The sequence below is a fragment of the Fringilla coelebs genome, assembly GCF_963513975.1.
Source record: "Fringilla coelebs genome assembly, chromosome: 3".
Classification (NCBI taxonomy): Eukaryota; Metazoa; Chordata; class Aves; order Passeriformes; family Fringillidae; genus Fringilla; species Fringilla coelebs.
In genome coordinates, this window is record NC_140030.1 from 3,994,480 (window position 1) to 4,064,235 (window position 69,756).

Genomic DNA, 69,756 nt, shown 5'->3' on the forward strand with positions numbered 1-69,756 from the left:
CAAGTTTAAAGGAATTGAGAAAAGAAGGGAAAAAAAAGATTAATAACGCTGGCTTAAGGACACACATCCTTCACTTACACGGCTACTGTGCTGCCTCTGAGCTAATTAACCCCCTTAATTAATGGGGGTTCAGCTATCAACCCCCTGAGAGCTGATTTTTGTGGGGGTAGGGGATCTTTGCCCACTGATCTGAGCTGCCATGCCCAGGCTGGACCTTCAGCTGGAACGTGCAGCCAGAGCAGGCCAGGAAAACCCAGAGGGAAACATTTCCTGCTGTGCAAGGCTCTCCCATCCAAACTGGAACATTTCAGGAGACGTTGCTGATTTCACTGAGGTTTTTTTTTTTTTTTTAAAGAAAAATAATGAGGGGAAGGAGAGGAAAGTTTTCCTGACTCTGTTCCATCCTTTTTATCAGAAGTTAGGACTATAAGAAGGTGCCTCGCGGCTCAAATCCAGGCCGGTGCTATCTCAGTATTTGACATTATTTGTCATTTGGGGAAGAATTTCAAAATGTTTAGATTTCGTTACGGTTCAAAATGAAGCCCCAAACTCAACTTTTCCTCCCCCTCCTCACCAAGCAGCATTTGCCACCCTTCCCCAGCCGCATTTTCAGGGACTGCAAAAATCCCCAGAACGTGTTTTTTTGGGGACAACGTCTGAAACACAGCCAGGCACCGCGTTTGCTCACTCGGCTCCGTCGGATCCAGCCCCAGGCAGCCTCTGCCTCCCCTCCACGGGGGAGTCCTGTCCCTGCCAGCCCTGGACGTCACATCTCCAGAGGGTTCTTGCACCTTGGACGTTTTGCTGAAGGTCACCGTGGCCAGCAGCCCCTGCTTTCGCACGCTGCCTTCGCCGGGCGATGCTGGGAGGGGACGGGATGGTCACAATATTGGGAAAGCTCAGCCCAAGCAAGAGCAGGGTTTATAAACTCCTGGCCTACCCCGTAGGCTTGCAAGGTCGCCCCTTATCTGAGTTTGCAGAGGGTTTGCAAAGTGCTGGCGGCCCTCCAAATATGTTTGGGAGTTTTTTACTCGAACCTAAGGCTGCCGGACTCCCACGTTTGACATTTTCCAAGTGCCGCGGGACGGCGAGGGAACAATGTGTGATTATGGCAGCTGGCTGGGATCTGGAGAGCTGCTGGCTGAGGCTTCCCTAGAGCCAGAGCAAGTGTGAAGGCTCAGCAGCCCTGCAGGAGCCACCTTCCTCAGGGATGCTGCGGGGTGGAGGGGGTGCTGGGCAAAGCCAGCGCTCACCCCTTGGAAGCTGTTAAATTGCAGATGGAATAATGAAGTTTTGCAAAGGGGGGAAATACCTTCATCTCTGCCTGGTTACCTCTGCTTTGCCTGCACTGTCGTGTTGTGAGACCCTGCAAGACCCCCTGTGCTGCTCAGCCCCATTTCACAAAGAAATGAGACAAAAAGTGGCCACATGGATGGTTTGGGGTCCTAAAGGAACTCGTGGACTCGAACCAGGGTTCCTCCAGGTCTACTTTAACCCCTGAATTGACTCTTTTTCCCTTTCATGCCTTAATTAATCCATTAGTAGCAAGTGCTTACCATAATTAAAGAGCTGGATTCACTAAAGGATGTGGTCAATATTGCACAATAATTTAAATGAGCTGAGGTGCCCTAATTCTCAGCTGGGAATATTTCCATTATTTGGGGGGGAAAGGGGAAGAGAGGAAAACCACGCTGAAGACAGATAAAAATACAAACTCTCTTGTTTTTTTATTTCCCCTTTTTCTTCCTTTTATCTAGCTGGAAAACTGAGTGTGCAGGACAGGGAGTAAAAGAAAACAAAAGAAAGAGGAAGGAAAACCAAAAAACAAGTGAGTGTTTCTCCTTCTTTCTCAAGGAAACAAGTCCAGTAAACTTCTTCCAAAACTGTTTTTCACCCAACGGCCACTTGCACTAAAAAAATAATTTTTTTCAGAGGAGGAATGAAAGGAGAGGAATGGCTGGGGAGAAATGGGATGTGCTTAAATACAAATTGCACTGGAAGTGCAAAGGGGGTTATTAGTCAGATAGGGAGGATTATTTTACATCTCGACCACCTCCACAACCACGCATGCAAGCGCTGCATGAAATGTTGTCTTAATCATGCTGGTCAAAGTCCTTTGGCTACAAGCAAGGCCTTGTTGTCCTGGGGATTAAGAGCAGGGAGAAATAATAAGGGATTCTATATATACAATTTTCTGGCTTTGGTTGGAAACCCCAGGGTCAGAGCAAAGCTCTGATTTCAAACAACTGTATTTTGAGTGATCCTGTTTATCCTAAGTGTCTGCTGAGGCTTTGACTCCGAGCTATTAATACGAAATAAATAATTTTTGCACGAGCTATTTTTACCTCCCTTGCCAGAAAAACGAAGCAGAAGCGACACGTGTGAACAGCACAGAGGCAGAGGTGGGGCCCTGGGCTTCTGGGATTTTTTTGGCTGCTGGATGACACATGGAGCACTGCTGGCTGAGGATGCTGAGGAAGACCATCAGCCAGCCCAGCTAAAGATGCTTCTGCAGCACACATGGGATGGTGGGTGGCTCCCAAGGTGTTTTATGGCATTTTAACTGCTGCTGTTTGAGGGAGGGTCTGACCTGCCCCTCTGTGTGCAGTGTGGGAGCCCAGATGCTGCAGATGTGCTGGTACAATACCTGGGGGTGTTGCAGATCCATCCACAAGATTGTTTTTCTGTGGGGCTCAGTGAAAATGTGTTTTTCTGGGAAGCAGCATCCCTCCTCAAGGATCCCTTGAAGACTCTCATTACCTGTGCTGTGGGACCCATCCAGGCTGGGGGAATGCACTTGGACCCAGAGCTCAGGGAAGGGAGCAAGAGGTCAGGAGATAAAGGCAGCACCAGATCCCTGCTCAGCTGTGCTCCCAGCAGGTGCCAGGGATGAGCTGTATTTGCACACCTGGGGCTGAGCCCCCTCCCATGCCAATGGCTGTGCAATCACAGCCCACTTCCCTTCTCCAGCAGCTGCTTCCCTGCTCCCCTTTTTGCAGGTTGATGTCTTGAGCTCACCAGGTCTCTGCACCTGGCTGCAGGATTTCAGGTCTGGTGATGGAGTGAAATGGGAGGGAAGCTCAAATGGTGCCAGGCACTCCAGGAATGAGGGCCTCAGGGACAGGAAATAATCCTGCAAAGCTGCCGCAGAGGCCACTGGCTTCCTGGGGTGTACCTGAAGGGCAGTCTCCTGCTATTGTTCTCCAAAAACCACTTTGAAGTCTTTACCACTTGTTGTGCACCTCGTAATGAAGGGGCTTCGTGAGGGTTTAGGGGTTCAGAAGTGAGGGTGGGCTTGGGGGCACCAGCAAGGCAAGGAGAAGGCAGAAGGCAGCTGGTGAAGGTGCCAAGTGATTGCCTCTCAAAATCCCAGCCCTCAGGAAGAAATTCTTCCCTGTGAGGGTAGGGAGGACCTGGCACAGGTTTCCAAGAGAAGCCTTGGCTGCCCCTGGATCCCTGGAAGTGTCCAAAGCCAGGTTGGATGGGGTTTGGAGCAACCTGGGATAGTGGAAGCTGTCCCTGTCCACGGCAGGAGGCTGAAACTGGGTGACCTTTAAGTCCCTCTCAACCCAGACCATCCTGTGATTAACCAGTGTTCCATGTCAGGAATTCAAATCAGCCTGGGAAAAGAGGGAATCCCTGCTCCCACCACGGCCCCTCCATCCCAGTAAGCACCAGATCTCTGCCATCCCTGCTGGATGTGGATCAGGCAGGGATGCAGCTGGCCCCGGGGTGTTTTCCACGCTCAGACTCACACAGGTACAAGGAAGGACCTTCAAAGCTGCTGCCCTAAGGACCTGCAGTCCAAGGCAGGCGGGGGAAGAGGCTGCTACAGAGACTGGGGAGGCACTCGCTGGAGTCTGGGAGTCTGCAGGGAGGGCGAGCAGCTGGAAAAGTGCCTGGCATTCATGTCTGGGCCCTGTCCCTTTGGTGCTGGGTTTGAGGGATCTATTGAACTCTGGACTGATCAACAGAGAAAACTGTAATTATCAGGTTGTAGAAATAAATTATCAGGTTATAGAAATAAAATTATCAGGTTATAGAAAAATATAATTTTTTTTAAGCTGTAAGATCCCCAAGACAGGACTGTGTCCCACGCTGGTGTAAAATCTCTGTTGAACTGCTGAGATGCAGAAGCACACAAGGCTTTAGATACCCAGGTGCTTCTTAAGGGGAAAAAAATTGAAGAGAAGGATTTAAACACATCCATATTGATTCTGGTTCTGGATAGCCATCACTTGTAATTTTTTCTATTCTTTTTTTATTCTTATCTATAAATACAATTTTATAATCTTTTATATTCTTACATATGAATCTATTATATTTATAAATCAAGATCAACTCCATCTCATCTTTTTCCACCAATAACTCTTTCCAGTTTGGAGGAAGGAAGTGGGAGCACAGTTCATCACTGTCACAGGTTACACATTTCAGTTTTCCATGTTTGTTTGGCAAAGTCAGGGCTCAGCTTAACCCTAGTGCAAAGCACCAGCTTGATTTCATTGTCACCCCTGGAGATCCCAGTTGTCATGTTAATAAGGCCTGGATCTCAAACAGCACCTGGACACACAATAATGTAACTAAATACCAATAAAATCATGTGGATCCTGCCCACCATTCCTGACACAGCTCAGGATCTCCAAAGGAAAATCAGGAATAACCCAAATCTGGGGTCCCACCAGTGCCCAGGCAGGAGAGCAGAGGGGCCAGCTGGCTTTCCATGAGCCACAGGCATCTGTTAACAGCCAGCTCCTGGGCTCCTCTAAGTGTGCTCAGCCTGACTGGGTTTTATTGGCATCACCCATCTCCCAGTAAATGTGATAAGAGAGGCTGATTAGCCATGGCCATCAGACTGGGCTAGGAACAAGTCTCCAGCTGGGCTGTCTGAAGGCTCCTGACCACATGTGCTTCCCATGCCACGCTTCCAGGCCCAGGAGGCTCCAATGAAGATTGTCCCTGGACCTCATTGTTTACTTTTAGGCCAGCATCAGAATTAAGACCAATTTAGCTGCCCCTTCTTTTCCTTTTGTTTCTCCTCCTGGCTCAGTCTAAACATGCATCTTCGGAAAGAGACTTTTTTATGGCCAAGACAACATGTGATAAGGAAAGATCATCTGTCTGCATGAAAATGACTTCTGTGGGGTTCAGAAAGTGGTCCCAAGGGGCTGATTCCAGCACAGGAACAGCCCCTGGGGACCATTAAGGGATTATAACCCTCACGATAAGGCACTTTTCTTTTATAGTTTTTTATTTCATAGCAATAGTCACAGCTTAAAGATAAGGGCAACATACATTTTGTTTGACTAGGCTCTTGTTCCTTGGTGTGGGGCTCAGAGTGAACTGGCATCCATCAAACTCTTTTGTGATTTACATGAATACCTGATTCTCCTGATAAGGGAAAGTGTAAGTCAACACAGTTCTGTTGTAATTGGGTGTTACCTGTGCAGATACTGAGCTGCTATCTCGGCATCAGCTCACAGCCAGCTCCACTTTACCTTTCCTTGCTAGGTGCACAGAGAATGTCTCCTGCTTCTGTTGCAAGAAGCTGCCTGGGTGCTTTCAGTCTCGTGGAGGTGCCCACAGGATGCTGGGGATGCTAAAAGTCCATGAGCATTCAAACAGTGACCAGAAAAAAATGATAGAAATAAAATCCCCATTTAAACCCCAAATCCCCACTTCTGGATCAGCACAGCCCTTGGCACCTCTCTGTGTGTTCTACCAAAGATGTGCTACCATATTCTTATTTTTCTGATATAATTGTTTATCTTAGTGAGCAATATTTCATGTTTATAGTATAAAATAAATATTCCTAAAGTTTGTATGACTGCAGCAATCTTTGCCCCTCCTGTACCAGGACTCCTGTTCAGTAGATGATAGGGATACTAAGACAACTCAAAGCCTGAGAAGTCTGCAACCTAAAATCAAACCAGAAGCAGATCCCAATAAAGGATTTGATGACTTCCACAGAGGAGAGACTGCAGCTCCTGCTACCTTTAATTAGATGTCAGTGCTCCAGGAAAAAACTGATTTACTTCTAAAAGCACCTGGACTTCCATAACAAGAATAACTTGAAACAAAAAAACCAAGGAAGGGAAGACCACAATCCGCCTGAATCTCCCACCTCTGAGCCTCTGAGGGCCTGAGGATTTAAGAAATTAAATGTAAATCACTGATCAAACCCACTCATTTTGGATGAGGAATGAGCCCAGGGTTTCCTTTCTGCCTGACATCTTCAGGAGAGCTGAGCTCAGGAACCTGAAATGAAGAACCAGTGGAATTTGGCCAGGTTTTAATACCAGCCAGCCACAATTCTGATCTGCCTGGCCTAAGTGATACAAAGCTGCAGGGCCCTCTCAGCAGCTGCTGTGGAGGGGCCAGGAGAACACATCCCACATCCCAGTGAGATGCACACTGGGAAGACCCCAAGGGATATGGATATGGGATATGGGATATGGGAATGGATATTTGGATGTATGTCCCTCCCCAAATCCAGAAATGAATTGGAGCAATTTACCAGCTCCGAGCTGGAGCAATAGAGGAACACCCAAAAGTCTTTTATTAAACCAAATTATCCTTTTGATGTGGCATCACCTTCTTGCCATGAATGAGCTGCTCGTGGCAGATGTCCCCAGACCCCAGGGCTATTCCTTGTACTGATCCTTCATGGCAGATCTCCCAAAACTCCAGTGATATTCCTTGTGCTGTGCAGGATTTTATAGCAGTACTGAGAAAGGCAGATGTGTAGATATGCATTTATATAAAATGCACATTTAATATGTTAATATGCAGCTTTAAGAGGCAATTTCCTGGCTTAGTCTATTTCTCCTATTAGATGTTTCCCTTCACACTCCTCCTTCATGGCAGATGTCCCCAAACCCCAGTGCTATCCCTGTGTCAATCCTACACCACTGCACACATGGAAGGAATGTTGTTTTCTGCCAGCACACACCCAGGGCTGGGTGAATGAGAGGAGAGGAGGGCAGATGCAGCCTTCTTCTTCTTCCCTGATGTGGGATCCAGGACTCCAACAAGAGTCCTGATCCCTCCTCAGCCTCCCCAGAAGCTTCTGCTCAGGGCAAAGCCTCGATGGTGCCTCCTCATTTGGGGTATGCATCACTTTAAACTCCATTGTGGCCATACCTGGCCAAGACCCCTCTCTGGGGAGCTCAAAATGGGTTGGGTGGGCATCTCTGGGCAAGGGGAGATCATGGCTCTGTTGGCTTCAGGTGTCCTTGGAGGCTGGGAATATTTGAAACTGGGAGAAACCTGGAAAAATGCTCCAGCCCACGTGGTTGAAAAGGCCGTGTTGGCTTGGGTTTATGAGTTTAAAAGAATTTCTCAGCCACTTTGCTAAGAGCAGGGTTTTATGGTGGTACTGAGAAAGGCAGATGTGCAGATATGTATTTATATAAAATGCTGACTGTGCCAGCACAGGAGAGCTCAGGTTTAAGAGGCAATTTCCTGGCTTAGTCTAATTCTCCTATTAGATGTTTTCCTTCACACTAAGTGAAATTCTGACTGAATTAAAGACCCGCTTTTCCTCTTATCTGCTGCTGCTCTTATCTAACTCTGAGGAAAGGCTGGGAGCAGAGACAGCCAGGGCTTGCCATTTTACAGCTCTCCTTCCCACTTTTCCCTCGGGCTCACATCAAATGCCTGGAAGATTTGTTAAAAACCAGTCTGTTATGCTCAACACAACCATACAAAGGGAATAGCAATGGAAAAGCCACAAAGTCCATTTCCTGAATATATATATATATATTTTTTTTTTAATTTATTATTTTTTTCCTAGGGGAATCTCCCAAAATCTCCTACAAACCCCAGTGAAATTGTCTCCCTGGAGCAGGGACCCTCCTTTCCATTAAAAGATCCAGGCATATTCACTTGTCTGAGTCTCCAAGGTGTCATGAAAAGGGACAGAGTAAAAACAACAATCCTGCTCATTATTTATTGTCACTGCTCCTTTCTGGGTCCTGAGCCAGGAGCCAAGACACCTCAGCCACTCCCCAACTCCACCACTGACTCACTGCTTAGCCCTGGGCAAGTCCCTTCACTTATTTCCATAAAATCACAAAATAATGTGGGTTGGAAAGGACTTTTTAAAGGTTTTACCTCTTTCTCAGCAAAGTCTCTGCCTTGATTATAGAGTTTGTCCATTTTAAGGGAGTAGGATTTGTTGGTCCAGCACCAAACCACTTCCAGCTGATCCTCTTCATGCCATGCTGAAGCAATGCTTGCTCTTAACTAAGAACCATCTTTTATCCTTGGGTTTTTCTTTAAAGTTTTGTTCCACTGTTATTCAGTTTTATCCAGTTTTTCTCTAAGCCCTCCCTTGTCCCAAGCCTCTGCCACTTTCTGTGCTTGAGTGTCCCAGACTTTGCAATGGAGTTGGCTCTGCCAAAAGCTGCACTTCTCACTCTGCCCAGCTTTATCAGGGCCACATTTCCACCGTGTGACATCTCTGTTCCCTAAATTCCCAACACACTCCCAGCCACAGAGGCGTTTAGAGCCCTTGAAACCAAATTAGCCACTCTCCATTTTGCTCACATGCAGGTTTTTTATATTTATCCCTAATTCAGGGCTCTGGCAGCCCAACTCCCTGCAGCACTCTGCTGTCTCTGGCAGCATCAAACAAAAACACCCCCAAAACGGGTCCTTTCTCACTGGACCTTCCAGGAAGGGCCCTGCTCTGTGGTCACCAGGGAATTGCAGCAATCTTTAGAAACAAAGGCCCTGGGGAGAGCTCAGAGCCCCTTCCAGGGCCTGAAGGGGCTCCAGGAGAGCTGGAGAGGGACTGGGGACAAGGGATGGAGGGACAGGACACAGGGAATGGCTTCCCACTGCCAGAGGGCAGGGAGTCATTGGACATTCTTCTTCTCCCAACCTCTTCCCTCACCTCCTGGCAAATTTTAGGAAAATATCCTGCTTTGATTTTCCCCCCTCCCCCTATAAAACCCAAGAGAAATCTTCTTCCCCTGAGACTGTAGTGAAAAGGGATGAACAGCATGGTGAAATGATGGCTCCTGGATGGACATGCCTCTTCCCACTTGGAACAGATACAGATCTGGCCCAAAAATTCCACAAAAGAAAAAAAAAAGTCTGAATATCGTTAATACACTGGTTTGATTTAAAAAGAAACAGAAACCTGGAGTCAAAAAGCAGGTGGGTTTTATCACCTCTTTCATTATATAATTTGGCTGGAATGTCCTTCTCTTTTAAGATGAATGAACCTTCCTGCTGACAGCAACTCCCTTACTTTCTGCTTGCAAACCGAAATTGATGGGATTTTAGGGGATTTTCTGCTAGGAAAAAATAAAACACCTTCCTCATTGGAAAGTGTGTTCACCTGTGGTTATGAAAAGCTCTGGAAAACCAGAATACCCTTCTGGGGAAGTTACACCATTTTGAGTAGAATCATGGAATGGGTTGGGCTGGAAAAGAGCTTTAAGATCATCTTGTTCCAATCTCCTGCCACAGGCAGGGACACCTTCCACCTTCCAGGTTGCTCAGAGCTCCTCCTAAAATGGCTTTGAGCACTTCCAGGGATGGGGCATCCACAGCCCAGGACATTTCTGGGGTCTCCTGCTCCAGGTTTGGATAGCCAGTCCCCATAAATTGGGCCATGAAAACGACAGTTTTAGGGGGCCTGGGATCAGGTGAGCATCCCTGCAGCTACATCAGGGCTTGGACCTCTTCAAAGTCCAGATGGATCAGATTTTGGGCACTGATGGATCAGATTTTTGGTCAGTGCCAGCCAAGTGTGCATCATCACAAGCATCACCTCAGTGACAGGTGAGCAGGGATAAACCTCTGGATTCCCGGTATTTGCTTAGTAAAGCTCTTTTTTCAGCAGGAAATTTGTGGCTTAACCTCTACACAAATGTCTTTCCAAGAACAGGGATGAGGGCTCAGAGTCCTCCATCCAGCACAGCATAACCTGGAGATCTTCAGAACTTTCCTGAACAACCTTAGATTCTTTTACTAAAAAATAAAATTTTCATTTCTCCTACTTCATCACACATGGGCCTGAATAAAAAATACAGAAGCCAGCTACATATTTTCTTTAGACAAGGCTTATCCCAGACAACTGGAGCCTGGACTTTGCTTCTTCCCATCCTGTGGATTATGAAGGTTTTTTCTTGCTCCAGCAATAGACTGTGCTCACTAGAAGCCACCTCTGCATTTCAAGGGCTCTGCCAAGTGGACAGGAAATTAATGAAGTTTAAATGAAGAGCTGCTCCTTCTTCCAGTTGTTTGATCCTTTCTTTTGATTCAGTAAAACCCTGGCAGAGGACTCCTGATCTAATCAGGAGCTTGCACTTGGTGATCCAATTACTGCCAAGTTTCTGGACATTTGTTTCTCCTCTGATGAGAACATTTAAAGGTGTGAACTTTCCAGGGGCTGTCTCGGCTCTGGGATCTCATTTGGGAAAGGCAGGAAGAAAATACTGTGATTTTCTACAGATTTGAGCTGTCTTCAGCCAGTCTGTGAATCCTGATAGCCAGTGCTTATTTCTGCTCTTACCTACAGGTCTCCACCCCTCTGCCAAACCCGGCTTGAACTAATCAGTCAATGCAAATCTCATCTGGAGGGACGTGCAGCCAGCACATTCACCCAAGCTCATTTTTAAAGGGGAGGCTACAGACAGATAACGCAGAGACTCTTTTCCAACAGCCCTTCTCCAGCCCAGATGTGCACAAGTTTACAAGAAGCAGTGGCCATAAACTAAAACACAAGAAGTTCCACCTCAACATGAGGAAGAAATTCTTCATGTTGAGGGTGGGAGAGCACAGAAGCAGCTGCCCAAAGAGGGTGTGGACTCTCCCTCTCTGGACACGTTCCTGTGTCGCCTGCTTCAGGTGACCCTGCCCTGGCTGGGTGTTGGACTAATAATAATCTCCAAAAGTCCCTTCCAACCCTAAAAATTCCACGATTCTGAAGAAGCTGGGCTGAGAACTGATGATTTCACTCCATGAGAGAGTGCAGGACTTCTGCTCTGCCCACTGATTTTCCAGCATTGCTGCCCAAACACCCTCACGTTGTACCTTCAGTCTTTCATGTCCGAAGGTTGCCGCAGTCACCGATCCGACCACGCAGGGGAAGAAGGCTCCCAGGGTCTGCCCTGTGAGATAACATCACCCCAGTGACTCCCAGAGCCTTTCTTGAGGTGCCACTGCCCAGTGTTTGCTCATGTCCTTGCATTGTCCCCAGCCCTGATAACTCCTCTGGTCAAGGCTATCAACTCATCAGTGCAGCATCAGCCCCCCACGTTTGGCAGGGAGGACACCAAACCCTCTCTGCTGATAGACTTATCCCTAATCCCATTCAGGACCGTTTTGATCAATGGATAAATCCCTGTTTGTGTGGCCAAATCCCTCCTGCCTTGTCTGCAGGCTGGGTGTGGGGATAAATGTCCTCAACGTCCCCCTGGGCTCGTGCCATCCCAGATCCTGATGATGTGGGGAGCACGTCCAGTCAAGGCTTTACCCCATGGGGCTTTTTTTACCTTAATTTGAGCAGATGGACAGCTGAGGTCCCAAAAAGGGTGATGTGGCCTCTGCAGAATCCCAGGACAATTTAAAATTGAGCTGGGAATTCCCAAAGTTTAAGGACATCCTTCTCTTCCAACAGCACTGCACCAACTCAGGGTGTTTTTGTGCTGGCAGCTGAACACAGAAGCCTTGGCCAGAGACAGTTTTCCATCTAAATTCCCAAAATCTTTTTAAAGACGTGACCACTTGCTAAGCTTTATTTACCCAGCAACCCTGTTCCAGTCAGTGGGGAGGAGATAAGGACATATGAGGAGACCTTGATCAGATCAGGACCCACCTGACAGGACAACAATGGGGTGGAAAAGAAGAAAGAACAAAAAGTAAAAATAAAAGCTTTGATGATCCAGGCTCAAAGAGAGGCCAAATCTGAAGGGAAGAGTTCTCCCCTAAATAGTTCTCTTCTCTTTCTTTCACAAATGTCAGTATAAGGCATTTGGCCTCCAGCATCAAACCAGCAGCACAGAGAAAAAAATCAGAGAGGGGGGAAAGAGAAATCACAAAATTAAAAAAAAAAACCAAAAATAGGAAAAAGCTATACATATTTTCCTTTCTTTTTTTTTTTCCCCAACATGAAAAATATGAAATTGGCCCAGAAATACAAAAAAAAAAAATCCTATCACTAACAGAAGATGTTTTCACCACATGGTCAATACTGGTGGTCAACTAAAAGGAAAGGAAGCAAAGAGCATTTCACAAAAGGCTCTGCCCTGGAGGCTCAGCTGGACCCTCTTCAGATGCTTCCCAGTGGTGTCCAAATCATTGTCAGTAACGGGTGGAGAGGGACAATCCTTGGAGGTGTCCAAGGAATGACTGGAGGTGGCACTCAGTGCTCTGGGCTGGTGACAAGGTGGGCATCAGTCACAGGTTGGACTCGATGGTCTTGGAGGTCTTTTCCAACTGGAATGATCCTGTGATTCCATGATCCTCTGATGCCATCTGAACTCCCACCACCTCTGATATGGTGATGAAATCCCAAGAACAGACAAAAGGCAGGAAATGAGGCAGGTGCAGATGAGGCCCAAAGATGTTCTTCACACAACCAGCCACTGGGAAATGGAAGATTCTGGGGTGTCACCAAAAAAAACCCTGTGATTTAATCCAAATGGGATATGAAATGTGGAAATCAGAGAAACACAGAATCAGGAAATCACAGAATGGTCTGGGTTGGTAGAGACCTCAAAGTTCATCCAATCCCACCCCAGCCATGGGCAGGGACACCTTCCACTATCCCAGGCTGCTCCTGTCCAACCTGGCCTTGGACACCTCCAGGGAGCAAATCCTCTGTTCTTCCTAAGAGATCCTTGCCTACAACCTCAAGGACAGGAACAATGTGACCCCTCTGTGATGCTGGGATTTGCTCAAAGAGGTGAGTGCAAGAAACATCTGCGAGGGGTGATGGTAAAAACAGGAATCTGATGCCAAAATAAAAACAAACACTGGGGACTTCTTATATATCCTGGTATTTGTGGTGATCTGTGCTTCTCGTATCTTTAATTTTCCATGTAAGAGGAAAAGCAAGGAAGAAAGAGTTAAACACAAACAGCCTCGTTGTTTTTTGGCTTTTTTTCCCCTTTGTGTATTTTGGTTTTGCTTGAAATTGTATAAAATGTAACAACTTTTGCCCCTGCTGTGGTTTTCCCACTGCACGCTGTGAACAGTCAAGGTTTTTTTAACGCAAAAAGAAGGCTGAATGCTGAAAATGTTCTTTATTCTCTATACAAACCACCCTCCCCCAAAACAAGAAGGGAAAGAATTCAGATTTTTTCATCTATAATTAGTAAAATAATTAGAAACATTTTAACTTCTTGCTTAGAGTAGATCAAGCCCAGCTTTTCTTTTGATTGAGTTTAAACAGCAATTCATCCAGAAAGGTCTTAGAATTTTCTTAAAACAAGCAAACCAACCAAAACCAAACAAAAAAGCCCAAAGTGAAAGCAAAATTCAATTAAATTAAAAAGAAAATTAAAAAACACCAACTATTAAACTTTGGAACTTTGTCCCGCCAGAAACAACCAATATTGAACATTCCAGTTTGCTGTTTTTGTACTTCCACCTCTTCCAGATGGAACACAAATAACATTTGCTTTGATTTTGGGAGGATTTTCCAATGGGGGAGATTAAAAAAAAAAGTATTCCTTAATGGGTTCTACTTATTTCATGGGTGTTTTCCTGGAGTGAACATTACATGTGCAGTTTTACCACAGACAGGACGGAAAGGTGTTAAAATGAACCTTTTTTCATTGTCAGGAAAAGACAGTTCATCAAGAGCAGATATTTTGGGAAGGAGCCCTCTGTGGGATGCCTGCAGCCATTTATCCATGCTGGTTTAGGTATCTTTGGGTGTTAACAACTGGAATACGCTCCAATGCCTCTGGTGTCCTGCTGGAATTACAGTGACATTTCACAGCTGTTCTGCCAAAAATCCATAATCCTGTGAAAAGGCACGGGACGAAGTGCTCTGGGAGGGATGGGTCCTGTGCTGGATCTGCTGTGTCCCTTTATCCCCCTTTTATCCCCCTTCCCCTTGTCTTCCCAGATAATAGGATCCACCATGCTGGGAGGCTAAACGTGGTAATCTTTATAAAGTGCCATGGGATCTTTTGGAAAAGAGAAAAGAAAAAGAAAATAAAAAAAAATGTAAAGATCCAGCCTGATATTGGTGTCACACGGGCAAGGAGTGACTCCCAGGGAGATACAGATGGTCTGTAGGTTCCCTTCCAACCCAAATCATTCTGTGATTCCATGATTTTGTGGCAAAGACAGGATCAGGATCAGTTATCACTGCAAAGCCCAGCAGCCACCCTTCACTTATGCTCCCGTCTGCCAGCGAGGGTGACACTGCAGGGACATTTCTGCAGCCCATGGAAGGAGCTGTCCCTTTGAGATGTCATTGTCTGTCTGTACTGAACAGAATCTGCTTTGTCCACCTTGTCCCTGGTGGGTAGGACAGGATGGAGCCAAGCCCGAGCTGCTCTGCCATGCAAACCAAAAGCCGATTTCTGGAGAAGGGAATTCTCTGGGGAGATCTTAGAACACCTTCCAGGGCCTAAAGGGGCTCCAGGAGAGCTGGAGAGGGACTGGGGACAAGGGATGGAGGGACAGGACACAGGGAATGGCTTCCCACTGCCAGAGATGGGATATTGGGAAGGAATTCTTGGCTGTGAGGGTAGGGAGGCCCTGACAAGGGTTTCCCAGAGAAGCTGTGGCTGCCCCTGGATCCCTGGAAGTGTCCAAGGCCAGGTTGGTTGCGGTTTGGAGCAGCCTGGAATGGTGGAAGATGTCCCTGCTCATGGCAGGGGGTGGAACTGGATGAGCTTTAAGGTCCCTCCCAACCCAAACCTTTCCACGATTCCCCGATTCTGTACAACAGCCAGAACTACACGTTCAAGTCCAGAATTCTCCTGTCTCTGACTGGTTTGGTGGGGTTTTTGTTCATTTCAGCTAAAACCCTCCAAAACTTAAACCATTGTCCGGGATTCCACCTCTCTCCTGCTGCACTGTGAGTCTTGGGAATCACCTAATTCCTGACTTGTCCTGTGCATGAAAACTCAGAGGTGCATCAGCTGCCCAACAGATACATCAGTTTATTAATAATATCAACACTGCGTACATGATCTAAGAACGAGGGCTAATTACACATAAATTTGGCAGCATACCTGAGTGTTCTTTCCCCATGCACTGCACTGGAGTTTTGCCTGATGATATTATCATTTTCTGATAAAATGAACTTTCTTGTCATTGTACCTTTTACAATTACAGCCTCTGCTGTATTTTCTTGCTTTTCCCTATGGGTGACAAAATGCCACCTTCACCCAGGGTTTCCCACCCTGGACAGCGTTCCTGGGTGGGTGTGAGGCTGCAGGATGGGTCCAAAAGCCAAAGGCAGAGTGGATTTCAGCAGATTTAAGGGAGCATCAACTCTGTTTCTCTCTGGTGCATCAAAAATATTACACCAGTGATCTTTTTCTTTACAAACCCAAAAGAGGAGAAGAAGGAGGAGCAGGATATTCCTGATGGTAGAAGGAAACTGGGATCTTTATTTGTGCAGCCATAAGAATCTCAGTGGCATAATCTGAATTCCTGCTGCCCTGAGTGGCGCTGGGGAAGGCTGCAATGTTCACTTGGCTGGAGAACAGCAGTGCAAGGGGGATTTTGGTGGGATGTTTCTGGAAAATTGGGTGGATGTAAATTAGGAAATGAAAAAATCCCATGTTGCTGCCTCAGCTCCAGAAATTGCTGTGTAGATGACATGGAAATTAAATATAATCTGAAGAACTCTGGCAGCACTTAATAGAATCATGGAATTGCTTAGGTAGGAAAAGCCCTCTAAGACCACTGAGTCCAACCATTCCCCCAAAACTGCCAAGGCCACCACTGATCCCTGCCCCAGAGTTCCACACCCACACACCTTTAAAATCCCTCCAGGGATGAAGATGCCACCACTGTCCTGGGCATCTGTGCCAGGGCTGGACAGCCCTTTGGGTCCTCCTTTCCTTTGCAGAGTTGAGGCCAGGGGATCTGGGAGAGGCTGAGTTCCAGCCCAGTGTCCAAAGTTCAGGGAATTCAGGGAATCTTTTCACAGGATTCAAACATTTGCAAATCTAGGTGAAGAGAGGAAGATTCCCAGAAATTCCCATCTGCCCCCAGTGTCCCTTGCTGGAGGACATTGCCAGCCTCAGATCACAAATTCACCCTGCGCCAGGGAGTTTATTCCTTTTTGGAAAAGACCAGACATTTTTTCTCCTTTTTTTTTTTTTTTTCAAACTTTCCTTTTTAAAATTGTCAGTATTTTGGTTTTTTTTGACTGGCATCTTGTCCAAGGTCAAACCATCCTCCTGCATGACCACTCAGTCCCGCCAGCACTGCCTGCACATGAAATCCTGCTTGTCCTTTGCCCATGTGAGTACATTTCACATGGATTTGCGCTTGGAAATTCAGCGCTTGGACTTTTTGGCAAGAAAAACTAATCTGGCTTTGTAGCTTTACTTTTATGTGAAATCTACCTCTTTTTTGTTTTTCTCTCCAGAATAAGTGGATTCATTCAACCACTGCGCAATTCAATCATCGGCGCAGAGAGAGAAACAATTTTTCAGCCCAGAAGGAACTCAGCCACAAAACCTCTATCCTCACCCTGAGGGCGTAAGATTTGGGTCAGGACTGGCTTTTTCTTTTCCATCACCACATCCGACCTCGGCGCTGCATCACCCGGTGCGCGGTGCTCGGAGGGAGCGCAGGGGCATCGCCTGGGGCTCCGGCCCTGCAGCTCTTCCCTTCCCTTCGCGGCGGCGGCGGCGCTGCCCGGGGCACTGACCCCAGCGCCGGGGAGTCTGGAGCGGAGCCGGCGGCCGCCGCTCGCCGCCGTCAGCCCACACCTCATCAATAGGGGCTGACAGCCCCGGCCCCGCCGCCCCGACGGCACCGCCGCCGGCACGGCACGGCTTGGCACGGCCCGGAGTGCGGGCTGCGAGCAGGGAGAGACCCGAAGGTGGGGTTGGAGGCAGCGTCACGCAGGCGGGATGTATTTGGGGAGAGAAGTCGGGGTGCAGAGCCCCACGGGGGTCAGGCTGCAGGTAACCTCACAGGATTACCAGGATTATCCAGGGATCCCGGCATCCCCGCAGGCAGCAGCCCCATGGGTCTGGGATAGATGCAGCATCATTGTGAGGGGCTGGGAACATCCCAGTGGTGCAGATCGAGGGGGTCAAGGGGGCTGGAAGGGGGGTACAGGGCTGTAGGGGACCCCACAGCGACAGGTAAGGACACTCAGTGAGTGGTACAGGTGAGTAGGAAGGTAAGACATGTCGGTGAGAGAGATATAGACACGTGGATAAATAGATGGATTATTAAATCGATATTCTGGCAAAGTAGATGGGCACAAAAAAGCAAATAAGACATTGGAATGAGTTACAGACATGCATGGATATAGGGGTATATGGCTAGATGATGGATATAGGGATATACAGATATATGATGGGTAAATGGATATATGGATAGATGATTTATAAATGGATATATGACTAGATGATGGATATAGGGGTATATAGATAAATGATGGATAAATGGATATGTGGATAGATGATGGATATAGGGATATATGGATAGATAGATGATGGGTGGTGATACTGGCTGGGGTTCCACATTCCCAGGGCTCCATCCCAGGCATTTCCAGGCACAGCAGCCTTCCCCGCCGGACGCACGAGGCTTTTCCAGCCTTCCCAAGAATGGGAAAGGGTTTTCCATCACCGCTGCCGTTCCCACCAGACCCGCGGGGCTCTGCCGGGGCCGGTCAGTCCCCGGAGCCGGGATGTCACAGCAGGTGCGTTCCGCACGGGTGGTTTCACTGTCACAGCGTCAAAGGGCGGTGACAATGATGACAGCGGAACCACACGTGTGCAGGGCGCCGCGAGTGGGCGACAGGAGCCCGGCTGGTGACGCTCCCCCTTCGTCCCCAGCGGGTTCCCCCCCACCGCAGGCGATGTTCCCCCCTCGCCCCCGTGCTGGTGGCCCCGGGGGATCCCCCATCCACGGCTGACGCGTGTCCGCGGATGCCACGCAGGCTTTCGTCACACCGCCGTGGCACAGCCCCTGTCCCTACGGGGAAGGTCTCTCTGAGCTGAGCTTTCACGTCTCCCCACCAGTCCAGAGAATCCTAGACCGGGAAATTCAGAGCCCTGACGTTTCAGGCTCAGTTCGCTCGATTTTGGCAGTACGGCTGACAGGAATGCAGCGCACTGATGCGCGGCGAATTTTCAATGTTCTCTGGGACACATCTGTGCCCCGCACGCACACACAGTGGCACAGACACGCAGGGCGCCACATGTCCTGTGATTCCCGTTTCCGAGAGATCCCAGTTTCCTAAAACCCCCGTTCGAGGTGGGTTTTGGATTTTGCCCGTCCCCAGATTTCTATGGCGCTGACCCTCACTTCTCAGCCTCTCCCCTCCTGCTGCATCAGAGCGCGGATCGCTGCTCCACGCACCCCTGCATCCCAGGGATTTGTCCCTGAGGAAGTCACTTGTACTTATTTCCACTGGGGATAAAAAAAAGGGGGGAAACCCCAAGAAAAAGCAATAATATAGTATTTGGGGGTAGAGGGGGCGGTCAGAAAGGATTTAGAATTTCCCCTGAAGCTCCGCTGAGCCGTGATGATGCTTGGCCACCCTCCTGCGAAGGGCACTACCTGGCCTTTGGGATGGGGGAGGAGGCGGGGGGTTGGTGGCATTTTAGGACCACTGCCGTCCCGTAAACAGATGTGACGTTTGTTTGGGAAAGTGTCTCTGAAAGGCGCGACAAGAGCTTTGGTTAAGCCGGGGCGGGGGTGGCAGCCACAGCGGGGTCCCCTGAGAGCGGCTGACGGTCCCTCTGTGCGGGGCTGTCCCTCTGTCCCTGCCAGCTGTGCTCTCCACTGCATCCCGTGGGTTTTCCCTGCGCTGGGGTGTCCTGGGAGGTGTCTGCGTGCAGGGGCGTGCAGAGGGGTCCCAGAGCGGGGACTCCAAGGCTCCCCAGAGAGGAGGGTCCAGGATCTCTCCCCCAGGAGGGCGGGGGGTTCATCCCTCCCCCCGCACAGCTCCAGGAGGGGTTGGCGCTCGGGATTTCTCCCATTTTTGCTGGATCTGGAGAGGACCGGAGGGAGCACCCCCCTGTCCATCCCCAGCCCCCCCAGACGGGTGGGAAGGGGGCGGGAGGAGGCGATGCCGTCCCGAGACGTCTCCTGGCTCGCAGGGAGCCTCGTCCCCCACTCCCGGCCATCCCCCCCTCCCAAACCACCCCGGTCCTGCCGCACAGCCCCAAAAAATCGGGGGTGCAGCCGTGCCGTGCCCCCGGCTTGGGACCCCCCCTTTCCCTTCCCTCGCTGCTCTAACACAAGCCAGGGACAGCCTAGAGATACCCACAGATAGATGCCTGCGGATAGATCCCTATGGATACCTATAGATAGATACCTATAGCTGATCCATACCGCCCGCAGATGCCACCCAGCCGTAGGCACCGGATTTTTTGGAGCCGATTTTTTCCCCTTTCCGCTGACCCGGGGTGGTCGATCCCCTCCCAGAGTCTGTAACTCTCAGATTCTCCCCAGCCCCCTCCTCCAGACCCTTCCCGGCTGTAGCCAAAGCAAGGAACAAATAAAAGAATTAAGGTAATACTAATAAAAACTCCAAATGCTCCCAAATGCCCAATATGCAGCAGCCGCCGACCCCATTTATCCCTTTTGCTCTGCTGAAACCACATTTCCCCCGCTGTTTTTTTTCCCCTATTTTTAACCACTTTTCTTCATGATTGTTTTAAAAATTCGATTTTTAGCACAGATAAAAATTCAAATTAACTTTCTCCCCTCCGCACTCTCCCCCCCCCCCCCCCCCCCCCCGCCTCCCCTCCAGTTCCTAAAGTGTTTTTGAGTGCATTTTTTTTGTTTTTTTGGAGGGGAAGTTTGGTTTTTTCCCCCATGCATCAACGCCGGGACCTTTAATTCTAAAACCACGGTGGAACTACGTTCGATACGGGGAAATAAATAAAGCAAAACAAAAACACCCTTAAAAATAGGCATCTCATAGATTTTTTTCCTGCCTGGGCAGAACTGGAGGCTTGAACGGAGAGAAGCAAGGCCAAAATTTGCTCCTCTGGGTTATTTTCACAGCGATTTCGTTAATCGCAAGGAGGAAAAAAAAGCTCCACTGCGTGCAGAACAGATTTTGGGTTTGGTTTAGTTTTTTTGGTTTGGGTTTTTTTTTTTTTTTCGTCGTTGCACTTTGCTGTGTCCCATCTCCTTTTTCCGGGAGAAATTGTGTCCTAAATCCATCCTCTCCGTGCCGGCTGTTGGGTGACGCCAGGCTGGGCTCGGTGCGGTTCCTCACCTCTCCGAATTTCGGGATGAGCTTCCCCGCGATTCCCGGCTCTGCCGACCGATAATTCCCCGCGGAAAGAGGCTGGGTCCGGCCACACGCACGCGAAACAATCCACGGGAATTGCTTTTGTACCTTTTTTCCTGCAAGTAGCAAAGCCAAAAGAAGGTCCTTGAAATCTTCTTTGCTCCTGGTATTGGTGCTTTGTTGCTTGGGCGGGTTTAAGCAGTTTAAATTGCATTTTCGCTTTTTGCGAGGTTTTTTTTTTTTAATTTATTTCTTTTTAGTAAGGAAAGAGCTGCTTTTCTGTAGGAATTCAAGGAATCTTTAGGAAATCGCTGCTTTGGGAGAGAAAACCGTCAGGGATTTTGCAGAGGAAGGAAAGATGAGCGTCCCGAACCTGGCACATCTGGATAGGAACTGCTTCGGAGAACAGATATCAAAAGAGACATCAATATATTTAATTCTCCTTTCTTTCCCTATGTGCTGCTAGCACTGTGTTCATAAGCATATTTTTATATATACATGTAGTCATACATATTTTTAAATATATGCATTTAGATGTTTATATATTATATGTGAATTATTAAACATTATAGTTTATATGTGATATGACTATTTTGATATAGTTCATAATTTACACATATACAAAAACAATACAGGGCATTATAAATTATAAACAATAAATTATTTCGGTATGACAGTACCTCTATGTTTGCATGTAACACACATCCCTGTGAATTATAAAATACATTAAGTCCCGTTTATACTTAATTTTTCTATCGATCTATATAAAATTACACACCTTTTATTAATAATATATTTTCTCCCGGGTGCTGAAAGAACAAATACCCACATAGATATCATTGCTGATGTTTATTTCTTATGAATTTCTGTTCCTGTAATTTTATTTCTATACGGGGCTATAAATATTTTCATCCCGATATTTGAGGTTATCTCCATCTGCATTTTCCCACTTTTGGCGGTTTGGGGAGTCCCTGTGCCCCCTGGGTATTGCAGAATAACGTGAGGGTAGAGGATGAGGGGATCCCACATCCCCGGAGATTCATTCCCAACCCTGAAGAATCCCCTAAATGCTGTCCTCACCCTCCATCCCCCTTCAATAAATCGCTTTTCCCATTCCCTCTTCCCCCCCACCCCGTGTCTTTCATACGGAGATTTGAAATTTGAATTTAATATCTTTATTTCCAAGCATCAAAATCGTCTGACATCTCCCCCCCACACACACAGACTTAGGGTAGGAACCCCAGATTTCCACGGGAAGCTCCAGAGTGTGGGAAATATTAATGGTGTGAGAGTTATTCCCGGGAAACAGGGCAGTGGGACCCCCGGGTGTCTGGAGAGACTCCAGGGCGAAATGAGCCCCTGGAGAGGGGGGGGCTGTGGATGGGGGGGCTGAAACCCGCGTGGGACTGGGACCCCAAATTGCAGAGGGTGCAGCACCCCCGATGCACATCATCATTAACCTTTAAACCCATCGGAGCATGGAGGGACAGGAAAGGGGTGCCCAGTTTGGGGGGAGCGCCCCCAAACTGGCTGGGACAGAGAGACCAGCTGGCACCTCCTCACTCCACAATTTGGGACAACGGTTTGGGGCAGAAGCACGGGAAAACCCCCCTTGTGCAATATCGCCAACGGAAGGGGCTGACTCCAGCGGGATTAGGGGGCTGGGGGGTGTCTGTACCCCTCAGAAAATCTCCCTGATTTTTTCTGGCAGCCGGACACGGGCATCCCTGGGGTGCGCAGGCACGCGAGGCTGCCCAGCTGGTGCGACCCTGCCCACGGGGCTGGTTCGATTTTATTATTTTATTTTATTTTATTTTATTTTATTTTATTTTATTTTATTTTATTTTATTTTATTTTATTTTATTTTATTTTATTTTATTTTATTTTATTTTATTTTATTTTATTTTATTTTATTTTATTTTATTTTATTTTATTTTATTTTATTTATTTTCTTCCTTTTTTGTTGTTTTTTTACCCCTTTTCTCCACAGCCATGGAACCTGGCGCCCGGCTGATGGTGCAACAGATACCGGCCACCCCCTTCACCCCCCCTTCCCTCCCATCGCCGCCCATTTCCACGTGACGTGGGCAAACCAGTCAGCGAGTGGGACTGGGCAGCCTGGCCATACTGGGGAGCCAGGAGGGGGGCAGCGCTGCCCCTAACCCCCCCAAGGAAGCAGGAGCCGGGCATCTCTGAGCCCTCTGCCTTCCCCACAGCGAGGGGGGGGTTCCTGCCCCACGGCCTCGCCCCCCTCCACCCCTGTGCCCCCCCAGCACTGAAGGTGGGTAGCGCTTCTCTGTCCCCTCGCTCCTCTTCCTCGCTGTCACGCCGGGACCCCAGCGACCTCCCCGAAAGCTTCCTCCTATTGTCTCCTCGGTCTTGAAAAGCGACTCGATTTTGATTTTTTCTTTTGGTTAATTTTTTTATTATCACCACTACTATTTGTACGGCAAGAGGGGAACTCGCTCCTTGTTCCCCTCCTGTGAATCCGGCCCCTCGTTAGGGAATCCTGTGGAAAAGCTCCGTCCTAGGCCAGCCATTCCCTGGAGGTCTGGGGGACACAGACCTCCCTTAAAGCCCCTTCTTCCCGGCTCGCTTCTATCCTTACCCCTTCCCAGCGCTGCCTCCGGCTTCTCTCCCTTTCCTCGGCTGCCTACCCGTCTCCCGCTGTCCTCCCAGGGTATCAGCCCTTATCTGCTGGTTATCTCTTCTGCTGCTAAATTCAGCCCAACGGAGGGGTTCAGCCGGGGGAATCTGTTGGTTAAACCTAAAGCAGTCCCAAGAGCCAACTCTCCGGCCATAATTCCCCCCTCCCGCACCCCATCCAGCTCTTCTCCCGGTGTGGGGTGGTTTTCATGGAATCCTACAATTCCAGGATAGTTTGGGTTTGAAAATACCTAAAGGCTCATCCAGTTCCGACCCCCCTGCCCTGGGCAGAGACACTTTCCACCAGGCCGGGTTGTTCCAAGCCCTGTCCAAGAGGCTCCCTGCATGATTTGTAGAGAATCTCACATCTCAGCTCTTCTCAGCCTCCTCCCGGACCCTCCTTGGGAAAGGGGTTTCACCCGGACCCCTTTCCACAAGTGGGTTTTGGGGTCCTGCCATTGCAAGCCATGCACAAGGCCCTGATGGCATCCCAGGGCCCAAACCCATCCCAAATTCCCCCAAATTCCCCCAAATTCGAAACCAACCCAACATGAGGTAAAGCACCCCTTTCCCCCACCCCGTCCCACGACTCTGGGACATTCCTCCCCACCCAGACTTAGAGCATTCCCAGTCCCCAGTGGGTCACCCCACTGTGCCCCCAGATTCTCCCACTTCTCCACACGGGAAAAACGGGGGAGAGGGACAGAAAACGCCTGGAAGAGGGAGTTTTGTGGGCGCTGCCTGGGGTCTGCTCCCCACTTTGGGCAGCACTAATGGGGCTGCAGTGGGTAATGCCCTCCCCTCTCCTGTAAGTCCCCTCGGTCACTCCTGGCGGGGCTTTAGGGGGTGCGAACACGCGTGGGGCAGGCTCGGGGTGGGATGGTCGAGCCATCCTTCCCCCTTTCCCTCTTTTCCCCCTACTTTTCCCTAATTTAACTCCCCCCCACCCCAGCCCTCCTCAGCCGCCTCCCGCCGCCCACATCAAACGCCGGCCCCGGGGGCCATTAACAACTTAAAGCACCGATCGTACCTGCGGGACAAAGGTTTTTGCTCCGGGCCAGAGGAGAGAGCATCGCTGTCTCTCACCTTCCCGGCTGTGTCCCCCTTCCTTTCACCTCCCCCCCTTCTCTAACCTCCTTATCTCCCCGCCCGGGGGGGTCCCGGCCCGGCCGCCGCCGCATCCCGCATCCCGGCAGCATCTCCCCCTGCTCCCCCGGGGGTGTTGGAAGGGGCGGGCGGGGGGGGAGGGAGGAGGAGACTGACCGAGGGTTTTAAACAGCCCAGCCTCATGGTGGAGGGCGGGGGGGTGGGGGGGCGGGAGGTGATGGATGGAGCCCGGTGGGAGCAGCTAAATCCAGGCGGGAGCTAAATTTCCCCTCCGGAGGGACCCGGACTTCTTGCTCGGGGTCTGCAAGAGGCGGCGGGACCTGCTGAAGGTGGGGAAGGTGGGCGGTGGGGAAGGGGGGGGGGTCGGAGGAAAATCGCATTGCTGGTGGTGTTTTGGTTTTGGCTGGAAGGCTGCGCCCACGCGAGACAGCTCCGGGGGAAAGTGGAGCCGAGGGTTTCCCAGGCGCTCCCCATCGCTCTGGATCGCGGCCGGGGAGCCGGCCGGGCTTTGGGGAGGCTCCGCACGAGATGTACCAGAGCTTAGCCATGGCAGCCAACCCCGGCCCTCCGGCGTACGAGGGGGCAGGTGGCTTCATGCACAGCGCGGCCGCAGCGTCCCCGGTCTATGTGCCCACCACGAGGGTCACCTCCATGCTCCCCAGCCTGCCCTACCTGCAGAGCAGCGGCTCTTCCCAGCAAGGCAGCCCCGTCTCCAGCCACTCCATCTGGACTCAGCCCGGAGCCGAAAGCGCCGCTTACAACCCTGGATCTTCTCACCCTCCCGTGTCACCTCGGTTCTCCTTCTCCACCAGCACCCCCATCCCGGCCACATCTTCCCGGGAAGCGGCGGCGGCTTACAGCAGCTCCTTGAACCTTTCTGCTAACGGGAGGGAGCAGTACAGCAGGGGCTTCGGCAGCTCCTATTCCAGCCCCTACCCGGCCTACATGAGCCCCGAAATGGCCACGACCTGGACTTCCTCGCCCTTTGACAGCCCCATGCTGCACAACCTGCAGAGCCGAGGGACGCCCGCGGCCGCCCGCCACGCCAACATCGGTGAGCACGGGGCTGGGAGACGGGAGGGGAGGTTTCACCCCGTTACCCCCCAGATTTTGGGGCACGCACCCCTCTGTGCATAGGTTTGGTTTTTGGAGAGAGGAATTCGGAGTATTTGGGGTTGGCGCTGTCTGAGTGGCCTCTCTGGCTGGAAAACATCGGGGTCCTTATTCTTAATTATTCTACAAAATCACCGATCCAAAACATCCTCAAAGGCCGCGGTTTCCAAAAAGTAAACGAAATTTAGGGCAGGCCCGGAGCGGCAAGGAGTGATGAGCCGAGCTCTGGAGCGAGGGCCTGCTGGCTCCTCGGGTAGCTCAGAGAGGATTTAGGGGCTCTGATGGGGATAATTTTGGGGTGCAGGGCCACGATGTTCCATGGACACGTAGGCGGCCCCTTCCTGAGCTGGCTTTAGGCGTTAAACTGGGAGCATTGAGAAAGCGAAGTTGGGTCCATGAATTCCAAATCTTCCCTTTGGGCTGTTTTACCTTCTGGTCTTTTAAAAAATTCCTTTGGAAAGGTCGGTTGGGCTACAAAAAGGGAGAGCAAAGAGAAATTTAGAGCTGAGGTGAGAGAGATGATGGAGAAGGGTTAAAAGAAATGCATCCACATTTATAATGGTGCTTTCTGGGGAATTTAGGCGCATCTGAACAACACAACCCTGGTATTTCAGAGTCCCCTTACCCCAAAAATCCTCACCCTGATCTCTTGTGCCGAGTCCAGTCTCGGAGCCTTTCATTTCATTAAATTCCTCTGGTTCCTACAACGAAGAATTGGTCCAAATGGCTTAAAACACTGCTTTAATATTTCGTGAGATGGAAGAGGGGCAAAAGGAGAGAGAAATGCAGGCAGATCTTTGCATGGTGGTTTCATAAACCCTTTTTTCCTTCCCGTCTCCTCTCCATGAAGGCATTTCTGTCGGCTTTGGGGTCGGGGTTAACAAAGAAAATACCTCAAATTTGTCCGCAGATCTATTTTACAATTGTGTTCTCTGACCCGAATTTTGGAGGGTGATTTTTCCATCGTGTCCAGCGGGATTTGCGTTGTCTTTAGCATTATTTTAAGACGTTAAAAGAAGGAAAGTTGGGCATCGGTGAAGGCTTGGCCTTGCCAACATCTTCTGCTTTTCTTTAGGTGCTAGAAAATTTCTCCGGATGAGGAACAGATTAAGGATAAAATTTTAGCCAATCAGGCAATGTTTTTTTGGAAGCCATGAGAAGGCAGATCGCAAAGGAAAAAAATCAGGATGAATTTAAAAATCAAATATTAATTGAATATCAGGAAGGACATATGAATATTTGTATTTTACCATGGTGCCATCTCTTCCTTGGGGAAAAAAAACCCCACCTTTTTGCGTTGATTTCAGAAGGGCTCTTAATAATAAAAATACTCTAAACCCAGAATAATGCAAATGAAGAATTGCAGTTGCAGAAACACCCATCAGCTTTTAAAGTGCTAGGGGATTTGGGGGTTTGGAGCGTGGTGGTTTGTGCTGCAGCTCCGCATTTTGATGGCCAAAAAAAAAAAAAAAGGGATTTTAAATAGCACGGGGAAAGAAGGGATGAGTTGATCCAGCGCAGAAAATGGTTTTTAATGAAGGAGGAAGGAGCCGGGACTCCACGGCCAGGTCCTGACTCGGGTGCCGGATTCTCGTCAGCGCGGCCGAATCCGCGGGATTCATTAGCATGGGGCTAATTACGCCTTTCCCTTGGATATGGAAAAGCGATCGAATTTGAAAACAAAAATGCTTGTGTTTTGGTTAAGAGAAAAAAAAAATAAAATGAACTGCCTGAGAGCTGATGAGTTTTAAATGGATTTTTGGAAGGCAGCTCCTCCGGGAAGTAGTTTTAGGTCCAGACCTGCCCCGTTCCCACTTCTCCCTGAGTCGGGACGCGGCCGCTGCCGGGTCCCTCCTTGAAGCCGAGCGATGCTTTGGGCATCGAGGGGATTGAGTAAAGCATGTAGAGGCTGGCTGTGGGGTTATGAGATGGGAAAGGGTTTTATTTTAATGATTTTAAGGGTAAAAGACCGTGAAAAACTGAAGGCACTGAAAGATGTAGTGGGGAGGACACCGTTGTGGATTATTCCCATCACAGACCCACTTTAATTCCACATCCGAGCCTGGTCAGCACCTGAGAAATCCCTGGAACGGTGGAGTTCATTCCTTCTTTGCCTTTTCTTAGGGCTAAAAGTAATTTTATTCTCTGCACAGCGAGGAATCTCCAGGTGGAAACGCAATCCTTTTAAATGTGTGAAATAGAAATATTTTCAGCGCTCTCATTTTCTTTTCCAGAGAAATACCCACCGCTTTCGAGTAGCGCTAAATGCAGAGCACTCCTGGGGTCATTAAAATTTTAATTACTATGATTTTTTAAAAATAAAGATCAAGTGTAGGCAGCTATAGCTGCATATACAGAAATGAATTCACAGTCTATACAATTGGGCATGACGTTTTCCTCCCTGTTTTGTATGAATATATCCCTGTAACAATAAAGCAACACACAGGGAGGAGAAGATGAGTGAAAATGTATTCGAAGAAAATAACACTAAGAGAAACACAAATCTTCTTGTTTTTTCCCTAAATTGAGGATTTTTTGCTTGGGTTAAACCGTGGTGTAAAGTACTGGGAAGGATGGGTAAAACGCACGGGCCCGTTTGGAAAACTTTCCCTGGTGTGAGTTCAAAATGCCAAATTTGGGCTTTTCAGGGTAAGTTTGGTGACTGATTTCATTACCCTGAAGAGCAGGATCAGACCCTGTGGTCGAGGCAGTGAACTTGCCCCAGGCATTGCCTGGGATGGAGTTACTGTGAATTCCCGACTTAATGAGCCATGAAAAGGACCAGCTGCAGAATCCCCTCTCAAAAGACTTCCCCGCCAGCCCCAAAAATCTCTTGAAATCGCTCCCAAAATTACCCTAGATGGGCAGTTTGGCTCTTGCCCCTTTCCCAGGCAGAGGGGAGTGGGGATGGAGGGCGGCACGGGGATCCGAGCGCATCCATCCCGCAGCTCCGCGCTGCCTCCTGGATCTTTCCAGGCTGGGGAAGAACGCTCCGATCCCAGATTGAGATTGCCATCCTCTTTTATTTTGCTCACAGCGGGGATTTTACTTCCGCTGTGGCATCGCGGAGGTATTGCTGTGGTTGGGGATAAATCGGGGCTGCGAGCATTCCTGGTGGGTGCTTTTGGGATTATTTTTTTGGTTTTTTGGGGGTTTTTTTTGGCTAAATCGAAGTCAGGGCTCCTCAAACAGGCGCTGCTGGAGCACAGCAGCAGCATCTGGGAAGATCAAAGCCTGGAGCAGACACTGGGTTGGAAAATGTCCTTTCTGCTGCTGTTGGGGGAGAGATTGGGAACCAGATCTTAAGCTTTCCCACAGGGATGCTAAGAGATCTGCCCTGTCGCATCCCGGGGCTGACATTTCCAGTGATTCATTGGCATTTGTTACAACCCTCTGCCCTACAAGCAGCCCCTGAACCTCCCCACGCACCAAGGGACAAGGCGGCTGGTCCCTGTGGGGTGGCAGGGGATGAGGGCGGTCCTGTCCCTGATCCTGGAGGGATGGGACCTTAGGACGAAGGGATGGGGCCATAGGACAGAGGGATATGAGTGCAGGATGGCAGAAGAGGCTGTGAGACAGCGGGAAGGGGCTGTGAGACAGCGGGATGGGGCTGTAGGACATCGGGAAGGGGCTGTAGGACATCGGGATGGGGCTGTAGGACATCGGGATGGGGCTGTAGGACACCGGGAAGGGGCGGTAGGACACCGGGAAGGGGCTGTAGGACACCGGGAAGGGGCTGTAGGACATCGGGATGGGGCTGTAGGACATCGGGATGGGGCTGTAGGACATCGGGACGGGGCTATTGGACGTGTCTGCCTTTTCCTCCATCCCCCGTTTCGCAAGCGGCCGCATTTCTCACCCCAGCCCCGCCGGCGGGGAAGGTTCGGCCAGGGCTTTGTTCCCCCCTCCGGGTCTGAATCCACCTTCTGCTCTCCGTCCTAATTTAATTGTCACCCGACAGTCTGGGATTTGGGATGAAACCCACAGAATGAGGGTTTCTAATCTCTGAGCAAGATCTAGCTTGAACACACAAGTGTTTATTCCCCCTCCAAGCCCCCCAAGCAGTAGAATTTAAATTGCAAATAAATCAGTGATAATAATAAAAATAACACCATCAGCGGCACTCTGTCACTGCTATTAATAATTCAATTATTTACTTAAAATTTGCACTGTATTACCAAGCACAACTTATGTTGCACAGAAGAGCCATGGGGTAGTATATAATATAAATGTTCACAAATTTTTGTAGAGCAGTAGAACTTAAAGTAGTGGATGGTGGTGCTTAATCCAAGACGTTATTAAACCAGGATTAATTATTTTTCACCCGTCCATGTGCATTTCTTTATTCCTGTAACAATAACACAATAACAGCAGTATCTTTTTTTAAAGAGACAACTTTTATTTTGCTCTCTACATGGTTTTTTTTGCCAGAAACTTTAGGGAAAGAGGTGAAATTCTTGGAAACAGACGAGGGTTTATCAGGCAGAGTGTTCCAAAGGAAACCAGGCCCAATCCTGACACCTCTGTGCTCTTCTGATGATGGGAAACCCTTGGCTTGGCCGGCAGAAAGGGGCTCCCCAAAACTGGTTCTGCCAAATACAGAGGGGTATTTTGAAAGGGGAAACCATTTCTCTCTGAAAATGCAAGGATGTCTGGAAAAAACCACCAATAAAGCACCAAATATCAAATAAAATTTCAAACTGGGTGAAAAAGTGGCTTTTTATGTGCCTGAGGGTTGGCAGCCTGTTGTTTCTGAGGGAAGATATTAAAATAAAGGTGCAATTTAAAAGAAAATTCAATTTAAAAATTGATTATGTTGTCCCAAAACCTTCAGAAATTTTGTTTCTTATCAGCGCGGGGCTCTGGGCTGAAACTTTTGCTCCTTGAGCCCTGAGGAGCTTTGCAAGCGTACGGAAAAAAAGGAATGCAAATATATCAACTTTGAGAGGTTTTATTCCCAAATCTACCCACCAGCCCAGTGTTTCCTTCCCTCCCTGCAATTTCCTTAATGAAAACGAGGTGCAGAAATGGGATTTTCAGGGATCTCCCCCTGCTTGGTGACACTCCTGGGGATTCACAGGGGAGAGGAAGTCGAAATCTTGGGTTCTTCAAGGCTTTTGCAACTGAACTATAAAAAACTTAACAAAGAGTCTGCTTCCCCTTTGGGGCTCAAAACCAGGTGGGAGTTTACCTCAAGAGCTCAGTCCATAGGCTTAGGAAAGAAAGTTTTGTAGATGCTGGGAGGAAAAGGCAGAAATGCAGATTTTTGCTGCGCCAGCCGCATGTTTCAGGGACGTGGGATCCTGAAAAATGCGATTACGCTGCCAAAACCCTTCGGTTGTAATGGCCAGGTTAGGTTGTTACAGGTCTGAGTTGCTTTGGAGTGGGGAATGTGTGTAATTATGCCTGCAGGATTGCAAAAAGGGAGATGGGAATATCTGGAAATGCCAAATATTCACCTTGTCGGCGGGTCGGAATCCGCGCTGCCGTCTGGCAGGAAGGTGTAAATTCGCTTTTGGTGTGCGAGTGTGAAACCTGCTTAAATAACCAGGGAAATAGGTGAGAATTTGCTCTGACCTTCCAAATTAACCCAAATTATAGAAGCAAATTTCATTATTAGGTCGGATTGAGGCTTTCTTTTTAATTTTAAGAAAAACTGGTCTTTCTCCTTCATGCGACAGAACTCTTGCAGCTGTCTACGATCACATCCCACATTATGGCAAAATATGAAAACTTCTCCTGCCTTCCCAAGGCTTCCCCACATCATCGGTCACGGTGACCGGGCCCGAGCTGTAAATACATCTGTAATGACAAATTAAACCCAATTATCTGCCAGGCCTGAGCACTGAGGTCTTCCCACACACGGGTGCTTGTACTTGGTGTGACAGCGCTCAAAAATAATCCCAGCACCGTTGGCACAAGTGGCATTAAAAGCTCTTTTGAAAATGCCCGTGTTTTCAAACCTTCTCCAAAATGTTGGGGATTTTTCCAATTTTTTCCCTTTTTTTTTCCTTTTTTTCCCTTTTTTTCCTTTTTTGCAGGAGCTCCTTGCTGCAGGAGCTTGTTGAGTTTGCAGCATTCCCCGCGCTCTTGCACCTTTCTAAACGCTCCCGGCGCTCGGCGGCGATTTCTTTTTCAATACGATAAGCTCAGGCTGGATTTTCTCATCCCCTAAAAAAAGAACTGGCGGGTGCTGGGTGTGCTCCAAAAGAAGAGCCAGGCAGAGATTTTCCAAGTTGGATGCAGATCTGACCCCGTCATCAGCGCTGAAATGTTTCAGCTTTGGGGTTTTGGCAAGACCTGGATTTTAAAGCCAAATTTAGGGCAGCGTCAACTGGAAGCGAAAATAATTTTTTCTTTTCCAAGAAGTGCCCAGTGATTAATTTTTTTGCTTAATTATTTGCTGGCACAGAGGGGTTTTTTTGCTTAATGAGGTGGATACCTAATTGTAAAATGAAGTCTTTGCAGTGGGGAGCAAGTTGGGTATTTCCAATCTCTTTTTGCTTTCTCTGTCTTTTTAAGGCCAAACATGCTCTGGTTTTTAGGAACAGCCATCCCATTAAAAACCAGAAAAACCAGTGACACAGAAAAGAGCAACCTCAAAAATACCCACATTCCTTGCTCAGAACTGAACTATCCCTGCATTAAAGCGCAGGGCAGTTCACTGGGAGCTGGTGCAGGATCAGGCCCATGCAAATAGATTCCATAGGGAAGAAACTTAGCCCACTGCAAATTACATGGGAATTTACATGTGTTCTCAGGGAGGTGAAACCCCAAAATCCAGTGGGACCTTCCTTTTTTTTCCTGAGAAGTGGCGACTTCGTTTATATGCTGCAGCATGAAGGAATTCAGGATGTTTTTTTAATTATTTTTAGTCACCCCTAAAGCTTGTGAGACCCTTATCAGAGCCAGCTGGGCTTGAACCACTCACACCAGATTTGGGAGAGACTCAGAAATTAATTTTGTTTGTGAAAGAGGAAAAGAAATAACTCCTGGAAAGCCAAAAATTAACAATTTTTGCAGCAGAGGTGGGGCGAGGGCAGCCGGATGAGGGATCCCTCAGGGCTGATCTCCTGTCTCCACCAGGGACTGGTACTGGATTGCTTCTGAATCTGGGATAACAAAATCGCTGCCTGGAAATGCTTCCTCCTAATCCCTGGGAATTAACTTGGTGTCTGCTTGGGGGAGCATTTCAGGAGAGGTCCCATGGCGGGATGCTGCTCGCTGTGCCTGCTCTCCTTCCCAGAGCTCAGCCCTTTGCCGCTGGACAATGCTTCCAGCGTGGTGGATTTACAGGGAGCTGGGATGGGGCTGGGTCCCCATTGCCATCAGACTCTCCTAAAAGGTTAAAACCCAAATTTGGGGGCAGAGCTGAAGCAGGGAGGGAGAACGAGGTCACGCCAGTCCCTCCAAGCAAGATTTTGACAATTCTTCCTGGTCTTTCCATATGGAGCTCCCTGTGTTCATAATATTTAAGCAAATTCCAGGCTGTCCTCTGATCTTGAGGGCCTCCTTTGGCTCTGCAAACACCTCCAGACAGTTCAGGAGACATCTCCCTCTTGCTGGATTCCCAGCTGCCCACCCCTGGCTGTTGCCAGCCCTTGTGCTTTGGTGCACCTCAATTTTCCTTCAAGCTCCAGCTTCCGGAGTCCTGTTATCATATGTCAGGCTCTGCTCTTTCAGAAAGGGAAAGAACAGCTTTCCTGGGCAAGGGAGAGGCTGGAAAACCCTGATTCCTTCATGCTGAAATCCTAGACAAGGCAAAAAAAACCACCCCAACCTAATATTTATTATTCAAACTCCTATGACTTTCCAAGCCAGACTCTTGGATTTGCAAGCCAGAGAGCCACTATTATTCAACATCCAGGGCTCACAGTGCTGGAGCTGTAAAAAAAAAATCAGTGAGGCCCTGAGCCGCAGACATCAGGACTCCTCCAAATGACGTGTGGTCCCAGATGTCTGAGATTATTTTGGGAAGGGAGTGCTGGCCCCAGGGGCTGCCTGCCCAGGGGGCTGGCTGCTGGGAAGGACTCTGGGTCGGGACATGCCTGGGTGGTGTGGAGCATGAGAGGGGCAGCTGGTTTGGGGGTGGGATGTCTCTTCCTCACACTCCCCTGGGCTGGGATGATGCTCTGGATCCTGGGTATGACTTTTCCCATGTTTCAGTCCTTCATTATTTCCCTAGGATACATGAATGATGCTGTAATTTATCCTGCCCCTCTGGACATGAAAATCCGGGCTTGAGGGTCTTTTCACTTCCCAAAATAAGTAGGACCACAATCAGGAGGGTGAAATCCCCCTTGCACCCCCTTCCCTTTGCCTCGAGCCAGGGAAGGGTCTCACTCTTTCCTGCTCTCCCTGAGCACTTCTCTTCCCAAACCCACATCCCAGTCAGGCTCTGGCACCTCCCTCCTCACAAATCAATAACAACGGGTGAGCAGGTTAATTATAATCACAGAATAAACGCCGCGGTCTCAAAGTTCACCCAACTTCAGCAGCATTTCAAAACGAGCGGACGGCGCCAAGAAACTTTCATTGATTCCTCTGGGGCAGGTGTGGGAGTTTGAACCTGTCCCCAGGCTGATCTTGATTCGAGGCTACTCAATTTTCCTCCTTATCTCGACTTTCGCCTATCTTATAATGCCTGTTATTTTAGATAAAAAGTCCAATCAATTGAGTTAGAAAAACTGCAAGTTATATGTGGCCCTGATAAGTTCCGTACCTGCCGTTTTATTGGCCTGGGCTGCGAAGTGACCTTTGCAGATGCTTTATCATCCCCTCCTCCTGCCCCGCTCGGGGGCTGAGTTGACTTAACATCCAGAATAACTAATAAAAGAGGAAAAGAGAAGGGCCAGAGGTTAGACAAACTCACTGTCCCCTCTAACGTGATGAGCTCTAGTAAACACCTTTTTGTTTGTCCCTGGCTGGAGTCCCGCTGGGAGGCCGGGATCTGGCCTGGCTTGTGCTGGTGCAGCTCCTCTGAGTGGGATTTATCAGTGGAACAGCTCTGAACTGGAGGCAGAGCCTGTGTCTAAATCAGTGAAATTAGAACAAAACTGGGACGGGGGTTTGGAGTTTGGATACGTCAGTATTGGTTGGTGCTGTCATGCTCAGGGAGGGATTGGATATGTGGAGCAGTCCTACCTATTCCATATATTCCTGCACATGGTATAGATGTGTTTCATATTTATAAAGAGAGGTGTTTTAATATATCATATGTGGTTTACACATATAAAATGAGTTTTTAAAAATATATATATGTGTGCACAAACGCACACATATATATGCACACACCATTCTATATAGCTAAGTTCTATTAAGTCACAGAATAATAATAATAATTTTAATAGCAAAACCAGAAAGAATTGATTTGAGATGATTCCTAACTTGCTACAAAGGCATTCTCAAGGACATCCCAGGCATCCCTGCCTATGGAAGAGGGTCTGGAACTAAATGATGCTTAACATCCTTTCCAACCCAAACCATTCTGTGTTTCTAAGACATGTTCTGTGCATATATACAAATATATATGTTTATATACATACATACCACATGCCCACAAATATAATAACAACAATAATATAATTGTATTATTGTATTCCTACCAGAAAGATTTTGCCTGTTTGCTTTAGATAAATGTCTATCCTTCTGATCTGAGGGAAAAAAAAAAAAACAACCCACCCCAAACTTGGAGTTTCTGGTGTTGTAGGACTGTAGAAGTGCACATTTTAAGATCTCTAGCAGGACAACCAACTCAGCAGTGGCTGAGGGCATGTGGATGAGGCTTTGGAATGCCCAAGGATGCACATTTCCCCCATCTCCTAATGAAACCCAGCAGACCATAATCTTCAGTCACTGGTGAAGAATCATCTTGGTGTTTTCCTGTGCAGAGGCAGGGGTTGGACTCAATGTTCCCTGTGGATCTCTTCTAGCTGAGGGTATTCTGTGATAATTCTTAGCCCCTGGCATGGTCCAAGCACAGACCATCTCAGCCTGAGCCCAGCATCTCCTGGTGCAGCTCCTGGGAAGAAGTTTGGGTGTGACTGGGGTCTCAGAACATTTGAACATGGCCAGACTCTGCCGGCTGGGCTTAGGGTCAGGCTTCACCACCTACCCTAGCTGGCCCTGGCTCACTGGTTACCCTGCAGCCATAAGGCCAATTCCCATGGCTCAGCCACAGAGCAGAGGCTTGGCAGGACTCCACAGCACACCTGCGTGTGGTCCCCTGTGGGGACACCAAGAATGGCTGCACATGACCCATTACCTGTTCCCAACTCAGAGACAGCTGCCCAGGAGGGACCATGGCACTGTAAATCCCAAGCTTTTTTGATCCTCTTCCTTTTTCCCCCACTGTCCCTTCCCAGAGGCCATCAAAGAAGAGTCTCAAGGGGCACATCCACTTGGAGATGGGCCAGATTTCAAGGAGGGCAAGGTTGTGGCTATTTTTTCTTTGTCAAAAGAGAGAAAGACCATTTCCAGGGGCCTCCTGCCAAGCAGACCCCAGTCTGTGGCTGACCCCATCCTGCCCATTCCCTGGGCTCTCCATGCTAATCTGAGATTTGTTAAAAAATATTTGGACAGTCGATAAGCGGAGGAATCTTCTGTTTATCAGAGGAGCCTCGGATATTTACAAGTGTAAGAACTGCAAGGAGGAGTAAGGAAAGGGAGGTCACCTTGGTGGGTGGGAGCTCACCCAGGCACAACTTGACAGTCAGCAGAAGCTGCTGTTGGACACCAGGTTGGTCTCAAAAAGGTGGCCAAGAGGCTCCCACCAAAAGACCCTCAGGGATGCCAGCATTCCTGTCTCCTTCAAAGCAGGCTGTGCACCTTTGGGATGTGGGACATGGTCCTTCAGTGTGTGTGTGGACTGTCTCTCCACTCAGCTCTGGGAGAACCACGGGGCTGGATGGTTTGGGCTCTGGTGGTTTTTGTGTGCTGAAGAGCTGTCAGTGCTTTTCCAAACAACCAGGTTGGCCATCCCCCCAGCTCCTGCCCCTTCCCAAAGTACTGTTTAGATCTGATTTAGAGGAATCCAGCTTGTTTCCACCCACCCTTCTTCCATTAATTTCTTATCTCCAGCTGTGGCTTTTGAAAGCTGTCCTCTTGTCCCCCTCCAGTGTCACTCCTTGTCATAGGGAAAGGACAGCGTCACCATGAGATGAAAAACCTTGCTCAAGGGCATCCTAATGCAGAGCCAAGACTCAGCTCCAAGCCAGGCCCAGAATTTGCCCAACCTCCCATCGTGGCCCTCCTGCACATGATCTCAGCTGGTCCTTTGGCTGCTTCCACCTCCACCGTCCTTCAAAGCGCAGAAAACATATCCATGAAGGAAAAGGAGTATTCCTGGCTGCTGGCAATGGTGTGTGCCACAGACCTTGGCTTGCTGCAGGCAGAGCAGGGAGTGCTGCAGGGGAGGGACACAATGTTCCCTTTGCCTTGACGTGAAACATTTGGCCTGGGAAGGGTTGCACGGGAAATGTCTCGCTGTGGTGTTTCGCGAAGCCAGGGAAAAAGCAGATTTCTTTGCCTTCTGGAAAGCCAGACTGTAGGGTGAATGTTTCCTCAGCAATAAGTAGGGTCTTTATGTTTTCAGAGGGAAAACTGTTTGGCCCACGCAGCTAACTGGGTACACAGCCATTTTCTCCACCACAGATGTGTCAGATAAACCCTAAAACTTTCTGGGATGGCACCAAGCCATTTCTGTGAGGCTGCACAATGATGCTTTTTGCTTGAAACCATGTTTCTGGCTAAGTGTGGGGAATTTACCTGGTTCCCCACTTCCTGCAGATCCTCAATCACATGGGTGATGCCTTCTGTTAACCCAGACCAGGGGAGAGCAGGGAGCCACATTCCCCCAGCTCCCATCCCAGAGATGAGCACTGCTCAGACAGGCGCTGTCCTGCTTTCCCTGTGTTTAGATCCCATTAATCTCTAAAACCCTGGGTGAATTTTCCCCAAATTCTGTCTGAGAGAAAACAGGAAGAGAAAACAGGAATGAGCAAAACCTGTTTTTACAGGAACACCCTTGGCTCCATTAGCTCCATCCTAACTTTCTGATCCCAGCCTGTGTGCCAAGATGGTGATGACCCCATGGACAAAGGAAAGGCTCAATGACAGCTTTCCTTTGGCTACAGAGCTCCCCCATGCATAAATCTGGGATTTTAAAATTTGCCCAGTCACTCCCTGCCCATTCCCCTTTTATCTCTCCTCTTTTTTTTTTTTTTCCTTCTCTGCCCCAATCCTGGACCAACCACCCCTTTTAGCTGGGATGTGATCTGACCAGAAACCTTTTGGTGGGTTTTTCCCCTTGAAACTTCAGCTTCCGTAATCATGCAATTCAGGGAAACACCTCAACCCGTCCCAAAGGAAAAGAAGATGTGACTTTCAGCTCCTCTAGCTGCAGCAAAGTGCTGGTTTAAGGGACCCCAAAAGGCTAGAAGAATAGGAAGGATTTCCAAACTGCCACTTTTTAATGGGAACAATTTTGGGATTTGGGACAGAGTGGCTGGGAATGGTAAATCCTGTTTCCCCTGCCATGCTCTTGTGGCTGTCCCTTGAAGCAGAAGGTGAGGGTGTCCTGGGTGGGATTCCAGGGTGTCCATGTCCTTTGCCTCAGCTGCGAGTGCCCCCGAGAGTCCATTTGGGGTTTGTGTATACACAGGATCGTGGCTCTCACCTCTTATCATAACAAATTGTTTTAGGAAACTGCTTCTCTGCTGGGAAAACTGCTCTCAGGCTGTGTTTAGAGCCTCTAAGTGGCCTGGCTGTGTTTGAAGGACAGTTCCTCCTTTGCTGAGTTGCTTCATTGGGTTGAGAAGACACTTCTGCAGGGGGAATTGTTGATATCAAATATCTCTCCAGCTGTAAACAAAACTCCAGTGCTATATTAATGGAAGTCTCTTTCCATCCAGAGAGGGTGAAGGCAGGAGGGGTTGGAGGGGAGTAGAAGACAACCACGTTCTTTCGCATGCAGGAGGGTCTGACCCAAACCAGGGTAGGGAGGGCTCTTTGTCCCCTTCCACGGGATGGTTTGGGAAAAGAAATTCATAAATTGGATGCTGGCACTGAACTGAAGGATTCAAAACCCTTCCTTTTTCTGTTACCATTCCTTAGGTTCCTGATCCATCAGGTTTATGCATTTAAGATGATTTTCCCTGTGCAAAGAGATTTAATCACAGAATCACAGAATGTTTTGGGTTGGAAGGGACATTAAAGCTCATCCAGTTCCACCCCCTGCCATGGACAGGGACACCTTCCACTATCCCAGGTTGCTCCAAGCCCCATCCAAACTGGCCTGGACCACTTCCAGGGATGGGTTGCTAAAGAAAGCCCAAAGGTCTGGACTCAGGAATGGATGTAGTGCCAGGCTGGCAGAGTTGGGGTTTGCAGAGATGGTAGGAAGAAGTCACCTCAAGCCACGCTGCAGGCTCAAGCCTTAGGTTGAGTTGCAAGTGGTTATCTGGTTCTCCTGTTTGGGAAGGCAAAATTCCTCAGACTTTGGGTGAGTGAGAGGTGCTGGAGGTGTGGGCTGGCAGGACCAGCTCCGATCTGCTTTTTTGATGACCTCAGCATTGTCTGTACAGGCCGATCTCAGTGGATGTGGAGGACCCCTCCCAACAAAAAAGTGTCACGAAGGGCCACATCCAAGAATTCTTTTCTCCCTACCAGACCCCTGTGCCCCACTCAGGAGTCACTCCTGGCTCCCTGGGGACTGGATATCCCATTGTGGAAAGTATTTCTGACATGAGCACACTCAAGGCCTCACCCAAGATTAGCGGACTGTTGTGCAACACACAAATGACATTTCCTGCCCTGGGGACCTTGCAGTGCTCATAAACAGTAGACGTGAGGGGGAAAAAAATCTCATTTTACACAGCAAGTTGATGACCAGGATAGGGATGGGACACAATTCATCCTCTCCACTGGTCATTCAGTGAGATTTCATGATCTGCTTTCATGTGAGAAGCTCCTTCATTGACTAAAGGCAGGGTTTTATGAAGAATTAAGTAGAAGGCCATCAGGATTAGCCAACACCAGGGACCCAGCCCATAAAAAGGACTGAATGATCCCAAGATACAAGATAAGGGCTTGGCAAAGGCACGTGGGGAAGCTGAACATTCAAAGAGGAAGATGAGGCCACTCAGCACACATGAGGCTCCCCCAGCCGTGGGCTGATGTCCTTCTCAGCCCGATCAGCAAATCCTTTCCTCAACCCTGTCCCAGTGCTGGCTGTACCTGGCTTTGGGAGAGGGAGTAAATCTCTCCAGCAGAAAGGCCATTCCAGAGGTCACCGGATGGACCCATAAATCTCCATTATCAGGCAGCGGCTCCTGTGCCACAGAACGGAAATTATTGCCCTGAGTGTGACTGGGGGAGCCTTTCCTTCCCCCCTCATTGTTCAGGGCCCTCCGGGAGCCGCTCGGGCCATTTGCTGCCTGAATAAACGTTTCCTTTCCCGGCTGCAAAGTACAAGGAATAAGTGTCAGGGGATCTCATAATGCCAGGATTTAGAGCTCCAGCCCTGAGCCAGAAGCCAAGGAAACACTTTGCTGCTTTTTTCCTGGGGAGTCTCCTTAATCCCCATTATTAATAACAGTGACAAATTAAACAATTAGTGCATTTGAAGCCCAGTGACCTCCATGCCCAATTTAGCTCAGCCTGATGGTAGATCCCAGCTCCTGTGGGCTCTGAGCCCTGGGAACATTTTGGTTTCCTGGGTCCTGAACACCCACCCACATCGAACTGCACAGGCTGCAGGTCTTCAGGTGACCCTTTCTCATTATTTTGTAGATCTTCAGGGTTCTTCAGGGCAGGGGGGATTTGTGTCCAGAAAGACAGCTCAGAAAACTCCCCTTGGCAACTTCATCCTGGAGTTTACTGGTGCTGTGAAATTACATACACACACACACACACACACACATATATATATAAAACGGTATATATACAAAATAACAATTATAAAAATACCAGTCGCTTGTTTCCCACTTCCTTAGGGCCCAAACACCCTTTACTCAATAAATGACACGCACCAAGCCCATATCATCTCTAAACCAACTTCCAGCAGTGTTCAAGACACCTCCTGTGCCATCCCAAAGCATTCTTTGAAGCAGGTGAGGATATCTCTCCTCCAGGTGATATCTTTTGAGGTCAAGGAGCTCTCCCTGCTCTGTCACGGCTGAAGGAATATTTTTAATGAGGTTGCACTTGGCAGGTGTCATCTGACTCAGCACTGGGTGGTGCCCAGAGGGGACACACCCATCTGATAGGACCGTGATTAGGGAGAGCCGCCCATTGCTGGAGCCTCGGTGTCCCTGGGAACAAAGTCTGTCCCTTCCCTGACTCAAACACTGATGATTCCTGTTTATGAATGTTCACAGGGATCACCTTTGCCTGCAGCTGAGAGGGGAAAGTCTCACAAATGTTATTGCCACGGAAGCAGAAGGGGAGTTTTGGAAACTTCAACCAATGAAAGTTTGGATGGGGCTTGGAGCAAGCTGGGATAGTTTTAAGGTGTCCCTGCCCATGGCAGGGAGTTGGAATGAGATGGCCTTTAAGGTCTCTTCCTACCCAAGCCATTCTGTGATTCTTTGGAAGTCCCTTGAAAGAGATGTTCCAGACCCAAATCCCAAGGAAACTGGGGAAAAACCCCAACCGAAGAAATAGGGAAGAATATCAGTCAAATGCAGATGGAAAAGGAGAGCAGGTCTCAAGGCAGGTTTGCATTGGTGTTTTGGATGTTGATGAGAAACCAACACTGAAAATAACATGGCACTGGAGCTGGGTGTCCCACTCTTGGGAAATAAGACTCAACTCTTAGCAACAAATTATTTATTGCCAGCAGGTAGAAGACTTACATTTTTCTAAAAGCAGAAATATATCCATACTTGACATTTTTTTGAGGGACCTTCTTATTCAAGAACTAGTCCAATTCTTAACATTTCTGAGGAGCTGTTAGGAATTTTCTCCTTTGTCTTTATTAAAAACTTTTATATTTTGGTTTCCTGGTGGAAGAATTTCCAAGAAAGACTGTATTTTGTAATTAGTCACAGACACAACTCAAATCAGTCAACTTTTAACTGTTACCTTTTGATTACCTCTGCTCAGCTAAATTCTCCCTGGATTATGTCCACAACTCTGTAGTGAATTATTTTCGAAGAAGAAGGCATTTTTTACAGGAAAAAAAATACTGCAAAAATACTTTGGCTTTTTCTTTGGAAAATTATAATCAAAAATCTCAACAACTTCTAAGATTAAAAAAAAAAAAAAAGAGTGAAATGTTTTCCTTTCTTGAGATTTTTCAAGGAAACGAGTTCTTTCCTGACCAGCTGTTCCAATCCCTTCTCTTTTCAAAGGAAGTTTATTTGATCTAGATTTTGGCTGTGACTCAATTGTCATTTTAAGGGTGAAAGTGAGGGTTATGGTATCACTGAATCCATGTAGACAAAAATCACCTGGAGGGATTCCCATCTTTTTGAAAACGCCAGAATTGCCCCAGGGTAGTGATATTTTTCTAAGCTGCTGGGAAGACACTGGATTCCTGCTTTTCTGGATCCAGAGCTGCTTAGGTACAATAAATTAGCGCTCTCTACCATTTCCCCATGGGCACACAGTGTAACCTCCAGCCATTTTTAGCCAGATCTTCTAGGGAGAATTAGGCTCACGTGGATATTTGTCTCTGCTAACTGGCGCCACTTCATTAATTTTTCTGTCCTTTGGCCGCTTCACAGTTATGCAGTTTCCTGCAGATTTTCCAAAAATAGTCTGGGGAAAAGAGAAAATAAGGCCATGTCTGAACGTAACCCTTGCTAGACATCAGAGAATCCACATAGGACTGAGGCACGACTCAGCCAGAAGCCAAATTTTGTTAGTTTGCTCCTCGGAGAGCAATTGTCTTCCAGCAGGAAGCTGAGATTTTTGTGTAAAAAGCAGGTGGACAAAAAAATACAGAGACAGTGAAGTTCTTGGTTTCTGGAAGGGTTTGTATGGAATGGGGAGGGAACTGTGTCTTTCCAAAGGATGATGCAGTTGAGCTGTGTTGTGCTGACCTTTGAACCTCCTGGTTCTGTCACAGCCAGAGGGACTGGACTGGCCCAGCCCAGGGCAGTTCAGAGAATGACAGAATGGTTTGGGTTGGAAGGGACCTTAGAGTTCTTCTCATTCCATGCCCCTGCCATGGGCAGGGACACCTTCCACCCTCCCAGGTTGCTCCAAGCCCTGTCCAGCCTGGTCTTGGACACTTCCAGGGATGGAACAGCCACAGCTTCTCTGTGAAACCTGTACCAGGGACTCCCCACCCTCACAGGGAAGAATTTCTTCCTAACATCTGACCTAACCCTGCCCTCTGTCAGTTTAAATGCATTCCCCCTTCTCCTATCACTCCATGCCCAACTGTCCCTCACATCCCAGCTGCAGCAAAGCCCCAGTGCAGGATGTACCAGGAATGAATGGGTGAATGCAGCAAGCCCTGGAGTGTGGCATCAAGCAGGGTACAGATTTCCATGAAAAGCTGAGCCTCTAACAGACATAAATTCCAACAATCCCTGTCAGCTGTCAGCCTGAGCTGGGGTTTGAACCCCAGGGGCATGGAATGGTTTGGGTTGGGAGGGACCTTAAAGACCATCCATTTCCAACCCCCTTCCACAGACAGGGAACCTTTATGTTGTACATGTGGATTCCTGCAACTCAGGAGATGTTCTCTGTGCAGAGAATGGAGTGAAGGCACACAAACCTCCCCTTGGAGGTTCCTCCCCTGCAGCCATTCCCCCCAGCAGAGGGGCTGGGTGAGGAGCATTCCCATGGGGAGCAGGGCACATGGAATGGTTTTCCCTGCCCAGCTGAGATGCAGCTGCCTGACCTCTGGGCAGTTCTGCTCTGTGGGGTTTGTGTTTATCTATGGTCCCAGGAATCTGCCTTGATTGTAACCAGGATTGTTCACTTGCCCCGATCTGCTTGCCCTGGCTATGGCCAATCTTGAAAATTGGATAACATCAGAGCAGAAGGGAAAGGTTTCTATTTCTGCCTCCTGGTATCTGTGTCCCAGCACATCCCTGCTGCCACAGAAGTCCTGTAGCCATGGTAAGGAAATGAGTCCCCCTTCCCAAAAATCCTGGGGGGGCTCCCTTGGGGAAGGAAGATCTGTTTCTTGCAACCTATAAAATTTGAAAATTTGTGATTTCTTGAAATATCCCTTCTGGGCTAAACTGAGAAGCAGAGCAGCAATTACAGGTACGGCCACCTAATTAACAGAGTCTCTTCCCTTCTCTCCCATCCTGGCAGCAGAATTTTTTGATGATTATTCCGAGGGGCGAGAATGTGTCAACTGTGGGGCCATGTCCACCCCGCTGTGGAGGAGGGATGGCACGGGGCACTACCTCTGCAACGCCTGCGGGCTCTACCACAAGATGAACGGCATCAACCGGCCCCTGTTCAAACCCCAGAGGAGGCTGGTAAGTCAAGATCACACATGTGGGAGGAGGAGGAGGAGGCAAAGAAATCTCAGCCAGCTGGAGATGCCAGGGGTGTTTCAACTCCCATCTGCCCAGCTGAGGTCCAGACTTTCAAAACAAGCCAGATTTTCTCATGCTTGGGATACTCCAAGCCCTGGTACTGCTCAGAGCAGTTCTTCAGACACTCAGACAGGCAGTGGAAGGGGCTGTAGGACACAGGGTGATTTTGGGATATTTGGAGGAAGGGCAACTCTTTCCAGTTCCAGCACAGCACCAGCCCATCCTCTCTTACCCACAGGGGTGCCTGGTCACTGCTGGGTGAGCCCCTCACTTCATGGTGACTTTTCTGGATACTTTTTTTGGACACTCTTCTTCCAGATCTGTTGGGTGAGGTGAAGTCCCCTTGTAGGGCAGGTCAGGGCATCCCAAAGCCTCTGGGGTCAGGGTGGGGTATGCACTAGGAACCTGGGGGACAGGAACAGGATTGTTCAGCCTGGAAAAGAGAAAGCTTTGGGTTGACCTGATTGCAGCTTTCCTGAAGGAAGCCTATAGGAAAGATGGAGAGACACTGTTTACAAGGATGACAGGACAAAAGAGAATGGTTTCAAACTAACAGAGAAGGTTTAAATGGGATATTAGGAAGAAATTCTTCCCTATGAGGGTGCTGAGACCCTGGCACAGGGTGCCCAGAGAAGCTGTGGCTGCCCCTGGATCCCTGGAATTGCCCAAGGCAAATGTGGATGGGGCTTGGAGCAACCTGGGAGAGTGAAAGGTGTCTTTGCTCAAGGCAGGGGGTGAAACTTGATGATCTTTAAGGTCCCTCCCAACTCAAACCACTCCATGATTCTGTGAGCTCAGTGTTGATATCTGCTGCTCCCTGCATGTTTTGGTGAGGGGTTTTGGGAAGGTGTCTGTGTTCCCAATGACATGAGTCCATCACGATAGGCTAAGGAGGTTGGGACTGTTCAACCTGGAGAAGAGAAGGTCTTGTGGAGACCTCACAGCCCTCTCCAGTATCTGAAGGATCCTACGGGGAATCTGTGACTCTTCATCAGGAACTGGAGTGACAGGAAATGAGCAGTGGGCACAACTTTAAAGACGGGAAATTTAGGTTTGGTATTAATATGAATTTTTCTCTGTGAGGGTGGTGAGAGTCTGGAATAGGTTACCCAGGGAAGCTGTGGATGCTCCAACCCTGAGAGTGTTCAAAGCCAGGCTGGATAAGGCCTTGAGCAACCTGGTCTAGTGAAGGTGTCCCTGCCCATGGCAGGGGACTGGGGCTAGAGCTTTAAGATCCCTTCTAACCCCTTAAAATTCTATGATCCTACAACATTCTATATTTCATTAACATTCTATGATCATGAACCCAAGCTAAAAGCAGCCACCGGAAAGCCAGATTTCCACACTCCTTGTTTTCCACGAGGCTCCATCCTCACACTGCCCTGCTCTTTGCATCGCTCAGCCCCGTCTGTGCCCAAACCCAGCCGTCCCCTGTGGGTGACAAAAGTGACACGGGCAGCCTGAGCGCTGCCAGCAGCCACGGGCACCGAGCGCCCTCTTGTGAAGCGCCTTTCCAGAGTCCGACTGATCCAGGCAGGATCTCACCCCGGCACCCAGGACCTTCCCTCTCTCATTTACTGGCCTCTAAGGCCTGAGCTTTGAAGGATGGTGGCAAAAGCCAGGCAGGTGCGGAGGATGTGGCTTTTTCTTCCTCCATCTCCCACTGTTTCCCAGCTCAAAACTTGTATTTTATATGGCTTCAAGCCCATTGCTTTCTCCTGTTGCCTTCTGAGCCTGACTAAACCAGTTCACCCAGAAAAGGAACTTTGGGTCTGCTCCCTGTACTAATTCATTAGTGAGACTTCCTATTAATTATCCCTCTTTATCAAGAGGAAGAAAACACTGCTGGAAGCTTCTCTTTTTTTATCTTCCCCTTGAGCTCTATAAACAACATAGCACAAAGTCAGCAAGGAATATGTAACATTTATGGTATTGATAACATTTTCTTGGGATAGCCAGGATGCCTGGAAGGGCTTGGGAGCTGGAAAAGGCAGGATGGTCTGAGATCCAGACACCCTACAGTAGGTGTGTACACGTGCAGGGGGTCTCTAAGGTGCCACTAGAGCTGCTGGAGATCTGGGGCTCTGTTCAGGTGATGTGGGATTCTGGAGAAAAGGAGGTTCAGGGGGGACCTTCTGGCCCTCCACAACTCCCTGACAGGAGGGGGCAGCCGGGTGGGGCTTGGGCTCTGCTGCCAGGAAACAGAGACAGGATGAGAGGACAGAACCTCAAGCTGTGCCAGGAGAGATTCAGGTTGGACATCCAGAAGAATTTCTTCACTGAAACAGTGGTCAGGCATTGGCAGGGGCTGCCCAGGGAGGTGCTGGAGTCCCCATCCCTGGAAGTGTCCAAGGAACAACTGGATGTGGCCCTCAGTGCTCTGGGCAGGGTGACAGGGTGGTGATTGGTCACAGGTTGGACTCGATGGCCTTGGAGGTCTTTTCCAATGATTCTATTTTATGTCTGAGATGGCCCAGGGGAGCTGAGACCCCCTGGAGTCAGTGGAAAGGCAAGAGGGGCGGAAAGAGGCAGCTGGACAACTGCAAAGGGGCAAAAAGACAAAAAGCCAGAAAAATACGAGAGGCAAGAGGAGAGGGAATCCTGAGATGGGGTGGGGTGAGCTGGTTGGGATGTGGGGTGCAGCTGGTGAGGGCATTGCAGGGCTCACTGTTTCCTTGCTCTGTTGTCCCCACAGTCAGCATCCCGCCGTGTTGGGCTCTCCTGTGCCAACTGCCACACGACAACCACCACGCTCTGGCGCAGGAACGCTGAGGGGGAGCCTGTCTGCAACGCCTGCGGGCTCTACATGAAGCTCCACGGGGTAAATCCTTGCTGTGGGAGGGTGCTCGTGGCACCAGGCTGGGGGCTGGGTTCTTCACACAGCTCTGTGCTCTCCTGGAATTGCTTTTCCTGCTGTCCTTTTGGGTTTAGTCCCCCTCAAGGTTATGTCGTGTTTATACCTGCAAGGGGGTGTACACGCTGGGTATGTCTCACTTACTAATTAGGTCTCCTTTGAAAATAAGTCTTAAAACCCTAATAAAACAAGGCCCAGATTCTTCCCACATAAATTCAGGCACTTTAGTAAAAAAGGCAAGTCAGGAGCACAAACACATGAGCTGTAGTTCCCTTCTGGCCCTAAAACACTCAATACTATGGTATGATCTGCCTTCTTATTCCCATCTGGATGCACATCTTGAATCTCCCCTGACCAGGGAATTTGGGCTCCATCTTGTTGTTGTTTTCAATTAAACCAGCTCAACCACAAGTTAGAACTGGAATGATGTTCTCTTAGATGACCTTAAGGACATTTAGAAACCAATGTGCTTTTCTATTTGGACTGGCAGGTTCCAAGGCCTTTAGCCATGAGAAAAGAGGGAATTCAGACAAGGAAACGCAAGCCTAAGAACCTTAACAAAACAAAGGCACCAGCAGGTAAGTATTGAATGAAGGAATTTATTTTATTATGTGTATTTGTGTGCGCATTTGTATCTCTAGGAATTTATTTTATTATGTGTATTTGTGTGTGCACTTGTATTTCTAACCACAGTGCCCTTGAATTAGAGAGATCCAATGACAAAACAGGCCAATTTTTTAAAAAATGGGAGATGTCTAAATACCTGAATATCCTTCCTATTTTAAAATTCATTTTTACCACACTCACTTCTGGGTGAGTGGGCACGACTCTGTACTGAAAGGTCTTTGAAAAGAGCCTGTTTTACCCTCTGGTTTTACCCCAGGCCCATCCAGCAGCGAGAGTCTTACCCCGACCACCAGCTCCACCAGCAGCAGCAGCAGCAGCACCACGACCACCGAGGAAATGCGCCCCATCAAGACAGAACCTGGGCTCTCATCTCACTATGGGCACCCCAGCCCTGTTTCTCAGGTACTGAGGGGAGGTGCTGGCAGTGGGAAAAAAAAAAAAAAAAAAGGGAAATCGGATGGTAGACATGGGGAGAACATCCTCATAACTTTACTTAGGTACTTAAAGACAAGCACCTGAAGGGAGGCTGCAGGAAAAGATGGAGAGAGACTATTTACGAAGGTCTAGAGTGATAGGACAAAGGGGAATGGCTTCAAACTGAAAGAGAGAGGTTTAGATTGGATATTGGGAAGCAATTCTTCCCTGTGAGGATGGTGAGGCCCTGGCACAGGGTGCCCAGAGAAGCTGTGGGTGCCCCATCCCTAGAAGTGTCCAAGGTCAGGCTGGATGGGGCTTGGAGCAACCTGGGAAGGTGGTTGGTGTCCCTGCCCATGGCAGGGGGTGGGAAAGAGAAAATTATTAAGGTCTCTTCAAACCTAAATCATTTTGTGCTTCCAGAATTAGAAAGAAAGGGAGACAGGAGGAAAGAGCCTGCCCTAAGTATCCCACATAAGGTGCAATCTCCACCCCTGCAGCAAACCCAGACACATTTTTACAACAGCACCAGCCCACACTAAAGGGATTTACGTGGTTCTCTAAGGTTTGAAGCTTTTTTTCACAGCATTCTCCTTTTTCCATAGGCATTCTCAGTCTCTGCCATGTCCGGACATGGATCATCCATTCACCCTGCAATCTCAGCTCTGAAGCTTTCCCCCCAGGCTTACCAGTCAGCCATGAGCCAGTCTCCCCAAACCAGCTCCAAACAGGACTCCTGGAACAGCCTGGTGCTGGCTGAGAACCACGGGGACATCATAACTGCATAACCTGACCCTTTCCCTATGAACTCCAGGCTGATCTGCTTGAGAGATTAAGAAGATGCCACGTAATCATCAAGTCAATGTTGTCTCCACCTCCCCTACTCTCCTGCCTTCTCTCCCCTTGTGAGATGTTCCAGCAAAGAGGTAAAGAGAACTTATCCGAGGTGTAGGGGAGCTCTAATGAAATGAACAGAGAAGACTCAAATCTCAGAGTAACTCAAGGATTTGAAGCCTTTTTTCCCCACAGGCTGTAAATGAGCCTCTCTATTTGACTGTCACCACTTACTATGAAACAGCCAGAAACAGAGAGATGGACACAGTTCTTGAGTTTTATTTAACAATTAAATATATGGCATTTTAAGACTCAGACAGTGGTGGAACAGAGACACTTCTTCTGCCACCACCCATTCTTTTCCCAAACAGAAGAAAATGCCATTGTCTTCTCATTACCCAAATTCAGTGATCTTCCACCAAATGGAGCCAGTTCCAGGACAGTTTGCTGAACAGACTTCACTAGGGATTCTTTAGTGGCTTTAGTGGATTTGATATGATGTAGGGCAGAGAAAAAAAGAGACATCCCCCTTCCTCAGCTCACACATGTAGAGCACTGTCTTCATTTTTCTAGATGGTCTGGAAAGCTCATGAATGTCCATATTTAATAGTAACTCCTTTCCTATTTATCACTATGAAATCATGGGACTGTGTTTCTAAAAGATTGTTGGCTGAGCCTGGAGTAGGTCTGTCCAAAGTCAAAGGAGGATTTTGGAAGAAGGAACCTTCTGGAAGAAGGTAGATGAGACCCATGCTGGTCATCAAATCCTGGTGGAAATGGCTGGGCTCTTCCCTGATGGATAGCGACAAGCCAGGTTTAAGATGATTCAAGAGCACAGCAAGTGAAAGATGCTCTTCTAACACTGCTGGGCCACTGCTTTTCAGACAGATAATTTAATTATTTTGCCTATTTTTATGTTGGTTTGGATGCCACTGATGAAATCTGACTGTCACTTATTTTTGGCTGTACTGTGAGTGTCCATTTCCCCCTAACAGCTGGCTCGTGACCATTTCCCACATCTAATCCTTTAGGATTTCACTTTTTGCAACAAGCAGTGGCTTCAGCCCCTACTGGAGGTGGCAGGGGCTGTTTTCCTTATCATGCATGTGCACAGACTTGCTTGCCTGCAAGAGAAGCACAGCTCCATTAAACAAGACTCGACTGTGTACTTGCCCATAAGGCTCTCAGCTACCAGGGAATCCTGGCAAATGGAGTTGGAAGAGATGCTAAGAGCAGGACTCATTCCCTTTTCCCAAAGGGATCAGTCCTGCCTAATCCAGCCCTGACTGCTTCTGGTTTAACAAACACAAACTCCAGCACAGCAGATGCCACAGCTCCCCTGGGCAGCCCAAGTGCTTCACCAGATGCTTCCCATGATGTTTGCATCAACATTTCCAAGGAAGGACAGCTTTGCCTGTCCACGCAGAGAGTTCCTGGGAGACCTCATCCTGCAAGATTCTTCACTCTGGTTTCTGTCTGCTCCCAAGCTCTGTTACCCTTCTTGCCTTCCCAGCTCCTCTCTTTTCCTCCCCCCCATCCAGAACTCGAGTACAGAGTGAAAAATCTCTAAGGGGGATTGTGCAACCCTCTCAAATGTGCTACCCTCTGCCTCCCACTCCACAGGGAGTGTTCTTCCACACAAACTAAGGCACGTGACTTGGTGAAGAGGAGAGTCACGACAGGTTTGAAGCAAAAGAATGGCATTGTGTTGTCTTTGCTTGAACTCACCCTTTTCCTCCCTATGGTGTAAAAGCTTCTCTAAGGAGAAGGATTCAACTGGACTGGTCATGACTGGAGAGTCTCCTACATTCCCCGTTCTCTCCATAGCTCAGATTTGCAGGGTTTTGTAGGGGTGACAGAACCTCCACACTCCCCAGAGAAAAGCACCATGGCAATGGTGCCATGGGAACAGCTGGGTGGTGTTTGCACCAGTTCCCACTGTTTTGTGGAGCTAATGCAGTGTTTAGCCTCATTAGTACTAATTACAGATGAGGGAAAGACAATGAAACATGAATATAAAGAAATTAAATTCTGTGATTCTGTTCAGATCTGCTAGGCTTTAGAGAAGAGGCCAGAAACAGCCCTGAAAAAAAATGAATTTGAGGTGGAAACACAAAGGTGTTTCTCCATTGGCAGGAAGATCTTTAGCAAAACTCCTCCTTGAAGTAAATCCCTTTTGTAAATGGCAGTCGAGCTCTCCTGGGATCTGGCTGTGAATTCCTGGCCATAACACAGCAGCTTGCACCACAAAATGCCACATGGCTCATGCCAACTTTTGAGACATCCAGAACTACCCTGGAAAGCCCCAAGAGGGAGTGGAGCCTCCTGATGAGGATTAAAAGTCCAGACCAACCACAGACCCATTTCTCCTTCCATCTGGGGGCTCACACTGGTTCTCCCTTCCCTTCCCTATTGTTGTGCTCCTCCTCCTTCCCTCAAAGCCAAATTCCCTGGTGGAATTTTTCTCCTGCCCTTAAAACCCATTCAGAGATGCCAGAAAGAACTCTGCTTATAATGCCAGGAGGAAAAATCCCTGCAGAACAAATCTGCCTTATATCCCCTTGTTGGAGATTTATTAACTGGATTTTAGCCTTCCTCAAAGCTTGAAAAGCAATTCTTGAAACAGAGTGAGGAGCATTTACAAGTCCCTGATGACAGAACAAGGTATCTGATTTCAAAAGGTGAAGCTCTGGGGGCTGTGAGGACAGCTTTAGGGGTAAAGGACAACTCTTTGAGGGTAGAAATTAGCTCTTTTGTCCCCCTTTCTGCACCAGAAGCAGAAGTTTGGATACACCAGGTTCTGTGGTTCTTTTCAATCACCCAAAACTGTTGTAGAGCTGCTGTTGGTCCAGGAGATTTTGTCTTTTTCAGGCCAGTGCTGATATCAGGATAGTGAGAGACTGATCTCAGATGAGCATCACCATTTCAGATGGGGTACAAACACACCATAATTGATGAGTCCCCTTCTTCAGGGCTTCTAAAGATCAAATTACAGAATAATTTAACTCAGAAGGGACGAGATCAGGTCTCTCAAGCCTGGTTCAGGCAACTTTTGAATATTCCCAAGGATGGAAATCCCAGCACCTCTCTGGTTCCTATTCCAGTGTTTGACTGCTCTCATGCTGGAAATGTTTTCCAAGAATCACTGGCAAATTAATTATTCACATTTGGGGATTCCCATGTAGGGAGTCATTGTGGGAGGCTGAACATGGTTTCCAAGCCCAGGAATTAGTCAGAGCCACATCGTGCAGGGATGGCCAATGCAGGATGACAAACTCCAGAGGTGACAGACCAAGGGATACTCACAGGACAAGAGGATTAAAGTGCTGCCACTGGCAGGACACTCAGCTCCTTCCAGCAAAAGGAGCAATTACAAGATTACAGGTTCCACCTGAGCTCTGCTTTCCTGCCCCTGACAGGGGAGGCAGAGCTTATTTCAGTAATGAACTAGATACAATTATCAGAGACCCATTAAGGCAAAGTAATTATTGGTTTTATTATTGCTTTTATTGCTGGAGAACCTAATGAGATCCATACCAGGTCCTACACAAATACAGGACTGAGAACTATCCCTTCTCTGAGGAGCAAGAGGGAAGGGCCCACTCCTGCAAAACACCTCAGCACATTTAAAACTGCATTTGTGGGATTTGTTCCCCTTGAGATCATCCCTAATCAGGAAAATCTTGATGCTGAAGGGTTTACAGCACAGGTTTTGGGGTGTTAAACACTGGCCCAGTGGCCACCAAAGCGATATGGGCAGATGAGAAGCAGGACAGGGAGCAAGAAAGGTCATTTAACCACTTCTAAATGTCTTTGCTCTTTGTGGAAGTGCAGTATCTTGACTCACTTCAGTTATTCTTTGTAAATTGATCAGACAAGATCCACAGATCACTTGCAACCTTATGGGCTTGGATGGAGAGGGTGCAATCAGGAGGAGCTCAGGAATATTGCAAGGGAGCTTTAAAACAAATCAACAACTCTCAATGTAACATTGAAGCTGTGACTATGTCAGGGGTGATGTTTTGTTTTGCTTTTTTTTTTTTTTCTCCCCATGTATAAAGTTTGAAGCTTCCCAGGTCAACTGGGAAGGTCTCATGGAAACAGACACTTATTTGTAAGGGGGAGAGAGAAACCAACCAACTGAACAAGCTGTAATTATTTAAAGATGTAAAAAAATATCTATTATGAAGTAGTATGGCTACCAATCCACGTAACTTCTACACCTTTAGAACTAATGGAAATAAAACAATGATAATAAAACCAGAAGGTTTCTGCTTGATTCTGTCTACCCTCGTAGGCTTCTTGGGGAGGGCAGGGGGTATATGATGAAATACTGAAAACATGAAATGCACCTGGAGAAGAAATGGTGAAGTGGGTCCTGTCCCAGAGAGCTCACAATGAAAAAATTACAGGGAATTTAAAGTCAGAAAAGATGTGATTAGGTTTTTCAGAGCCCTGTTCAGTCAAGTTTTGAACCCCAAGGTAGAAATCTCACCACCTCTCTGGGTTCCTGTTCAGTGTCTGTAAACATTCCTCATGGTGGAAATGTTTTCCCAAATCATAGAATGTGAAGGTGTTGGAAGGAACCCTAAAGCTCACCTAGTCCCAGCCCCTGGCATGGCCAGGGACACCTTCCACTAGAACAGGCTGTTCAAGGCCTTATTGAACCTGGCCTTTGACACTTCCAGGATGGGGCAGTCACAACCACCTTTGGCAACCTGTTCCAGTGTCTCAAAGTTAATAATTTCTGACCACCCTCAAAGTTAATAATTTCTTCCTAATATCTAATCTAAATTTCCCCTCCTTCAACTTGCACCCATTACTCCTTGTCCTATATAAAATTCCTATTTAACAAATATTAGGTTATTAATGAGAACCAAAATCTTTGGTAAATTAATTGCCTAGACCTGGGAATTCCCAAGCAATAGTCACTGCAGGAAAATCAATGTTGAGCCACACAGAGCCCCCTCCTATATGTAGGATTTGGGATGGCCAACACAGGATGAAAAACTCAGAGGTGACAGACCCCGCTTGGAGCAACTCAAAGCCAGGCTGGACAGGGCTTGGAGCAACCTGGTCTAGTAGAAGGTGTCCCTGCCCGTGGCAGAGAGGTGGAACTGGATGATCTCTAAGGTCCTTTCCAACCCAAACCAGTCTGTGACTATGATTTTAATAAAAACAAGGAAAAGGCCCTGAACACAGCAGAGAGGGGAAAAGCCCTTGGGGACACTTAAAAATCACCATGACTCAGCTCTTTGGTCTTCTCACCGAGTTTTACTTGGTAGGCCTTGTTCAGCCTGAACGCTTCCAGCTGAAGTCAGAGCCAACAGCCTGGAGCCGAAATCAGGCTGTCAGCAAGGGCTGTGCTCAGCCGCCTCCCACTCTGCAGGGGCACAGCCCTGCTCTGAGCACCCAACCACCCTGCCAGCTACTGCCCAGCTTCCTCCCCAGTCCAACCGGTTTACAGACCGGTACAGCTGGTGGGGTGCACAGGATCAGCGCCTGGAACCGCCCATCCCTCCCCAGCAGCCAACTGGGGAGCTCCTCTGCCTTTTTGGGGAGGGGAGGGAGGATCTTCCTCCCCTATAAAGAGGTGGGTGGAAGGGGTTTGACTGCCTAGTCCTGTTGGGGGCAGGTGGAGGTGCTGGGGGCCGAGGAAGGGCTGTGAGGAGGAGAGGGGAGGTAATGAAGTAGGGGGGAAGGCTGCCCAGCCTGCTCCCCAAATGGATGCACAGGGTGGGCCTGGGGAGAGCAGTGGATGAGAGCTGGATGCAAGAATGTGGGGCTTGGGGGAAAAGCAGTGGGTGCCTTCACTGCCCTGGGGTGGTGTGGGTGAGAACGGGGTGGGAACTCAGTACCTGCTCTCTGAGGATGGCTGCAAACTGATGCTTGCACACCCCTGACTGCATGTGGAGGGTCAGAGCTGTGCCCTGAAGTCCCTGCAGGAGCCTTGCCCAGGGGTATAAGGTCACAGGGAGCCTTCCTGCAATCCCTGGGTGCAGGCAGAGCTTGGGTGAGCGGCATGAGGCTTGTCCTTGCTCTGTTCTGCTGTGGGTGCTGGGCCTTTGTCTGGGCACAGGGACTGGGAATGAGCCCATCCAGGGGGAGGGTTTGTCCTGGAGGCCTGGCTCCCTGCCCCAGATCTGCAGAGGTACCAGCTCAGGTACCATGCTCATGCTGAGATGGGTGTCATGCCCTGCAGAGGGCTGGGGATGGCTTTCCTCCCCTTCCTCTTTGGAGAGGGGAGTGCTGAAGTCAATCTAGAGTAAAAATGTGAAATAAGGAGGTACATGGAGATAAAGGAACCAGGTACATGGGATAAGGATGGCAGATGCTGGTGGTTCTTTGTGGTGGGGAACAGGGCAGTCTTTCCTCTTGAAGAGGAGTGTTCCTTTGCTGTCAGACAGGCTACAGCTGGGGCAGTGTGAGCATTAATACTTTACAGAGCTCCCAGCACTTCCAGTCTCTCACAAGGAGCTGTGGAGAGCTGACTTAGGAGCAGCCAGAACTCTGCAGGCGATGAACTTCCCTGGGATGTGAGCTCTGGGCTCACAGGGCTGTCCTGGCACGCAATCTGTGAAGCCAGTGCCTGGATAGTCAGGGCAGACTCCTTGGATGACCTGTGCCCAGCTGCTTCCAGGGATCCAAACTGCTTCTGGTGCCTTTGGCAGCAGGAGGATCTCTTCAGTTGTCTCTTGATCAATGTAACATGCAGCTTTTTTCAATAAAACTTGGGCAGGCCTGTGACTAATCATTACATGCCCTTGAAGTCAGAGGACTAAAGCTCAGTCTTTTACCCTTGCTAAATCTAGTTTTGATGACCACTTAATATCTGTACCTAGATCTAAGATAATAAATTAATGTTTCCTAACATTAATTTAGGGATGTTTTCCTCTTGAGCCCTTCCAAAAGGGATTTGGTTTGTGCTGCAGCACAGGAATGGCTGGCATGAGGTGGGAATTGCTCTTCTGGTGGGGGGCCCTAGGATTGCTGTTGATTTTCTCATCAAGCTGTCTCAGAGCTGTGCCAGGTGCCTCAGAGCCCTGTACTGAGTGCTGTGGAGTTTGAAGCTGAGCCTCTGCTCAGTGCTGGTCTCTGGGATTAGTCTGCAGGGAGAACTAGTGCTGTGGGATGAAAGCCAAGCTGAGCTTTCTTGGTACACCCACAGCCAGGAGAAGTCCTCAGAAGAACTGCAAATAACTGGGACTTCATGCCAGAAATAACTCCTTATGTGTTGCTGTGACTTCCTGGAAGGAGCTGTAGGATGGTGCTGCCTCATCTCCTCCTCATCCAGAGCCTTCTGCTCCCAGATGCTGTTAGCAGAATGCAGGAATGCTCCCCAACTGGTTCCATGCCATTGCAGTCAGCGGGGCAAGCAGTGGGTAAAGCCAGGGGTGGGGATGTTCTAATTCCAGGGCTGATCTTTCCATGGGAGCAGCACATCCCATGGTGTACAGGGAAAAAGATGGGTCACTGGCCTGTGCTGGTTCTGGGTCACTAATCATAAAATTACAGAATGGAATGGGTTGAAAGGAACTTAAAGATCATCTACTTCCAACCCCAGTGATGTGGGTGGGGAAACCTCCCACTGCCCCAGGAAAAAAAGGACTTTGGGAGATTCCCCAGGCTAAATTCCCACTTGTAGGATGAAAACTGCCATTGGAGTATGTTATTCAGGGCTGTGTTGGATTAAATTATATATATCTGCTAGGATGGAAACTCCTTCACCTCCCTGGTCCTATTTATCTTCATGGACTTTGCCACAGGAACTTGAGGAAAATTAGGAGAATGTTTTGTGTATTTCTGAGTTGCAGCTTCCCTTCAAGTCTAGGGCAGAGTGTGACAAGGACCTGCTAATCCCTCCACAGCTGCTGGAGATGCCAGAGGGCCCCTCAGTGAGGAAGTTCCAGCTGCTGACGTCCCCTTTTGTGGGACAAGTGGTGGCCAAGGTGGGGGGAAGCAGCCGGAAGCTCAGTGTGAATGACCTGAATGCCCTGAGGCTCCAGGACTCCCAGGTGAGTTGAATTTACAGATCCATGACAAGTCTGAGGGCAGAAATCCCCATTGTCCCACACCTGGGTGACAGAAGGTGCAGAACCTGTGAATGTTTCCCTGAGGGTTTCACCTGGCTCAGTTGAGATGTCTGTGCTGTGGGTACTTGTCAGAAGTCACACTGGGTCGGTCCTGCTGGGGCTTCACTGGCCTGACACCTCCAGATGATGATTTGGACCTGACTGGCCAAACCCTGTTGCAGCCTCACCTCTGATTAAAGGTGCGAAATTAAAACACAAAATGTGCCCAGCACAAAGTGGGAAGAGGAATCAGAAGTGATGATGACAAATTTCAAACCCCTGAGTGTCTGTCCTGGTGGGCCTGATGGGAAACCCTGTGAGGGATTCAGAATTGAGTGGCATCGAAACACCCTGTGCTTCAGGCAGGCAAATAAAGGAATCTGCAAGGATGACCCCAGCTCTGAGGGGGATGGCTTGGGTGCTGATGAATCCCATGTTCAGGGTGAGCTGATGTGCCTTCTAATAGAGGTTGTAGAAAATAAGTCACTTGTATGGAAACAGCCAGAGGTTTTACCCCTGGAAGTGTTCAAAATCAGGTTGGATGAGGGCTGAGCAACCTGGTCTAGTGGAGGCTGTCCCTGCCCATGGCTGGGGGCTTGGAATGAGATGAGCTTTAAGGTCCATTTGAACCCAGGTCTTTCTAGAATGTTACGATCCTTTATGGATCATCAGCACATCCCACCTCTTTTCTCAGGTTCATGGGAAGAACTTGTACCTGGCATTTGTGGCAGCTGAAGGTCTTGTTGGACCAACTGCAGAAGAGACAGCGCTGCAAAGAGAGGCTGCCTGTGGGGCACACTGTCCTGCCCAGGGACAGCAAGGACAGGATGGTGTTCCACATCCCCATTCCCAGGATGAGGAGCTGCAGGAAGCCCAGCACTCAAGATCTGAAGCCCCAGAGGCAGCAGAGGGTCGGGGCAATTGGCTGCGCATCCACTTTGGCATGTTTGGCAGTGTCCGGGCAAACGAGTTCTCGAGGGCAAGCAGAGCCAATAAAAGGGGGGACTGGAAGGATCCTGTGCCCAGGTATGTCCTCCTCTCTTTTCTTCCAAACCAAATCTGTGTGGGAATGCTCTTAGCCTTGATTTTCTCTGATAATTTTTAAGGCATGAGTGAATGTGGGGTATGTTCAACCAGAGAATCCACAGTGGAATTGTAGGATGCAGTTGTCTGGGGATTATAGTACCAGCTCTGCTAAGATTTTTATCTTGAAGAGAGAATTTTTAGGATGCCAGGCTGAATCACACCCTAAAAATGCCAGTTTCTCCCAGTTACGTTTTTTTTTAAAAGCCTTGGATAAATAACAAACGTCTCATACACCTGGAATCACAGGCTGCAGTGATGCTGTAAAAGGCAGCAGTGAACTGAAAACATGGCTATGGTTTGTGTCCTATATCCCACTGGAATTGTACAGAGCAAGGCGGACCAGCTTCCCAGAGAAGCTGTGGCTGCCCCTGGATCTCTGGAAGTGTCCAAGGCCAGGCTGGACAGGCCTTGGGGTGGGGGAAGGTGTCCCTGCCCATGGCAGAGGGTGGCCCAAGATGATCTTTGGGTTCTCTTCCAACCCAAACCATTCTACAGTTCTATGATTTTTTTTTTTTTTGAAGGATGACTTTATTTCTATACAAGTATTTTTAGACACAGTTTTTTGTGCTACTTTTAACATCCATTTCTCTGATTTGTGGGCTCACCTGCTGAAGGCTTTATCAACCAGGGTCACAGGGCAGCAGAAGGAAAAACTTTCTACCAGCTGTGTGGGTTCACCACCAAGCCTCATGGCTGCAGTTGTTAAAGATGCCACCTAGCCTTGAGACAGTGGCCAGCTGCAGAGTACAAGTAGTTCAGAGATGTTTCTGATGAGAAACTCCAACTTCCCTGCTTCTCCCAGGCTGGTTCTGCACTTTGAGAGTGAAGGCTTCCTTGTCTTCTACAACTGCCGGATGCTCTGGTGCTCCTCTCCCAGGGCTGATCCTGCTTCTGACATCCTGTCTGTAGAATTCCACCGAGGCCGGGCGCTGCGTGCTCTCTGTGCATCCGATCCCATCTGCTACACCCTCCTAGACCAAAGATATTTTTCAGGGCTGGGTGAGTTCCAGGGAATAGGGGCAGAAACAGAAATGGAGGAAGGTGGGTGGGATGTCTACAGATGTACTAGTGCATGTCTGGGCAGTTTTCTCTTTAGTTTAAGAGCTTCTGGTTGATCCATCTGAGGGCATGTGGTCATCTTCAAGGTCTGAAGCAGTAGAGGGAAGAGAACCTCGTCCAGACAAATGCCAGCTCTAAGTCCACTCTTTGGATGCCACCTCTGGTCCAGGGAATGGTGTTGCTGGCTGTGATCCTTGAGGCAGAAATCACAGGTTGGAGCCAGCAGCCTGTATTACCTTGATTAGAAATATCCTTGCTGTCTCCTTGTTTCTGACCCCTTCCAGGGAACATCATCAAGAATGAGATCTTGTACCTGGCCAGGATCCACCCACTAACACCAGGCTCCCTCTTGGCTCTCTCAGATCTGGAGCGTCTGCTGGACTGCGCCCTTCAGTTCAGCTCTGAGTGGCTGCACAGCAAACTGTGTGGCCAAGGGCTGCACCCCCAGGTGTACCAGAAGGAGCAGTGTCCCCTGGGACATCCCCTGATGAAGGGCACTTTTGGACCCACGGGTGGCTTCAAGAGACTGACGTGGTGGTGCCCTCAGTGCCAGCCTGCGGTGCTGCCAGGGGATGGGGACCCTTCCCCAGTCACTGAGTGATCTGTCCTGCAGGGTGCTGGGTGGTCTCTGAGCCATGCTCTTTGCTGTCCTAGAAGGTCTCTGTGGTTTCTTTTAGGCTGTTGAGTTTGGCCCTTAGGGAGTTGGCAGAGTTAAATGCTCAGTGGACGTCCCAGGTCCCCTGAGTGGCTGTCCATGGTTTTTTTTTTGTCACAGTGGCACCACAGTGTAAAGAGTTTGACCAGGTCTGAGGTGCATTGGTTGCCCTGTTCAGGTGGCAGTGGATGGGAAGAGTAAAGGGTTAAGCAGGGGATTGCTGTGGTCTGAAGTGACCCTGTCCCTTGACCCCAGAGGAGTCAGCAAAACACAGGATATCCCTCTGCCTAAGCAGCTTGATTAATTAGGAATTAAATAATCCTGCTCTGTTTGGAGCTGAATACCTGTGTGTTGTGATTGGGTGTGGTTAAACATGAGGGGCTGTTCCCATGTAATCTGACAGGAACAGCTCCCTCCTTCCACATCAACGTGTACAAAATATGCGTCAGCAGTGCTTGGTGGAGCTCATCTCTGCACCCACAGGTTTCAGCTTTGTGGCAAACTGCCAATTCCAGATCTCACTGTAAAAACTTAAAAAAAAATTACAGTGTGTGACAGTGTTGCATAAAACTCAAGATCTCCAAGGAAACCTGAAAGCAGAAAGGTTTGGAAATAGAGCTGTGTCTCTACACTAGGTGGGAACTGCTGCTGTCCTCTCTCCCTGGGATTTGAGTTTATTTGAATAATAAGTTGACTTGAACAAAAAAAATAAAAGCTGGAATTAGAATCAGCGATGTTCATCTCAAGTGTGTCCTTTCTGGCAGTTTCTTGGTTAAAAACTGGGGTGTACCTGGAAATTCCAGCTGCCTGGAATTGGTTAACAGGTGCCTGTTGAGGATGGTACCAGTGCCTTTACTGAGCTGTGTAAGTGGTCTCATTAATGGGAACTGGATTTAAAGATGGATTGCAAATCAGCTGGGAATGCTGGAGATAAACACTTTGGCTGTAGGCAGCTGCTTCCTAGGCAAGACTTGCACAGCCTCTCCCCTGGGAACTGCAACACCTTTGAGTGGTTGCAGGTTATGGGATTGCTGAATAAACCAATTCATCGGGTTATAGGGTCAAAGAAGGTGGTTAATGTCCCTTCTGCAGGCCAAGTGCCTGTCCAAAACAAAGAATCATAGAATACCCTCAGCTGGAAGGGACCCACAATGGTGATCAAAGCCCAGCTTCTGGAAGAAAACCACTCACAAAAGAGAACCCCAAAAGCTTAATCTCGCACTTTGAAGGCTGAGGATGGATCTGGGTATGTGTTGGGCTCCCAGCACAGGAAGGGTGTGGACTGTGGAAGCAAGTCCAGAGGAGGCCATGGAGGTGCTCTGAGGGCTGGAGCCCCTCTGCTATGGACGCAGGCTCAGAGCTGGGGGTGTCCGGCTTGGAGACGGCTCCAGGAGACCTGAGAGCCCCTTCCAGTGCCTAAAGGGGCTCAGGAGGGCTGGAGAGGGACTCTGGACAAGGGGAAACGGCTTCCTACTGCCAGAGCACGGGGTTAGATGAGGTACGGGGAAGGAATTCTACCCTGTGGGGAGGAGGCGGGGGCTGGGATGGAATTCTCAGAGAAGCTATGGCTTCTCCGCCCCTGAAAGTGTCCAAGACCAGGCTGGACGGGGCTTGCAGCAGCCTGGGATAGTGGAAGGTGTCCCTGTCATGGCAGGGGCTTGGAATTGGAATGTCTTCACGCTCCCTTCCCACGCCAACCATCCCGTGCCTCCATGGCGGCTCCGCTCCCCTCACGCTCACACGAGGGGGTTCGGGGCCGCCGACTCCTTCCCGCTCCGCCTGTGCCGACGCGCGCCTCCGCCAATCAGCGTCCGCCGCTGGCCGTCACACCAGCCGCGCCGCCTTTCTATTGGCTGGCACTGCCCTGGTGCGAGCGCGCCTTCACCAATCGGAGGCGCGCCCGCCCCACCGAGCGATGTGCTGAGCGTTGTGATTGGCTGCGGGGCGGGGCTGGAGCGGCCCCGCCCGTTCCCGGTTAAGCGGCGGGTGGGGGGGGCGGCGGGAGCGCGCGGCGGCGGCGGTGGGGTCTGAGCGCGGCCCCCATGGAGCTGCTGCGGAAATGGCTGGGCCACCCCGAGGACATCTACAACCTGCTGCGCTTCAAGATGGGCGGCTACCGCGCCGTCATGCCGCGGATGGACACGGTGAGGAGCGGCGAGGGATGCGCGGGCGGCGGGAAGCGCTTCGCTGTCGCCGGTGCGCGGTGCTCCCGGTGGGGAGCGGGGCACGGGAGGAGGAGGAGGTGGGGGGTACTGTCATGTCCGGACGCGGATACGGTGTTGCCATGGGTGACCATCCCCTATCCAGCGTGTAGAGGACTTTGCCCGGCTGTGTGCGCCTCGGTGCTGCCCGGTTGCACCGACTCCGGGCATTCTATTGCATTGCTCGTACCGTGTGTGGATCCTACCGGTTCCGGGCATTCCACCGGTTCCGGGCATCCTGTGCATTGGTGCATCCCACCGGCTCCGAGCATCCCTGCTTTGCCCGGTGCCGGTACCCCGCGAGCTTCCCACCGGCTCCGGGCATCCCTTGCATTGCTCTGTGCCGGTACCAGTGCCGGCCATCGCAGAGCCCCGGTGCTACCGGAGCATCCCGCGGCTCCAGGCATCCCTCGCATTGCTCGGTGCCGGTATCCTGCGAGCATCCCACTGACTCCCAGCATCTCAGGCTTCCCATGCATTTCTCGCTTCGCCTACCCGCATTCATCCCCCCAGCTCCGAGCATCCCTTGCATCGCTCGGTGCCGGTACCCTGCGCGCATCCCCGGGGCTGCGGGCATCGCACGGCCCCGGCGCTGTCCGTACATGGCAGCGGCCGCGGAGCCGGTACGGGGCGGGTTAAGGGGCGGGTTTCGGGCCGGGGGCGGAGCGGCCGCAGCCCCCCGCCGCCGCCGCGCCCCCATGGCGGCCGGCTCCCGGGCCGTGTCCGTGCTGCGGCGGACGCTGACCCTGTCCCCGCCGCGGAAGCCCCCGCGGGCAGCGGGCCGGCGGCGGGGACAGCAGCAGCAGCAGCGCTGCGGAGCCCCCGCGGCGCCCCCGGCCCCGCCGCCCGCCGCCCCCCGCCTCCAACCCGCGGCCCCCGGGCCGCTCTGCCCGCAGGACTCGCTGGGATGTGGCCTCCGCACCTGCTACCGGTACCTCAACCAGACCAGCCGCAGCTTCGCCGCCGTCATCCAGGCTCTGGATGGAGAGCTGCGGTGAGCGGGGGGACACCGGGGGGACGGGGAGGGGGTGCGGTGACCCCCGGTACTGGGGGTTTTTGGTGGGTGGTGGGTGGGGTGACCCCCAACGCTGGGGTCCTCGGGAGGGGGTGGGTGCAGCTCATTCCCTGATCCCGGGAACCCCCTGGAGATGGTGGGGGTCATTCTTTTCCCTGGAAGGTGGTGGGTGCAATGCTGTCCCGACACTGGGGATCCCGGGGAACTTAGTGGGTGCAGTGGCCCCCCAGTTTCAGGTCTCCCCAGGAGCTGGTGGGTGTGATGCCACCCCCCCAATACCAGAGCTGGTCCCCATGCAGTACCCCCAAACTCCATTTTTCTCTTGTGGAGCTGCTGGGACACGCTCCCTCTCCCATCAGGAGCTGACTGGACTCGCTCAGCTCAGCCCCACCCCGTGCAGCAGGACGTGGGGCTTTTCACGTCCCAGCTGGCTGTGCCACATCCCCCCTCCACACCACATCCCCCCCCAAACTGGGTCTCTGGGCTGAGCCTCCTGGCCAGCAGGCTGTTAAACACAGGGCCTGGCAGTGTGCCCTGTGTGACACCCTGGGAATGTGTCCTGGCACTGCCCAGGCTGGCGCTGGACAAAGGCTGGAGGGAGGAGGTGAGGAAAAACCTGGGGCTGACCAAGGGTCTGGGCCTTGCCTGGGAGGTGCTTTTGGAAGCAGCTGCCTCAAAAGCTGACAAACTCCCCCTTGTCACAGGGGGTTTGTTGCACACTCATTTTTTGCTGTGCAGATTTTGCTGCCCTGTGCAGAAAAGCTTCAGACAGGAATAGTAACAGAGGATGTAAAGCCTAGCTGGCCAGGGGGCCTCATGCCATGTAATTATTCTCCATATAATTCCCTATATTCATTTGACAATTACTGATTTCAGTTTTTAAATCCCCAGTTAATTCCAAGATGGGTTGATGATCAAATATAGGGGTTCTGAGAGTTGTTCCAGACACATCTGATCTGAGCTGCTGCAGGCACCACCCTGAACACTGGGTGGTCTGTGGGGTTTCTGAGCCCTGGTTTGGCATTTTGGATGGTGCCCCGTAGCTGTGTCCAGTGTTTATGAAATGGTGTTTGCAGCCTGGTTGACAGGAAAGGCAGAGAAATTCAGTGGTTTGGCTGAAATTGCATGGAAAAGTACAAGTCGGGCCAAGAATTAAGCTTTTTATTTTCCATGCTTTTTCTGTGCAGAAATTAAGAAAAAAAAATTAAGAAAACACTATGAAACCTGTTAGCAATGTGCCTGCCCTGTGCTTGCCTCAAACTTCATGCAGTTTTCTTTGTCTGTCTTTTTTGTCCTTTAATCCTTGCTCTGCAGCCTGCTGGGATCAGGATCACCCTTCAGGGCACAGAAACTTCAGCCTGTCATCCTAAAAATGCTCTTGCCTGATCTCTGCAACCCAAGGTTGGGCAGGGATGGTGGTTGGATTACAGCTGGCTCAGTAGTGCATCAGGAGAGACTCATTTTCAGAGCCCAGGAGTTCCACCAGAGAATTTAGGGACAAACAAGGGAAATACAAAATAGGGAAGAGAGAGAATAGGCAGAACCACAGCCTTGCAGAATGAATTAATTTTTCTGGATCAAAAAAGTGCTTGCATTGATGTTGACCCCATCAGGGAGTTCAGCTGAGCCCCTGTGGTTACAGACAGGGATCCCAGAAGGGCTGCTGGAAAATGGGGAACTTCTGGAGGAGTGCCTGGGGCAGCGCTTCCCTGGCCAGACAAGGTGTTGGTTGTTGATCTGAAATGTCTGGTTCCTCCTTCCTGGCTTTTTTTGGCCCCATAAACCACCTGTTTTGCTGGCCAGAGCCCTGTCCAGCTCGTTGCTCCATGGTTAGGGTGTTTTCTGGGAAGGTGGGAGGCTCAAAACTGCAGTTTCATCCACAGCTGAGCCAACAGCATCATAACTGGGGGTGGAGGGAAGGAGTTATGATCCAAGCTCATAGCTCCTCTCCTAGTGATGGAGAGGAGAAGGCTCCTGCCTCTCTGCTGCCAGTTCCATGGTCCTGCCTGTCTCTGGAACTCTTCAGCATCTATTCCTGAGAGTTCAGCACAGGCTGTATGTCCTGACAAGGAGAAAGGAGACCTCCTCACCTGGGCAGGAGGGAGCTGCACTCAGGACAGGGCTGGAGTTTGAGCTCTGGAAAATCCTGACTTGTTCTTTGCAAGTGTCTGCTTCCATTTGTGCCACGGGTCTAAATCCAGTATGTGATGGAAGTTAGGGAGGCAGGCAAAGTCTGGATGCAGAGTTGGGGTTAAATAAGTGTTTTAACTGTGCTGGGTTCTGGAATTACTGCTGGCTCTTCCCTGGGCATGATGCCCATGTGAGAGGTGCCTCTGGGATGGCATTTCCAGGTTCTGCTCTGCCTTTCTTGGTGGCTCCTGGAAGTGGGTTGGAGCCTTGGGTACTTGCACCCTGTTGGATGAACATTTACAGCCTGGCTGGAATGGAAAAACTCAGTCATGCAAAGGAACAGGAGCACGAGAGAGCTGCTCATGTGGTTTGACAGAGGTCCTAAATACCCTTCTAATCAAGGAAAAAAAGCCAAATTTAACAGTATTGCTTCTAAGAGCAAGTCAGTTTTCCCTGGGTGATTAATCACTGCTTGCACATTTTCATTCCAGGGGTACAGCACTGTCACCTGGTAATTAGCATTTAAGCAGACCAAGCTACTTTCCATTTGTTAAAGAATTAATAAATGCTTCATCTCCTTGGCATATATCCATGTGCTCATGGAGATCTGGGGATTATTTAATATAAATCCTGGAGTTGCAAACAGCATTTCTTGCCATCAGGAGTTGGTTTTGTTTTTTTTTTTTTTTTTTTCCCTTCAGCTGCAGAAATGTGGAGGCAGGGGTGGGGAAGGAAGCAGGGGTGGTGGGAGCAGGAGGGGAAGTGGCTCTCCAGCAGCTTCCTACTGGGATGCTGGGATACATGGGCTGCCTCCAGTGTCTTGCTCCTGGAGATTTAAAATACAGGGTGATTTTGGCTCTTTCTGCCAGTCCTAATGTTTCTGTTGCACAGTGTGATTATTTTACCCCATCAGGGTAAAAGGTGTGCAGAGAAGGGGGAGTGATGAGGAAAACACACCTGTTTTTTTCCCCCCTTCCCTATTTGACATTTGCATTTCCAGATAAGCTGACCTCAGGGTCTGTCCTCTGGGTCCAGGTGAGCACTGGCCTTGCTTGCAGGGTTGGATCTTCCCTGCTCAGGGAGCTCACAGGCCTGACCCTTCCCTGATACACATCTTAGAAACCCCAAAATCATACTGTAGTTCCCTGATACACATCTTAGGAACCCCAAAATCATGCTGTAGTTCCCTGATACACATCTTAGAAACCCCAAAATCATGCTGTAGTTCCCTGATACACATCTTAGGAACCCCAAAATCATGCTGTAGTTCCCTGATACACATCTTAGGAACCCCAAAATCATGCTGTAGTTCTCCTCATGAGGGAAAATCCTGGATTTCCTACCCTGGCTGGGGTAGGAAAGGCACCTGGCAGTGCCACTGTGTGACACGCTGAGCACAAAGTGCCTCTGCTGAATGCAGCTGCTTGTCCTGCCTCCTAGGCACTCCCAACTGAAGGATTACTGTTTTTTCTCCCTTTCCAGCCATGCAGTGTGTATATTCTACCTGGTTCTCCGTGCCCTGGACACTGTAGAGGATGACATGAGCATCCCCTTGGATGTCAAGGTCCCGATGCTGCACGAGTTCCACTCCCATCTCTACCAGCCAGACTGGAAGTACACAGAGAGCAAGGAGAAGGACAGGCAGGTGTTAGAAGACTTCCCAACGGTAAGGCAGCCTCCTCCTTGCTCCTGCTGGCATCTCTGGGTGCATGGTTGTCTCCACGTGGTGCCTGCAGGGCTTGTTCGGTGCCACAGATCTCCCACGGGCTCCATCACCTGCCTGTGGGGCTGGGTGCCAAGCTGGGGTGAGAAACTCAAACATTGTGCAGTGCTGTGGGGCAGAGGGGATCTGGCTGTGGAAAAGTGCCAGCCCTGGAAAGTGGCTTTTTGCCTCCTCTCCTGGAAGAGCACATGACCTTTGTCTTGTGGAGAGAGATTTGGGGTTGTTACCCAGCACAGTGAATTGCCTGTGTGTTGTATTTGTGGGGTGTTGTGATGAAGGAAGGAAGGATGAATTTGAGTCTGATGTTTTTAAAAGGTTAATTTATTATTTTATGATACTATATTACATTAAATAATGCTAAACTGTACTGAAGAATACAGAAAGCATATTTATGGACTGCTAAAAAGATAATAATGAAAACTCTTGGTTCTTTTCAGAGTCTCCACACAGCTTAGCACTGTTTGGCTATTGAGTCAAAACAACTCACACCAGAAACCAATAAAACAATTATTTGTAAATAAACAATCTTTAAACACATTTCATATAAGCAAAACAAAAGTTAATAAGATAATTATTGTGGTTTTTTTTCTCTGAGGCTTCTCAGCTTCTCAAGAGAAAAATCTTATACAAAGAGATTTTTTAAAAAATGTAAATGGAACACCTGGGTGCACAGTGGGAGGTGTCCCTGCCCTCAGGTAGGGCAGAGGGTGGAATGAGATGAGCTTTAAGGTCCCTTCCCACCCAAACCATTCCATAACTCTGTGATATAGACAAAAAGCACCCTCAGTGTTAATAGTAACAATATTCTGTTGAATTTTTTATTGTTGAGTTGATTTTTAGGGCTTTTTTCATCGCTCTCTTTAAGAACAAATGTAATAGTTGTGGTGAGGAGCCTCTCATTTTCAGAGGATGTTCTGTTTTGTTCAAGTTTTTACCATTTTTGATTTATTTTACCCTTTTCAGGCTTTCCCTAGCAGTGGCAATGGGGTAGTTGTTTGGGGAACTGAGGTGTGTTGTGAGTTTTGATGCTCAGGTTTGGGGGGACTGTGGCTGTGGCCTGTCAGTGTGGAGTGCTCTAGGGGATGTCTGTGTTGGGATTCCTGGCAACAGGAATGTGGGTAGGGATACAGTAGGTAAGCCAGTGGCTTGGCTTTAGAGGAGCTTTTGAGAAGGTGTTTGTGGCACTTTGCTGTTCTCTCTTGGTGTATATGTTATTTATTTGAGGCAATCCAGGCTCAGGTATGATTTAAATATTTTTTAATATTTTAAACAAATATTTAAATAAATATTCTAATAAATATCATTTTAATTAATATTTTCCTAAATATTATTTTAATACTTTAAATTAATCCACACTCATAATTATAAAATTGTAGACCCATGGAATTGTTGGTTGTGTGGAACCATAAAAGCTTATCCCATTCCATCCCCTGCCATGGCAGGGACACCTTCCATTAGACAAGGTTGCTCCAAGCCCTCTCCACCCTGACCCTGAATTTTTTGGGGGGCATTCACAGCTTCTCTGGGCATGCTCTGCCAGTGCCTCACCATCCTTATAGTAAAAAACTTCTAATAATATTTCCTAGAGGTGCATTTGCAGGCTGTGCTCCTCTTTGAAGGGGACTGAAGCCACAGAGACAGAAGCAGAATGGATACATTTATTTTACAGACACAACCTTGTTGCACACAACCCCTGGGCTGGCTGCAGTCACCCCCTGATGGAGAATAAAGCTTAGCACAGTAAAACATGATGCTCCATAGTTTTGGGAAAAGGAGGATGCACTTTTTAATTTTTTTTTTTAATGTGAGAGTGATGGAGACACTGCAGGTGTCCCTGCCCATAGCAGGGGGGTTGGAATGAGAGGATCTTCAAGGTCACTTCCAACTCAGCCCACTCTGTGATGCTCACGTTACTGGACATGCAGGAGATGGATTTCACACTTCCCTCACTGCTTGATGCCTTTCCAGTTGTGCCAAATGTGGGAAGCTTTAGAGCTGGAGAGGGCTGGAGAGAGCAGAGCACCAGAAACCTCCCATGGGTCTTTTCCTGTGGCTGGTGTGATGGAATGCTCTCAAATTACAGAGGAAAACAGCTCTGTGTACCAAGTGCAGACAGTTTTGTCCTGCAGCTCCCAGATGATACCAGTCCAAGGCTACAGAGCCTTCCCAAAGATTCTGCTGTGTGTGATCTCCTGCCAGAGACCATCCTGTTTAGACTGGGAACAGGCTAAGCCTGAGCTCCAAGGACCTTGAAACAGCTCAGGTTGAGGGAGTTGTCCCAGACCTCCAGCCAGGGCAGGATTAGAGCCTGGTAAACAGTATTTTTCTGATGTGTTAAGAGATGTTGAGCTGTGCTGCCTTTTTTTTTTTTTTTTTTTCCTTCCTGAACACTCTCTTTCTGTTTTTACCCTGCTACAGATCTCCATGGAGTTCAGAAACCTGTCCAAGGTCTACCAGGATGTGATTTCAGATATTTGCCACAAGATGGGTGTTGGGATGGCAGAGTTCTTGGAGAAAAAGGTGGATTCTCAGCGTGAGTGGGACAAGGTGAGTCAGCCCAGACAGAGGGATGGAGTGAGCATGAGCGGGGTCATGGAGTTAAGGTTGGGAAAGCCCTCTGAGATCATCAAGCCCAACCATTCCACCAGCACTGCCAAGGCCACCACAGAACCGTGTCCCCAAGTGCCACGTGCACAGGTTTTTTGAACACTCCCAGGTAGGGCCCACCTTGTCTCTATGGAAGGAATAGACAGAGCATCCCTGTTGGGAAAAACTGTTTGTTTTCATGGGAAAGCTGAGACATCCCAGGGAGACCTTGCATCAAATGAACTCTCATTTTTGTGAAACTCACTGTGGCAAACAGGCAGCTCTTTGTAACTACTCCTTTTATCTTGTTTTTTTTCCCCCTCCTTTCCCAACTTGGCACCTCCTTGGCAGTATTGTCACTACGTTGCTGGGCTGGTGGGGATTGGCCTTTCCCGTCTCTTCTCTGCATCAGAGCTGGAAGATTCCATCGTGGGGCAGGACACAGACCTGGCAAACTCCATGGGCCTCTTCCTGCAGAAAACCAACATCATCCGTGACTATCTGGAGGACCAGCTGGAGGGAAGGGAGTTCTGGCCCAGGGAGGTGAGGAAGAGCCTCATGAAATTGCTCCTGTTGGCTGTACATCTTCTTGGTAATGGCAGTTCTGATGACAGCTGGCTGACATCTGTCTGTGGCTCTCTGGGTACAGATGTGGGTGCAGGGTGATGTCACCACACACTGCCAAGAGCTACTTAGGCAGCTCTTTCTC

The 69,756-nt window shown here is 49.3% G+C and overlaps 3 protein-coding genes and 1 long non-coding RNA gene across 6 annotated transcripts in view; 3 read left to right on the top strand and 1 right to left on the bottom strand.

Annotated features, from left to right (window-relative positions):
• Positions 1-20,005: 20,005 nt before the first annotated feature.
• Positions 20,006-24,277, bottom strand: LOC311152508. The gene is made up of 3 exons (XR_014616076.1): positions 24,096-24,277; positions 23,028-23,173; positions 20,006-20,815 (listed from the first exon to the last, which is right to left on the bottom strand). It is a non-coding gene; the product is annotated as an uncharacterized lncRNA (long non-coding RNA).
• Positions 24,278-24,540: 263 nt separating this feature from the next.
• On the top strand, positions 24,541-52,780 carry GATA4 (GATA binding protein 4). 2 transcript variants are annotated; one of them, XM_084201541.1, is made up of 6 exons: positions 24,541-25,226; positions 43,562-43,731; positions 46,487-46,612; positions 47,136-47,223; positions 47,529-47,674; positions 48,292-52,780. In XM_084201541.1, exons 1-6 carry the CDS (start codon positions 24,701-24,703, stop codon positions 48,472-48,474), a joined length of 1,239 nt encoding a protein of 412 aa, XP_084057667.1. In that variant the 5' UTR covers positions 24,541-24,700; the 3' UTR covers positions 48,475-52,780. The 2 variants fall into 2 exon arrangements, with proteins under 2 accessions (XP_084057667.1, XP_084057668.1); XM_084201542.1 differs by having other exon boundaries at positions 43,565-43,731.
• A 3,578-nt stretch (positions 52,781-56,358) lies between these two features.
• On the top strand, positions 56,359-59,338 carry NEIL2 (nei like DNA glycosylase 2; the record flags this gene model as incomplete). The annotated part of the gene is made up of 4 exons (XM_084202199.1): positions 56,359-56,535; positions 57,287-57,618; positions 58,481-58,677; positions 59,022-59,338. The coding sequence occupies exons 1-4, from the start codon at positions 56,398-56,400 to the stop codon at positions 59,336-59,338; spliced, it is 984 nt and encodes a 327-aa protein (XP_084058325.1). The 5' UTR covers positions 56,359-56,397.
• A 2,066-nt stretch (positions 59,339-61,404) lies between these two features.
• FDFT1 (farnesyl-diphosphate farnesyltransferase 1) overlaps positions 61,405-69,756 on the top strand; it is a gene marked incomplete at its 5' end in the record, with an annotated part of 12,007 nt that continues 3,655 nt past the window's right edge. Inside the window, 5 exons of one of the 2 annotated variants that reach the window (XM_084202737.1) lie at positions 61,405-61,536; positions 62,490-62,587; positions 66,221-66,404; positions 68,880-69,008; positions 69,399-69,590. In XM_084202737.1, the coding sequence (XP_084058863.1) occupies positions 61,435-61,536; positions 62,490-62,587; positions 66,221-66,404; positions 68,880-69,008; positions 69,399-69,590 (705 nt within the window). Of the gene's footprint in view, positions 61,537-62,291; positions 62,588-66,220; positions 66,405-68,879; positions 69,009-69,398; positions 69,591-69,756 lie in introns of those variants that run through there. The other variant, XM_084202736.1, reaches the window with a different exon arrangement.

Coding starts and splice junctions, on each gene's coding strand:
- GATA4 (XM_084201541.1), top strand. CDS start 24,701: ATGTACCAGAGCTTAGCCATGGCAGCCAACCCCGGCCCTCCGGCGTAC. Junction 43,732..46,486: donor TCAAACCCCAGAGGAGGCTG/GTAAGTCAAGAT, acceptor TTGTCCCCACAG/TCAGCATCCCGCCGTGTTGG. Junction 46,613..47,135: donor TCTACATGAAGCTCCACGGG/GTAAATCCTTGC, acceptor TTGGACTGGCAG/GTTCCAAGGCCTTTAGCCAT.